The following is a 72,089-nucleotide window of genomic DNA, read 5'->3' on the forward strand; positions in this document are numbered from 1 at the left end:
ATGTTTTTGGGAGGTGGTAGGAGCCCCATATGCAAACTCCTCCCAGGCATTGGCCAGAAGTCAGGACTGAACCTTGTACCTTGTGCATGAGAGGCAAAAACCTTAAATATGCCACTGTTGAAATGCTTTAAATGTTTTACTAGCGATGGCAGGAAATTGTTTTTAATCATAAGATGATCTTCTATGCATGACTAATGCAACATACTCTGAGGTTAGTATTATATTAAAATCTGTTCACCCCCATAATAGTAAAGTGTGGTAGCCAGATTAACATTATTTTAATTTTCAAACAGGCTTCTTCTTCCAACAAGCATCTCTAATTTGATACACTTTTCCTTTTCCTTTTCCATGAGGAATATTGCATTTTTCAAGTTGGCATTATGGTTAAAGTGATTACCTCATGGACACAATGTACGAGATTTGATTCTCACCTTTGAAAGGGGAAATTAGCTAGGTTTAAAATGCCCCACATGGGCAGCTAGCCTAGTATTTCCTTTGAATCTTTGAATAAACAGTTGCAAACCTTAACTCTCTATTCTTCCTCATGCTGAGCATATTCATGGACTGTAATAAGAACTGAAAAAATGAGAAAGGGTGATGGAATGAAAGAAAGGTCTAAACTCTAGAAGAATGGTAGAGAGACTGGAAATATGACAAATAAAGATGAATGAAAGCTTGACTGAAACAAGATACACAGGGAAAGTATTTTTAAATGTAAAGCGATGGACAGGAAAAAATAAGACTGTATGGAAATCCATGGGAGATATTATGTGAGGAAGTTAGGGAAGAGCATAATTTGGGAAGATAAAACAGGGAAAAAGAGAAATATTACAGGGGAGAAAACCTGTAAACAGGTCACTCGTGTAATGTAAACAATTTAGTTAATATGTGTTAGCAATGGAAAGAAAGTAACTATGAATACGTAAGGGAGAAGGAACATTCATTAAAGAACAGTATGAAAAAAGGAAGAAGCAACTGGAATTTTAATGGGCTTACACAGGCTTTTTGGGTATAAGAGTAGCAAACAGATACAATTAATTAAGGGAAAACAGACAAAGGTTTAATATTTAGAGAATGGTCTTGAAATAGATGAAAAATGTACAATACTATTTTTTTGATTTTGGACTGTTTTTAGATTCGTAGGAAAAGTGCTAGGCTAGCTGGACATGTGGGCCATTTTAAGTTATTTTAATTTCCCTTTTGGTGCTAAAATTAAGCTATCCCATTTTGTGTTAGATTGATTGGCTTTACCCATCCAGTAGCCAATAACTAATTATATATTATCCCTAATGAGAATAACTGGGATCATACCATATATAATTTGAGGGGACCCATGCACGGGATAAAGTATTTTGGAGTTGCCTTTGTCCGGTAGTAGTACAGGGATGTATTTAAAGATACGTAAATGATGTGAAATAAAATCTAATAAAGATTTTGAAATACATGAAGGTAAAGTACCCGAAATCTACCAAATTAAATTTTGTAGAAAAACTGTAACACGGACTCAAATGGATAAATAACCAGATGCTTCTTATAAATTGACAGAAATTGTATAATTTTCCATGAGAAAGATAACAGGTTATTGATTTTTAGACCTCCTTTCCCCCACACACAAATATTAATTTAGGCAAAACTGTTGTAAAACAAGAAAAACATTTTCTTTAAATGCCATGGTTTGGATAATTTTTTCCCCAGACATATGCCAGATAATGGCAACCTGAGGATGGGTAGAAAAGATATTGGTTTAATGCCTCATCAGAGGATGTAATTACCCATCAGCACAGTGCCATTGTTATGCTGTCATATACTGCTACTGTTTTTGGCATTAATTCAGTTCCATCTGGGGATTAAACCCCCTGATCTTCTGGTCCAGAAGTGGCTACTCAACCACTTGCATTCGACTGATGCCTCCCAGTTCTCACAGAACCAGCGGTTTTACACCTTGTCTATTTCTAATGGCTTCTCATGATCAGGTTTAACCTCTAACAGCTAATGCAGCTTTATATTTATATTCAAATAAAAGTCATTGTATGTGGACGTTTTTTGCTTGCCATATTGTACGTGTCTTTAAACTAGATTGTGCATATGATTTCAGTATAAAAAATACTTCTGTGCTATATAACTGACATGCCAACAGTGCTTGGCATGTATGCTTACTACAGATGTGCATTTCAGTTGCTATGCACAATATAAAGGACATATAAAGCCATCATACTAATTTTCTGTCTTGACTTGTGCTCTGCTCTATAAAGGACTATCCAGGATTGTGTCCTGCAAAGCTGTGCCCTCCCACAACTGCTCCTCTTGTCATTCATGGAGATAACTGGCTTATTCAACTGGCTTCATGTAACCTTCTCATGGACCATGTATTCATTCATGCAGATAACTGGCTTATTCAACTGGCTTCATGTAACCTTTTCATGGACCATGTATTCATTCATGGAGATAACTGGCCTATTCAACTGGCTTCATGTAACCTTCTCATGGACCATGTATTCATTCATGCAGATAACTGGCTTATTCAACTGGCTTCATGTAACCATCTCATGGACCATGTATTCATTCATGCAGATAACTGGCTTATTCAATCGGCTTCATGTAACCTTCTCATGGACCATGTATTCATTCATGCAGATAACTGGCTTATTCAACCGGCTTCATGTAACCTTCTCATGGACCATGTATTCATTCATGGAGATAACTGGCTTATTCAACTGGCTTCATGTACCCTTTTCATGGACCATGTAGTCATTCATGGAGATAACTGGCTTATTCAACCGGCTTCATGTAACCTTTTCATGGACCATGTATTGATTTTGGTACTCTAGATGTGAACCCCAGGGATCATTGATTTGAATGTCTCATTCCAGAAACAGCAACTGCTGCTTTTACCCTGAAAGTCATTCAACCCCATAATATTATAATGAATGTCCATCTGCTCAACTCACAGGACTCACTGGCATCTTGCACGGCCTATGACTACAAAGACATTTAATAATAGTCTGTCAAATATATTTTCTTACTTGATTGGCTACACCGGTGCATAGGCCATTCAATTATCTGGATATTTGTTTTCAATTGTTGTTTGAATTCTTTATGTTTTGAACATTAAAAAGTTGAAGAAAGTTGAAGAATAAAAAAATAAAACTGTAATGGACATTATTGACTTGATGTCCATGAAAAATGGCCACACATGGGTATTACATCCAAAAAGAAGGTTGCTGCCCCCCTGCACCCCTTGCTTTACACAGTTTTAAGTACTTTTGGGGGTACGGGGGCATAAGATCTCACCAATGGACGTTATACTTTTTTGTTAATTTCATCTTCTTATGAACAACTTCATTTACATGATCATTTATTTCTTGAAAAACAGAAGTCCGACATTATAAGGTCATCCCACATCACACCAGGGGTGGTTCTTGCCACTGCACATCCTGGTATGTCTTAATATAAACAATCGCCAATAGTAGAAGGCAGATGATATCAAACATATCTCTTTGCTACAGAAAGTAATCAATATACTATAACTCAGTGAAATCACATACAAGACACATTCTTTAAAATGGTACAAAAGTCTGGTTAGACTGGCAATACATATGCTTTGTGAAGTCCTAGAATCTCCATTGAGGCAGAGGGTTAATATTCAAGCACTCCTATCAGTTTACTACTCAGGATATTCTTATTGGCTTTCTTTTGAAAAAGAAATGAGAGCAACAGATGCACAATTACTTGGCTCCCACTTAGCACCACCCTTATGCAAGGAAACCACCATCAGCAGCCTCCAGCCTTTCCACACCACAATAGTTATTAAGGAGAGATGATATAATTGTGACATTGGTTCAATAATTTATGTGCAGTGGATCCTGTAGGATCAGTGTTTCATGATGTTACGACAACAGTTTTCAGCTCCATGAAAAATGTCAGGGGGGCATCCTTGTCAGTAAAATAGATTACAACATTAACACACTTTTGCATAGAAACCTGTATAGTTTGGTAATGGTAAGAAGGTTATATTCACTGTTAGATAAATTGTTAAATCAGACTGTAAAAATCATTAGGCAAAACAACAGTCAGTAAGACAGTAGGCTCAAGTTCTATTAACGTTATTACTAACGTTATCAGTAACGTTATCTACTTATGTACATAAGGAGGCAAAAAACCATACACAAACTTGTACAGAATTTTGTCTGATTTTATTAGAGAATTACCCTTCATTTTATAATGCTTACAATCAGCTCTTTGCCCACCTCACTGACGTGGTCAATGACAAGCCCTTTACATTATGTCCATTCAGAAAAAATGCTGATATTACAATTTTTAAAAGTTTCTTTCCCATGAGAATATTGCAACCTTGCAAAGCACCTGGTCAGTCACAATGTCTTTTAATGTCTTTATGAGGATGGAACTAATCTAAGGCCCTTAGATTAGTTCGAATACAATGGATGAATGTCTTTTTTAATATAGCTCTTTGTCTCTCCACTCTCCAGCTGCGGTCTTATCTCCGGTAGTGTTCACAAGGCTATCCTCCTTGGTGCAAGCAGGAAAAAGATACACATGCAGACAGATTTATTATTTTCTAACTTTGCAAATAATTATTCACTGAAAGACATGTTCCAGCCGGTGCTGGAAACTTTCAGGGTCAAGCCTTATTCACACTGCAGCTACATTTCAAGCAAGAATATGCGAGTTCATTTCTACTATTATTCTAGCAAAACAGAATTAAATGCATTACATATTCTACTATTTTCCAACCTTTGCTCTTCATATAGATTTGAGCACATTTATTCATGTCTAAGGCACACATTTCCCTAACAGTTTATAAATGTTTGAATACATACTTTTCTAATAATATATATATATTCGAATACATATTCTTTTAACAGTTTGTATGTCCAGCTGCATATTTTCCTGACATTCTCCCTCCTGTTAATGCATTTCATTCTATCAGAAACATAAACATCATCATTTCATTTCTTAGCTTTTTCCCTTGAGGACTTTCAGCTAAGTAAGTCATTTGTTTTATATTTCGGATAGGCTTTCACTTGGTATCAACAGATTCAGTTCCAAGTCCTGATACATTGTCTCAGTTACCGATATATCAACAAAATCCCTAACTAACCTTTTCATACAGGGTATCCCGCAGCAGACACATGCTCCAATTATGAGCAGTACCACACAGATAGCAATTAAAATATTCATTAGGATTGACCCCCACCCCCCGAACAAATTCTGGAAAAAGTTCGTCAGTGGGTTTGGGCCTGGTTCCGCCATTGCTGATACCTGCTGTATTACCTCCAGGTGGTCGTTGATTTCATGTCTGTTGTCTGGAATGTACGCACAGCATTCTTCTTTGATAAGCACGTACCACCTCTCGCCGCTAGGGTGAAGTCAAGAGCCATCCGGTTTTGCAGTACAACAGTTCTCATTGCATTCAGTTCATCGGTCACAAGTTCGAGGGCGGAAAAAGTTGCATTGCTCATCACTTCGAGGAGTTTTGACAATTTCCTCAGTTCCCAAATCGATTTGACTGCTCCATAGGCTGGAATTATTCCAGCCCAAGATATGACACTGTCACTCAAGTCCATATGGGTCAATTTTTCTTTATCCTTCACATCCGACTGGTCTCTCCAGCTTGCTTCAATCTTACCCACTGGATTAGCAGGTTTCTTGACCGTGTTCCCAGTTTGTTGGATTACATCTCTTACATTGCGTATCTTACCCAGAGGTAATTCTGCAGTATGTCTTATGGCTGGAACCAGATAACCCAAAAAACAACTGCCGGACCAATTCTCAGGTAACCATTTATAGGCTTTTTTCCCACAAACAAAATAACAATTTTCAACTTTAGTACTGATGCGGGTTAACTCTGGATGAAACATTTTCCTGTTTATAGCAGATAACTGTTTATACATTTCAGGATTTCTCTGCACATCTCTCACTGTTGTTTTCATTAAGCTTAAATAGGAATCATAATTGTATACAACTAGTACTCTGGTCTTTAGCTTTTATATAACATTTATAAGATACAGTTATGTTACAATTACTCCAACCAACTTGGAGTGTGTCATTTTTAATAAAGCAAACAATTCCTTTTTGAGTAACAGGCAAGTACAATGCCACTTTGTCCTGTGATCTCACAGTACCTGTGTCAAACAACAGGTTCTCCCAAGTTTCATTTATCCCCAGAGGGACAGCAGACATCAAAAGTCCTCCATATGCTGTGGGTATTGCAGTACAAACCCAGCAGTTTGAAACGTTCATTGTCTCTACGTACACTCGTTTCATGGCTAGGTATGTGTTAAAGTTCGGATGCCAATCTATAGCAAGTTCATTACGTTTCATCAGTTTCACTTCTGTAGTTATATGCAAGAAAAACCATAACAACAAAAAGGTTACCACAAACATGGTTAGCAGGTGTATGATCAGTAGGCCAGTGAACCAATGTTTTTGGGGTTGTTTTGCATTTCTATACACTCTGCCCCTGGCCATCCTGCTTCTGTGGTATATCAGTTACAAAATGTTTATCTAAATTAAACTCCTTGAGTGGTTTGCAGTGTGTCAAATGAACCCAAGATGATCTCTCAGCAATTTTCACTGCAGTAGGCGTTGCCAACAGTACCTGGTACGGACCTTCCCACTTTGGACTCGCCCAATTCTTTTTTTTGATGACCTTCAGCCAGATCCAGGACCCCGGGGTCAGCACGGCTTCCGGTTTTGCTTCTTCTCTGTCTGAAAAAGAGTTCAACTGCAAAACAGTCTTATTTGTTAACAATTTCTTCATATAACTAGCTAATGAGCTATCAGCCTCCAGCTCTGCAGGCATGAGGGCTTTCCATTGTGGTACATAGTATGCTCTTCCAAATACTACCTCAAAGGGAGTCAATCCTTTTACATTTGGAACAGTCCTCATGCTCAGCAGTGCTAAAGGTAGACAGCAAATCCAAGTCTTCTGAGTCTCATACATTAGTTTTCTCAGTTTGTTTTTCAAAATCCCATTGTACCTCTCCACCAGTCCTGCTGACTGGGGGTGGTAAGCACAATGATTCTTCAAAGAAATCCCAAAAAATCTCCCAAGCTGCTGTATTGTCTGATTGACAAAATGTGTTCCATTATCACTATAAATTCTCTCCGGTATGCCAAATCTAGGAATGATTTCTTTTACTAAGGCTTTTGCCACTGTTGCTGCATCCGGATTCCTAGTTGGGAAAGCTTCTACCCATTTTGAAAACATATCTATAATCACTAAACAGTATTTTTTCCCTTCACATTTATTCAATTCTATGAAATCCATGCAAATAGTATGGAACGGATATGGTGGTGTAGGGAAACTTCCTTGCTTCGGTTTAAATGCTCCCTGTGCATGATGTTGATTACAAATATGACATGCTACACAAAATTTTTGTGTATAATTCGTAAATCCGTATGTTTGGAATGTTCTGTTAACTAACTGTACCATCCCCCCTGTTGAGACATGGCTGTGCCCATGGCTCAACAAAGCCGCATATCTAAATAAATTAGATGGTAATATTGGCTTTCCCTCCTTGGAGATGTACAGTCCTTCTTTGAGAACTGCTCCTCGTTTAATCCACTTCTGCTTTTCTGTTTTTGTAGTTAATGTCTGCATTGTTTTCAGCATTTCTAAATCTAAAGTCTCAGTAGGTTGTAGTTCTTTATTTAAAAACAAGGTCTCTGAGTCTGAGGCAGCTTGCTTTGCAGCTGCATCAGCCCGAGCATTTTCTCTCGAAATTTTATCCTGTTGTTTAGTATGGGCTGCACATTTACAAATAGCTAGTTTGGTAGGTAACTGAATAGAATCTAACAGGTTCAAAATCAATTGTGCATGGTTAATCGATTTGCCAGTAGATGTTATCATTCCCCTGTTCTTCCACTGTTGTGCAAAAACATGCACCGTAGAGAAAGCATACTGACTATCAGTATATATGTTTACACATCTATCTTTCGCTAAAGTGCAGGCACGTGTCAAAGCTATCAATTCTGCTGCTTGAGCAGATAGGTTATGCTGCAGGGGCTGTGCTTCTACAATTTCAACATTTGTTACTACTGCATAACCCACTAGGTTCTTTCCTGTAGGACCCTTCCTACATGATCCGTCTACATAGAATGTCACCTCTGCGTCAGCTAAGGGCACATCGGTGAGATCCTGTCTGGGTAGGGTTATCTGTTCCATTTCCTGTAGGCAACTGTGTGGTGTGCCATCCACAGGAATCGGAAGCAATGTTGATGGATTTAATGTTGTGCATCGTTCAATTATCATGTGAGGTTGACTCAATAGTATGGTCATACAGGAAAGATGTCTAGCCGGAGATAAAAATGCTATTTTTTCTTGCAGTAAGATTATCGCAACTGCATGGGGCACCCTCAAGGTAAGAGGGTGAAACAACACCACTGAGGCCGAAGCCTGCACTGCCATAGCTGCTGCAACAACTGCTTGTACACAATGTGGCAATGATCGCGCCACCGGATCTAACTGTGATGAATAGTAAGCTATGGGGCGTTGCTTGCTGCCATGTTGTTGCGTCAGTACTGACGTCATATATCCCTGCCTACAATCTACGGTCTGAAAAAATCTCTTATGATAATTCGGAAGTCCTAAAACAAATGAGGAAACCACCAATTGTTTTAGTCTGCAAAAAGCTGCCTCTGCTTCCGATGTTCAATGTAGTTTTTCCTGCGCTGCCATTGGTGTCTTAAAAATTAAATCAGCCAATGGAGCTGTTTCCAAGGCATAATGTCGCATCCAACTTCGACAAAATTAGTCGCTCCCAAGAAGGACATCATTTCCTTTTGGTAGTTGGTTTAGGTGCTTGTAAGATCGCTGTTTTCCTATCCTCGTCTAATGTTCTACCTTCCTTGGATATTACATATCCCAGGTACTTGACCTGCTTTTTCCAAAGTTGTAGTTTGTGTTTGTTTACTTTATGCCCTTGTTCTGCCAAAAATTTTAACAATGCCATTGTGTCTTCCCTACACTGCTGCTCGGTAGGGGCTGCAAGCAAGATGTCATCTACATAAAGTAATACTTGACTGCCCCCTGGTGGAGTAAATCCCGCCAGGTTGCTAGCCATCTCTTGTGCGAATATTGTTGGACTTTCACTATATTCCTGTGGTAGTCGAGTATACGTATACCTTTTGCCCTGAAATGTAAATGCAAACCAATGTTGGCTATCAGGGTGTATAGGTATTGAAAAGAAAGCATTACTGATATCTATCACGGAAAAATATTTCTGTTGTGGCTTCAAGTCATTTAACAAAGTATGTGGGTCTGGCACCGTAGGTGCCCTTGGTATTACCGCATCATTTACGGCCTGTAAATCTTGTACCATTCGCCATTCCCCGTTTGCTTTTCTAACAGGAAACAGAGGTGTATTACAAGGTGAATCCAGGGATTCCACCAGTATCCCTTCCTTGAGTAATGCCATTATAATAGGTTTGATTCCCTGCTCCGCATCCTTCCTCAAAGGATATTGTTGTTTGTGTGGTCTAAAAGCCGATTTTGGTGTAATAGTTACTGGGCCTGCTGTTCGAATAAGCCCTACATCTGATCTCCCTGTTGACCAAAGAATGTTTGGTACGTCACTCAGGGCTTTCTCCTCTTCTTCTATCAAGAACGCCAATCAGCTGTCTTCACTTTGATGTAAGTGTACAGCTGGGGCTTATGCTAACCAATTTAGTTTCTGTTTCTGCACTCCTTGTTCTGACAATTCTAAATCGGTTTGCTTCTCCCACTTAGTCACTTTGTCACCCAGATCTACCCATCTAACATCCCTGCTTTTGGTTAGGCTGACATGTGGTAGTTTGTTAGATTTGTATAATTCGCCGAATTCCTGGGGTAATGAACAACTTACCACACTATTACCCTCAGTGTCCCAATACAAAGTTCGTAATATCAATCTGTTTGCAGGATTTCTGAACAACTTTTGTTCATATTCCTTATCAGGTCCTGGTGTGCTACAATAGTATAGAGTACAGTGTAACAAATGTTGCTGATCGAAGTCGAGGGAGGGCACCTTACTGGTGGCTATGTTCATTAGTTCCTTGGTCACTGCCCCTGGACCGGTTGCAACCAGATCCTGGCTGTACCAATAATAAACTTCATCCTCCGATCGTACTACAAAAGCATCCATTTGTCTCCGTGCCTCCATACCTTTCATGGTGGGAATTACTGCTATACCAAAAAGCTGCATAAGATCTCTTCCCAATAAATTTATTGGGCATTTTGCAGAAAGTACTATTTTACTTCTCTGGGTTATACCCGAGACAGGGTCAGTTATTGCTATATCATGGGAGAGTGGCTCCCTGTACAGCTGTCCGTTTGCTGCTTTCACCAAGATGTAATCAGGTGATTCAGAGTGCTCCGGTAATTTTGAAGGATGAATCAAAGTCCGTGATGCCCCTGAATCACACAAAAATTTAATTTCCCTCCCCTCCACCAGAAGTGTAACTTCCGGTTTCGTGTCTGCTAAATAGAGCTCTAGGCTCAATAAGGCCAAATCCAAAACTTCACTTTCCCCAATTTCTGCATCCACTTGTATGTCATCCGTCTCTTCTATTATGTTTACATTATCTCCCTGCTCATTAGTCAGCTCTAACGACTGCTGAGCGGTATGACTATCATCTAGTCAATCTTCATCACTTTTATCCTTTTTTTCTGCAGGTGCTTTACTCCTGCAATCCCTTGCCAAATGTCCTTTCCTTCCGCAGTTAAAACACTCACCCCTTTTCTTCCTTTCCTCATAAAACTCTGGGTCCCTGTCAGAACGTTTATTGCCCTGAGTATTGCGTTTACCCTTTTTGCCCGATTGAACTACAAAGACTTCTGCTCCGTCTTCAGCTGTGAAGACCTGCGTTTTCTTTTTACTGTTAAAGTGTCTTTCAGCATGCCTAGCATACTCTAGTAAGGCTTGAAGCCTACTTGTTCGATGATCTATCATATGCTTCGTGATGAAGCTACTGATGGGGGCACTGCAACCTTTTTGAAATGCATTTTTCAATTGTTGCTCATATGAGCTATCATTTTTCTGGTTTTCAGGAATAGTCATACCACTATGGTTATTGAAACATTCTAATAATCTACCATAGTATGCGTCCACTGTTTCATTATTTTGTTGTATGCATTGGTTAATACAAGTCCAATCTGCTCTAGGTTTCCATTTTTCAGTAATGCGGTCTGTAAGACCCCTCAACCTAGTATCTAGCTCTGCGTCACTATGTAGGAGTGGCCTGAGTTGCGTCACGGATTCCAGGCGCTGCAAACCATGTGCCAGTCCGGACCTATAATTTGTCTAACTACTTTTTCTACCTCTTCCCCATTCAAGTGGTAACTTAATCTCATTCCCTGTAAATCTTGTACAAACTTTTCAAAATTAATTTTTGGATGGGGAATTCCCTCCGTAGCTTTCCGGATGTCCTCCGGTGTCCATGGTCTATATACTAAGAGAGTTGAGGCTTGGCCCTCCTGTCCTGCCTGTGGGTTAGGTACTTCAATTAATGGACAGATTTCCTCACTCTCATCTAATGAACTACTGCTTAGTTGAACATTTCTAAGTGTTTCACGTGTTCGGGATCTAGTTTCAACAGGTTCTCTTACAAATGGTCGTTTTAATACCCCTGTTGTCTCAGGATAGCGTGGGGGGGGTCCAGCCCGCCCTCCCGCTTCATATTCTGAATAAGGTATTGGAGGTGGTGGTGGGGGTGGGGCCGTTGCTATTACCGTATTATTATCTTCTTTGTCTAAAAATAATGCTTTTGCATTCTTAATTTTCTGCTCCCTCCGGTTTGCTTCCTCAATCCACCTATGTGCTTGAGGAACACCCAACTGTCGTTGTTTTTTTGCCTGACCTGCCGCGTCAGATTTTAATTGTTTCAAAAGTTTCACTAGTGACATTTTATCTAATTTACCGTCAAATCCATACTTGTTGACCCATTTTGCAAAATACCTCACATTGTCTACTCTTTGCAATTGCATATATTTTGCGTCATCTGTTAGGGGCGGATCTCGTGTCCCCTTAGTGCACTCATTACCCATGTCTTGAAAAGACTGTTACGTAACCCTTCTTCTGTACCACGTGGTATCTTATTTCCCCATATCCACAGTAGTGTCTAGAATGACTGTTTACTTTGCTCTGTTATACTCTGATCTATGACTCAAGATACAATACTTCGACTATCTCTCTCCCTGCTATCACAAACCTTAGCAATAGCACAGTGTAACCTGGTCCCTGATCCAAAACAAAGACAAAGAGGGAAATTGTTCTTACCTGAGCCTCCCGCTTACCACTGCACTTCTTAGGATCCAGTTTTCGGCCACAGATCAGAGAGTGGACAGCCTCTTCGCACAACAATTCAGTCGGAGGTCTTTCCTTCTTCTGCGCAGTTTTCAGTACCACCTATGACCTGCAGCTTACCAAGGGAATTCCGGTCCGAAGGACCAAAATGTTAGATAAATTGTTAAATCAGACTGTAAAAATCATTAGGCAAAACAACAGTCAGTAAGACAGTAGGCTCAAGTTCTATTAACGTTATTACTAACGTTATCAGTAACGTTATCTACTTATGTACATAAGGAGGCAAAAAACCATACACAAACTTGTACAGAATTTTGTCTGATTTTATTAGAGAATTACCCTTCATTTTATAATGCTTACAATCAGCTCTTTGCCCACCTCACTGACGTGGTCAGTGACAGGCCCTTTACATTATGTCCATTCAGAAAAAATGCTGATATTACAATTTTTAAAAGTTTCTTTCCCATGAGAATATTGCAACCTTGCAAAGCACCTGGTCAGTCACAATGTCTTTTAATGTCTTTATGAGGATGGAACTAATCTAAGGCCCTTAGATTAGTTCGAATACAATGGATGAATGTCTTTTTAATATAGCTCTTTGTCTCTCCACTCTCCAGCTGCGGTCTTATCTCCGGTAGTGTTCACAAGGCTATCCTCCTTGGTGCAAGCAGGAAAAAGATACACATGCAGACAGATTTATTATTTTCTAACTTTGCAAATAATTATTCACTGAAAGACATGTTCCAGCCGGTGCTGGAAACTTTCAGGGTCAAGCCTTATTCACACTGCAGCTACATTTCAAGCAAGAATATGCGAGTTCATTTCTACTATTATTCTAGCAAAACAGAATTAAATGCATTACATATTCTACTATTTTCCAACCTTTGCTCTTCATATAGATTTGAGCACATTTATTCATGTCTAAGGCACACATTTCCCTAACAGTTTATAAATGTTTGAATACATACTTTTCTAATAATATATATATATTCGAATACATATTCTTTTAACAGTTTGTATGTCCAGCTGCATATTTTCCTGACATTCACCTTCAAAAATTGTAACTTACACTTGGTTCAGAAAGTGTGCATACTCTAATAGAAATTAGGTCCCAAAACATTGCATTCTCAGGTTGGCAAATCCCTAATGCCTCATGTCTCCCATATATATATATATATATATATATATATATATATATATATATATATATATACACCCACACACACACACACATCTATATAGACAGATATACAGTAGATATAGTAGATTTTATATATATATATATATATATATATATATATATATATATATATATATATATGGGTCCACTGCTTTTCATCGAATACCACATATTCGAAAAAGAGCAGTAGACCGCTCAGTTATGTGAAAGTGCACTTTTGCAAACTCAGCTTCTACAAATGGATCGCACCACAGTAGAGGACAGCAGGAAAACATGATATGTCCTCCACTGTGGTGCGGTAGTTACGGACCTTAGGGTTAAGGCGCGAGTCATGGGAAGAGGATAGCTAGTAGGGCTATCCCCTTACCATGACCCGTGCCCTAACCCTAAGATCTGTAACTACTGCACTAAAGTCAGTAGTAGCCCGTTCGCTGAAGCGCGTTTCGCGAAAGTGCACTTTCTATTAAGTGCACTTTCGCGTAACCCAGGGTCTACTGTGTGAGTTCAAAGAAGTGTATTTTCTAGCTTCTACAGTACACCCATATATATATATATATATATATATATATATATATATACACACACACACACACACACACACACACACACATATATATATATATATGTGTGTGTGTGTGTGTGTGTGTGTGTGTGTGTATATATATATATATATATATATATATATATATATGTATGTATGTGTATATATATATATATATATATATATGTGTATGTGTGTGTGTATATATATATATATATATATATATATATATATATATATATATATATATATATAAATGTGTGTGTGTGTGTGTGTGTGTGTATATATATATATATATATATATATATATATATATATATATAAATGTGTGTGTGTGTGTGTGTGTGTATATATATATATATATATATATATATATATATGTGTGTGTGTGTGTGTGTGTGTGTGTGTGTGTGTGTGTGTGTGTGTGTGTGTGTGTGTGTGTGTGTGTGTGTGTGTGTGTGTGTGTGCAGTCTGAGACTTACTCATGTAGTAAGTGACAAGGAATAAGCATCCTTGTAAAAAGGTACAGCTTAGCTTTCAAAAATGACTTAGTGAGAAAAAACAAGTCTAGCTTAAATAAGGTTAACTATAAACATAGCTTAGTCTCAAAGGTTGAAAGAAATAAGGCCTTCTTTTTTTTCTGTATTTGTATACATGACCATCAAGCCTTCCTCTAGTTTACTCCATTCTTACTCCCCTCAAAGAAGATCTTTGTAGTTCATGAATCTTCCCTTGGGTGAAGGTCAAGCACTGGGAATGGTCTCATTTTCTGTAAGGTCTTAGTCTTCTTTTTAGCACGACTGCCTCTCTGTGCATATCTAGTGATGATGCTGGAGTTAGACATGTAGTAGACATTATTACTTGCTTCTCCTACCCCTCACATTCCACCTTACATAAGTGAGCAGGATCTTCCCCTTCTTTCCCCTCCCACCTCAAGTCCACTTCTTCAATACTGGGACCTCTAATCTATCTTGGATCATTTGTGTCACAGTCAAGGCATTCTCTGCATCTGAGTCACAAAGCCAACAATAATAAGACCACCTTTAATTATTTCAGAAAAAATATCTACCTGTGCCAGAAAGCCAACAACAATAAGGCTACCTTTAATTATTTCAGAAAAAATCTATACCTCTGCCACAAAGCCAGCAGCAATAAGGCTACCTTTAATTATTTCAGAAAAAATCTCTACCTGTGCCACAAAGCCAGCAACAATAAGGCTACCTTTAATTATTTCAGAAAAAATCTATACCTCTGCCACAACGCCAACAGCAATAAGGCTACCTTTAATTATTTCAGAAAAAATCTCTACCTGTGCCACAAAGCCAGCAACAATAAGGCTACCTTTAATTATTTCAGAAAAAATCTATACCTCTGCCACAAAGCCAACAGCAATAAGGCTACCTTTAATTATTTCAGAAAAAATCTCTACCTGTGGCACAAAGCCAGCAACAATAAGGCTACCTTTAATTATCTAAAAAATCTCTACCTGTGCCACAAAGCCAACAGCAATAATGCTACCTTTAATTATTTCAGAAAAAATCTCTACCTGTGCCACAAAGCCAACAACAATAAGACTACCTTTAATTATTTCAGAAACAATCTCTACCTGTGCCACAAAGCCAGCAACAATAATGCTACCTTTAATTATTTCAGAACAATGAAAGGTTAAACTGTAAATGTAGCATGTTATCATAACACAAAGCAGCTCAGCACATAAAATGCAAATACATAAAAAAAATCAAGGTTTAATATGATTGTCCTTTGAAAACCATTACTACTATCTAGCTACTCTTTGGAAGTCAGCTTATGTATTCCTTTTACTGAACAATTATAAACACAGTTTATATTCTTTCATAATCACTGTGTAACTACATTAAAGTTGCTACTACATACTTATCAGCTTATGGTGGTAAATGCAATGCAAGTAAACATCAAACTGTTGATATTCTTATTTGTTTTGAATTGGAAATATGTTGCTGTTTTGCAAGATGTCTTGTCAATCTGTTAAAGAAAATTTTATCAAACACACACACACACACACACACACACACACACACACACACACACACACACACACACACACACACACACACACACACACACACACACTAAGGTTGCACAGTTTAACAGTGGCAGCTCTTAAACGGAATCAAATTCCATTATGTGATGGAAAGCTATAACTTTTGAATGCACTGGCATTAATTTGAATTTTATCTACATTAATAAAGTTATCTGCCATAACTTGTCAGTTAAACTTACATGAAATCTCATATAAGAATTATATTAACTCTCTAAGTAAACTTAATGATGTTTTGGAACTAAATTCAAAGTATAAACCAATAATTGTTGAAGGAAAATCAATACAACTAAAAACAATACTTCACTTTTTTCTTACAAGGCACATTTTATAACATAGTTTTTGTATCACATATAAACTTTTTGAATTTTATTTTACTCTTAGACATTTGCTAAAAAAATTCCCTTCTTATTGAAACTGTATTACTGCATTGATTTTGATAGTTGATTATGAAATATGATGAGAGTACAAGTTATTACTTTTTGGAAAACAAAAATAAAATAAGTTTTGTGCAAATTTTGCAATAAGAAAAGATGTCAGTGCTAGAGATGAAAAGGGAATTACCTCTTATATAACTACAGATTTGATGATTGGTGCCACAAACAAGATTAAAAGCTCACATTTTATAGGATCAGAAAGCATACCTGGTGGTTTCCCATACGGAATCAAGGAAAGACTAACTACACCTGTATCAGTCATACTAAATATAATATTAGTATATGACATATCCTTCATCCATTGCAATGAACTGTAGTGGTACCATTTCACAATGGGGAGGGGTACATCAGACTCAGACATGTTTAGACACACAAGTCTGACTAGTATTTTGTGCAAAATCATTGAGGCAGTCAGAATGAAATGTATCCAAAATCACTCAGAAGTCCTTTTTTTCATTTAGATATGGATTATTTGAAAGGGTAACAACAGCATTTGTTGAAGGACTGAAAGTGCATATTGCTTATCTTGACCTTTCTATGACATTACTGTTCCAAATAAAGGAATTAATTACAGATTGCATACTTTAAATGCCTGTCCATATGTGGTTCAGTGGGTAAAACAATGGTTAAGCAATGGCATAGAAAATATTAGGGTGTGTGTTTCTCTGTCCGTCCTGATATGGGCTACCAAAGCTCTCGAAGAAGGTTCACAAAAATACTTAGTGCAGAAGTAACAACATTATTTTTATTTTCAGTAAACACAACATAAGATTTGGCAAAAAGGGTATAAATTGCAATTATAAAATAAGTGGTAAAATCAGGAAAAATGGCACTCTTGTTAAAAATTTGTGGACAGTGGCAAGCATTTTAAAGCTTTTAACCAATGTGTATCTACCAAAGTCTGATCCAAAAGGCATTTCTGGTCATTCCAGTGAAATCATTGTATTATTTATACACCACTGATCTGTTCAATTACTGCGTATAATATTATACCCCATAGCTCTCAATCAAGGCACCTGAAACAACTTGAAAAGATGTATTTCTTTAGTACAAAAATCAGATGGTTAGTTGCACCAGTAGTGCAGAGTGATAAAGCCCTGAGTATGGCGTAGGTGACCCGAGTTTGATTCTAGGCTCAGTCATTTGAAAGCAGAGGATGGGAGGATGTGGGTTCCCATCCTGGGGGGAAGGGGTGGGTTCAATCTGGCTCTGGCTACTGTTTCTGCCAAAGGTTGCAGATTTCATCATAAGGTTAGGGCCACTGCAGGAATGATGTAGACATAACCACCCTAGCCAGTGGCAGTAGCCCCTGCCGGCCATTTGGAGGTGCACAAGCAAACTGACTGAGGAGTCTAGGTCGTTCATAGGTGTATACTAGGCTAATGACCACTAGGGCCTTTAAAAGACGAGCCATGCAAACCAAATGTAACACACAAATTTGACTATGTTTGATTTATATGGGGTGATTTACTGACTGCCTCTCTCCATCAGTGACATAGGAGGCAGACCAGTGTGAATTTCCAATTAACCATACATTGGACAATGTTGCACTTACAAAGGTATAGGGAGAAACTCTGCTTCACATGGATGGGGAGCCTGTTCTAAAGAATGAGAAATCTCCGAGAAACATCTCTGTCTTTCAAACATGTCTTATTTATGTTGCAAGCAAAATTTAAGTCTTTTAATCATGTGGTTCTGATAATATTTGTTTTGCGGATGTGGTAAAGATACATCAAAACAGCATCCAGGAATGCCTTGTATACCAAGCAAAGATAACCTCTCAGAAGTCTCTATATACTAAGTAAAGAGACAGGGATTTGAGGTGATCAGCATAGAACACTGTGTTTATTTCCTTTATTGTTTTTGTTGGGAATCTTTGTGGATGCGCCAGTTGCTGCATGTGTCTGGTCAAGTACACACAGAAGGGGTCATTATACACCATGATGGGCCTTATGAAGGCTGACAACAGTGGTATAATGACCTCTCTGGACCTAGATGCCATGCCTTTACTTATAAGTTGAGCAACATAGAAGGATTTTCTTACTACCATGGACACATGTTGGTCAAAGGGTAGGTTGCCCTCTACATGAGTTCCCAGATGCCTGACCAGTGAATCAACTTTCAAAGGTGTTTTATTGATGATATAGTTACCTGGGGTGGCAGACTTCCCTAAAGGTACTATAATGCATTTTTTGGTATTGGGTTTTAAACCATGGCTTGGGCGCCAAGCATTTGTCTATATTAAACCTTAATGAAGGGTGCTCTCATTTTGGGGGATTCAATTACTGCTTCCAGTTTGCAATCATCTGTGAACTTGGTTAGCCAGAGACCTTTGACTTTGACATCGAAGAAGTAGTTGCCAAAGAGGAGTGGGCCTAGCACAGAGCCCTGGGGGACTCCACTGGTGACCAGCCTCTTTGTGAAGGTGGCCTCACCAGTTCTAACCTCCTGGGTCCTATCAGTGAGCCAGCTAGCTATCCAGCATGTTATAAAGGAGTTTATAGCTAGTTCTGTAAGTTTGTTGACAATGCCTGAGTTGGGTATTATATCAAATGCCTTAGCCAGTTCTAGGTAGGCAGTATGCACCATTTTCCTGTCAGCCATTTCCTTAGGGATCTTCTCAAGGATGTTCACCAGATTCAATAAGCAAACTTCCTTTGACAAAGACAAACTGTGGTGGATAGTGTTTGGAGGTCTCTTATGTCCTTGTCGATAATATCCATGATAATTCTTTCCATGGCTTTGCAAATACGACTAGTCAGACTAATGGGTCTGTAGTTTCCAGGATCTGTTGACAGTCCTGCCTTGTAAAGGGAGATGACTGTTGCAGTCCTCCATTTACATAGTACATAGCCTGTTTTAAGACTACAATTAAATAATGACTTCAGGAGTCCTAAGAAGCCATATTTTAGACTATTCAAGAGGCATCCTGGGTTATTATTGGGGCCCACTGAGGCCATGTTATTAGCTTTAGTGACTGCAGTCAGGACATGCTCTCTAGTTATAGTTGGAGGGGTTATGTTTGATGGGCATTATTAGGGTGATTTTGGGGGTGAGAAGGCAGTAAAGTTGGAACTAAGTTTGTCCACTAACAGGTTCTCTAGATCACCAGGCTCAGTGAATATGGCACCATTAACCATCAAGTCAACACATTGCTGTGAGCTGTCCTTAAGGATTCTGACAAGGTCTTATGGTTATATTTCACCTGGGAAGCTGTCTTAACCTCAAAGCTGGCTTTACTTGACCTATTTAGCCATCTTTATTACCCATTTAATTTGATGACAGAGTTTTTATCTTCATGGGAATTGACCTTTCTGATTTTTGCCATAATTTTTTTTCATTTTGTTGTGTATCCTGTTTAATTTGGGATGCCACCAGGGCAGTTTGTTTCTAGCAAACTGACTAATGACAGGTACAACAGCCTCTATGCAGCCATTGACATGGTTGTGCAGAGTTTCTGAGAGCAATTCAGCAAAGGCTGGTGTGTTCTCAGGGTTTAGAGGGGCACTGAATTTTGACAAACCATCACTTAATAGCAGGTAATTTGCCTTGGAATAGTTATTATTTTTATTGGGATTACAGAGTTGATTTTGATTTTGAAGGAGACAGCTTTATGGTGGGTGGGATCTTACCGATTGAATGAGACATTGGGAGGGGGTGCAACATTCTCCCATATTTGTGAGCATGAGGTCCAGTATGTTGGAGCTTCTAGTGGAAGTATTCACTATTTGGTCAAGGGTGCTTGTATTTATGAAGTCCAGGAATCTCTGTGACTGTAGATTTGAGGCAGTGTATGATTCCCAATTTATAGAAAGATTATTAAAGTCTCCCATGAGTAGGGTGTTAGGTTGGATGATAAATATCTCCAGTAGGTCTAAGTATGAATTGTGAGCTTTTTGGGGTATGGAGGGTGACCTATAGCTGGCTAGGATATGACACGGGATTTTGTCTTTGGTGCTGTGCACATGGAGGAATTCCAGCACATCATCTTGTTTGACAACCCTAGAGGTATGGTTGTTACTGATGTACTCCACCTTTAGCCCGTGTCTATATAGTTACTGGTTTAAAATTGTGGAAGGCACTAAAACCTTGCACTGGCAGGGCACTTTCTGCCACTTTAAACAATGTCTTGGTAACTGCACAGATATCCATATTCTTGAGTGTGAGGAGGGCTTGGATGAAGTGTATTCTTTTTTATTTAGGTTCCTGGCATTGAGCACTAACACCTTGAGGTTCTGTTAAGTTGATTTTGCTATGTCAGTAGGTTTGTTAATTTAGCATTGCCTAAAAAAGGCACTATAGGGGTGGACAAAGCCTTAGCCAGTTTTTAAAAGCCTAGAGGGGAAAGGTGCAGGCCATCCTTTGCAAAGCAACATTGCATGTTGTCCATGACCTCCCAAGCTGACAAATATTGGATCCCCTTAGAATGGCACCAGAAAGACAGACAGTTGTTGAAATCAATCATTTTTTGCTCATATTGTGGCATTTTCCTCAGTGATGGTAATATGCTACTCAGTGCTAGGCTCATACCAGCCTTAGACACGTATTCTGAAAGCTCCATAATGTCTCTCTTCATATAGTCCAGGATGGTACACCTCAGGTCATTTACACCTACAAGGACTATGATGGAATCATACAGGCACCTGTAGCGTAATGACTTGAGCGCATGACTTGTCAGATCCTAGCTCCAGATAAGCAACTAACACTTATCTTCTTCTTGGTCAGCCTGGTTAGAGGCGCATCATTATATCTTACAATCTTACGCTATGATGAGATTCCTGGGAAGTGTGTTTGCTTGCCTTAGGGGCTTAGGGTTTGGGGCTCTCCTGACAGTGACAGTATGTGTGGTGTTAGGTGTTTTGGGGCTTTTACAATGAGTGGTCTAGGTGATCTTTGTTGTTTATGAAGATTGATTTTAAGTGCCTCAGCATATGTTAGTCTTTGTGTGTGTGTTGTGTGTTATGTGAGGTGGGTATTGTGTGTGCGGTTTCGACAACCTGATGTGGACTTTTATCAAGAGTTAAGCCTCCAGTGTCTTTGCGTAAGTACACTTCTCGCATACTGTGTCTGCTTCTTTAAGGATTAAATGGTTGTCAGTAAACATGAGGCAATTGCTACATTGTCTCAAGATGCCTATATCTGCCAAGCTGGGCACAGAGACATTAAGAAATTGCATATCCATAATTTCAAGTCCTTTGTCTGATGAGCTACAAGGAGGTGGTGTACTGGGGTTAGAAGACTATTAAGGGTACTTTCTGCAGACCAATAAGGGTGCTTTATTGGGGAAGATTAAGCTAAACAGTACTAAATTCTACTAACTTTAATGTTTACACGATACTGAATTCTACTAAATCTGTGGGTATTACCACCTGATGCCCAATTAGCTGCTGTAAGCTTGTTGGTGCACAAAGTATTTTGTGCTATGTTTCTGCTTTACAGGTTACAGTTTTTTGGATTATTCTACAGAAAAAAATTGCTTTCTGGGTGCTTGCTACTGTACAGGGCATTATTAATCCATGCAAACATGCAAAATTTATAGCAGCACAGAAAAAATAGAAAACTAAATAATGAGCCATCTGGCCAATAAAATGACTACATTTTGAGTCCTTTTGTGTATTTCCCAACTCAGACAGACCAGAAAACACCTCCTGCCACAAGATAAATAAACCCAGTCCTCCTGATGTAAAAAAAACACAGTAGGGAGACCCTCATGTGCAAAGTTAACACAAACTACTTAAACAACTAGCTGGAAATCTCTTGCTGAAGGTAATTTCAAGACAGTAACAGTGAGAGGAAGAACAATTGTTTTACAAAATCCTGCAGTGACAATACGTGCAAAGTCCCTATGCAAGGGGAAGAGTTAGACATGTAATGTCCCTATGCAAGGGGAAGAGTTAGACATGTAACATCACTATGCAAGGGGAAGAGTTATACAGGCGACGTCCCTATGCAAGGGGAAGAGTTAGACATGTAACGTCCCTATGCAAGGGGAAGAGTTAGACATGTAACGTCCCTATGCAAGGGGAAGAGTTAGACATGTAACGTCCCTATGCAAGGGGAAGAGTTAGACATGTAACGTCCCTATGCAAGGGGAAGAGTTAGACATGTAACGTCCCTATGCAAGGGGAAGAGTTAGACATGTAACATCCCTATGCAAGGGGAAGAGTTAGACATGTGATGTCCCTCTGCAAGGGGAAGAGTTAGACATGTAACGTCCCTATGCAAGGGGAAGAGTTAGACATGTAACATCCCTATGCAAGGGGAAGAGTTATACAGGCGACGTCCCTATGCAAGGGGAAGAGTTATACAGGCGACACCCCTATGCAAGGGGAAGAGTTAGACATGTGATGTCCCTATGCAAGGGGAAGAGTTAGACATGTAACATCCCTATGCAAGGGGAAGAGTTAGACATGTAATGTCCCTATGCAAGGGGAAGAGTTAGACATGTAATGTCCCTATGCAAGGGGAAGAGTTAGACATGTAACGTCCCTATGCAAGGGGAAGAGTTAGACATGTAACGTCCCTATGCAAGGGGAAGAGTTAGACATGTAACGTCCCTATGCAAGGGGAAGAGTTAGACATGTAACGTCCCTATGCAAGGGGAAGAGTTAGACATGTAATGTCCCTATGCAAGGGGAAGAGTTAGACATGTAACGTCTCTATGCAAGGGAAAGAGTTAGACATGTGACGTCCCTATGCAAAGGGAAGAGTTAGACATGTAACGTCCCTATGCAAGGGGAAGAATTAGACATGTGACGTCCCTATGCAAGGGGAAGAGTTAGACATGTAACGTCCCTATGCAAGGGGAAGAGTTAGACATGTAACGTCCCTATGCAAGGGGAAGAGTTAGACATGTAACGTCCCTATGCAAGGGGAAGAGTTAGACATGTAACGTCCCTATGCAAGGGGAAGAGTTAGACATGTAACATCCCTATGCAAGGGGAAGAGTTAGACATGTAACGTCCCTATGCAAGGGGAAGTGTTAGACATGTAACGTCCCTATGCAAGGGGAAGAGTTAGACATGTAACGTCCCTATGCAAGGGGAAGAGTTAGACATGTAATGTCCCTATGCAAAGGGAAGAGTTAGACATGTAACGTCCCTATGCAAGGGGAAGAGTTAGACATGTATACGCCCCTATGCAAGGGGAAGAGTTAGACATGTAACGTCCCTATGCAAGGGGAAGAGTTAGACATGTAACGTCCCTATGCAAGGGGAAGAGTTAGACATGTAACGTCCCTATGCAAGGGGAAGAGTTAGACATGTGATGTCCCTCTGCAAGGGGAAGAGTTAGACATGTGATGTCCCTCTGCAAGGGGAAAAGTTAGACATGCGACGTCCCTATGCAAGGCTAAGAGTTAGAACATTCATAAGAAAATAAAATATGTTTACATATCTGGGATGCTGGCAGGGACAACAAACACTACAACAATGGCCTGGAGGAAGGCCCCTCTATATGCTTGACGTCCTTGGAGATCTGAGGGGAATTTCTCAGTTCTGGTGAACAAATGGGTTTGAATTGATAGGGTGTGACTTGATTGCTGTCAAAGGATAGAAGGGAAAAAGCACATAGAAATAAAAAAAAATCATATGGTTGGAAAAATTAAACTATTCAGAAAGGCTTCAGAAATTATCACCATACTTTTGCACTGTCCAGATTTTTGCAGAATGTCCACATTTTCACTCATATTTTGTTCTGTCCCTAATAAAATTTGTTTTCTGTCAAATCATTGAAGATTGAAGTCACCGACCATTTGAGTTTCAGACTTTATATCCTTCAGGAAAAGCGTACTAACAATATGTGTTATGCTAGCAATGTTTTAAGTTTATAAAACCAATATTTAACATCTGTCCTTTTTTTTGCCTCGCCCAATAAATTTAGGCTTTGTCCAGATTTCTTTCACTAAGATGTTAAGAGGTATGGTTATCACAATCTGTACCATATAGGTTATTAAGGAATGATTTTTGCCTGATCTACATTGCTGTCTCTGATCCTGATATAGAACACATTGCTGGTGGAGTTAACACCAGACTGGGAACTTGATATTAAAAAATTAAATATTGATAGTAGCACACGTATGACATACACATTATGTAAATCTGTCTAAAATCATAGAATATACCTGAGTTCAATTTCAAGTCTATTCAAGTGCTTAATCAACTAACCCCTAAACAATGAAGAAAAATGAAAAAAAAAATAGAAGATAAAGATATAGAATTCAATAGATGTAGAGGTATAACAAAATAATATTACAAGGGAGCAGTAAGCAAACAATATTATAACAAGGGAGCAGTAAGCAAAAATTGGAGCTGCACATTTGTAGAAATGACTGAGATCAAGTCACATCCATCATGGGTGTTTTGTTTTTCCCAAATGGGATGACTATGCATTTTTTGGCATTTAGCTTGAGACCATGACTTTGACACCAGGTGTCTGTCTCAGTAAGGCCCTTTTGGAGAATGTCCGTGTCAGCCGGAGAGTCAATTATGGCTCCCAGTTTGCAGTCATTGGCGAACTTGGTTAGCCATAGTCCTCCTGTGTTTGCCTGTACTTCTGAGAAGTATATGCCAAACAGTAGGTGTCCCAGGACTGAGCCTTGTGTGACATCACTTGTGACTGGTTTAAAGTCTGACCTGGAGCCCACTATTCTTACCGTGTGAGTTCTGTCTGTAAGCCAGTTGGCAAACCATCTCGTGACGTAGGGATTTATGCTCAGGCTGGTGAGTTTTTCTATAATTCCCGATTGGAGAATGGTGTCAAAAGCCTTGGTGAGGTCAAGGTAGGCTGTGTGAACTACCTTCCCCTCATCTATGGCCTTGGTGACTGTCTCGAAGAAGCCAACCAGGTTTAGTAGGCATGATTTGCCCTTAACAAAGCCGAACTGGGTCGAGTCAAGTCTTTGGAGGTTCCCAATGTCTTTGTTAATGAGTTCCATGATGATGCGCTCCATAGCCTTGCAGACCAGGCTAGTCAGGCTTATGGGGCGATAGTTACCAGGGTCAGTTGTGGCCCCTCCTTTGTGGAGCGGAATAACCGTTGCTGTGCGCCATTCTATGGGCACATATCCTGTGGAAAGGCTGAGATTGAACAGTGTGTTTAGGTGGGGGTTAGTTCGTTCTGTAGTTCGTGCAAGACGCAGAGTGGGACACCATCTGGCCCCATTGACGCTGTGCTTTTGGCTTTTGAAAGGTCTGTTTTCACCTGCGCATCTGTGATTTCCGGGATACTACACTTTTCCAGTATTGTTGTGGGCCCTTTTGGGGGTGAGAGGGGGGTGAAGTTTGCACTGAATCTATCTGCCAGGATGTTGGCAATATCAGTGGGTTCAGTATATTTTGTGCTATTTTGCACTAACTCAGAGCATATCTGCGAGTTGCCACTTAGATTCTTGACATAGCTAAAGAAGGCTTTGTGGTTATCTTTCAAATCCTTGGCTATTTCTCTTTCCAAGTTAGCCTTGGAGGATTTTATGAGGGACCTTAGTTTTTTACTGATACTGATCAGGGATGTCTTTCCTTCTTGGGATTTGCTTTTTTTCTGAACTAGTTTCCTCCTTCTATTGTATAGCCTGTTGTGCCACCTATCAATTCATATGGCAAGCTATAAAAATAAATGGCTCAAAATGAGAATATAACTGCCAGATATTCAGTAGTAGATAACAAATATTAAAAAAGAAAATACATAGATGGTTCTCTTGGGGTCAGATCTAAAAAAGAAACAGATGTAGAAGCTGTCATTTGATTGATGAATAGTCAGCCATGTTGTAAAATTTCAATGAACATTATAACAGCCCAACATACAGTTACATGATTATAACTCAGGCAACCTGGGTTTGAACAGTGACTTGAAAACCTGATAGTTCAGGAAGGGAGGTTAGGTATATCCATCATGGGGATGGGGTGGGTCATGCTGTTGAATACACCATCAGTCTTGATTATGGGTGGTGGCCAGGTAGTTATAAGAAGTGTTGTCCATATGTGGGCAGGGCTCAGGCTGAGATGTATGTGGAGGCATGCTAAAATGCCATAGAGCTCCATTGAATGCCAATCCCTGAGGACAGGACAAGAGCACACAGGACATTTAGGAAAAACACTCTCTCATGGCAATACAATGTTGCCTCAGTTTCCATGATATCCTCACTGGTCTTGAACATGGATTGGGATTAGCCCAGAGGATGCGAAAGTGGGTCCAGTAGACATGGTGGATGAGGAAAGAACCTGGAAGCAGCTGATTCTCAGCTATGGGGAAAGATTAAGAAAAACAATAAAATAAAATGATGACAGTCCAGTAAAACAGATTACAAAACAAGTTAGCACAACAAACAACATTCTCATCATTCTCCTCAATCTTCCTTTTAGTGAATCGTAGTGCAGCCAGCCAAGCCAGGCACTCTGCTTCCCATGAAATGTATTAATCTATACAAAATCAATGTGTCTATAGGCACTGACATCTGCAAAACAGAACGTTCAGCCCGCATCTATGCATTAACAATGCCTCCATTAAAATTTAAATGATCGAAGTTTCGTTAAAGTGAGTTTTTGGCAGATTCTTCTCAATCATTTAAATTTCGACAACGTGTAATTACCGTCTACAGTAGTAGATATTTTAGATGCAGGCATTACTTGGTGATAGTGAATCAGAAGAATTGCACTAGGGGCTGTGCTCCTGAAGAAAGGATTATTATTATATTTTTTTATATAATAAACATCTATTTTGAATTATTTCTTATTGCATAGGTAATCATACATTTATATAAATTAAAACAAACCATACTGACATATTTTCAATTGCAAACATTATACACCACATATAATCTTCTATACAGTCATAGTCAGTCAAACATTACATATCTCTTTCAGTTCCTGCCTTCCCTTAAACATCATTACTTCTTTAAAACATTATGCTGCATATTGTTTCCACAATTCCCGTGCTTTTCTATGTAATTTGCTCCTTCCTTTTTCTAAGGATCCCACTTCCAGTTTTTTTATCTGTGCTGCTATATATTACTACTTCTACTATGGTTGCTTTAGACTTTGATTTCCATTTTCTCGAAATTACAGTTTTGGTAGCCACCAGAATTAGACTCAGCAAAACTTTACTATGTCTAAGCAATTTTGATTCTGTATCAAAGCTCAAAAAATAATTTTCTTACTTTTGACAAAGTAGTCTGACAACTCATTACACTCCCAAAAATATGTTCCCTATTACCTCTTTCTTCCCCATCACATCTCCAGCCTTTACAATCTACCTGTTGAAAATTTCTTTGGAGTATGCTTGGGGTATAACAATACCTATACAAACACTTCCAAGCAAAGATCCTAAATCTTCTAGACTATGTTGCATATTTGGGAGCCATACAGATATCCTCCAATTGTTTCTATGTGAATTGCTTATCCAATCTCTCTTCCCATTCCTTTCTAACCTCTTGTGATTGATTCCTATAGCTATCATGTAATGTTTTATATGCCCTACTAATAATCTCTTTTTAGCAGCAGCTTATGTTCTATATTCTACTAAAAACTCTACCAGTGCTGGTCTTTCATTTAGGATCCCCCTATTCCTTTCTCTTTGCTTATACTCTATCAATCCTTGAAAGGGAAGGCAATTTCCAGCCTGCAGTTCAAATAATTATTGTCCTCTTCCCATTCTATTACCTTTCCTTCTCTAATTATTTTCTCCCAATACCTTGGTTCCTTTGCAAGTTTTCTCCAGTAAATTCCATCGCCCTTTTGCCTATTCTCTGTACCCCTAATTGCAATCATCCATATTGGCAGAATCTCCTTTCTCCAGTCCCATGTTGGCTTAATTATCAGAATACTTTCTGCTAATTTATGAATATAATATTTGGTATGGTTATTGTTATTCTCCTTAAGGATCTGCATCCAAAAATCCCAGTCCTTTTTATTTTTGACCTATCAAGATGGCAGACACTGTCAGCCAATAACAAGCTCACATTTTCTACTCTGTCATATGTAAATTTACAACATTAAATTATAATGTTTAAAACTCATAGTTGCCTCTGTTGTACTGAAACATTCTCATTAACTTACAAAGCATATCTGTCTTCCATTTATCTGACTGGCTACCATATCTTTCATAAATGAGTTCTGAATGGTGAACAGACTTTGGCTTTTCTATAATACTTTCTGCTGTGGTAGAGTTGATTTCTTGACTTCAAGCTTAGTTCACAGCTCCCCAGTTCTTATCTGCTATCCTGTCTGTTCTAGTTGTGGCTGTATTTGGTATGGCCTTGAGGTCCTTGCTTGCTTCAAAATTTTTCTTGTCTGGATTTGTACTTGGAAAATCACTAACTAGAAACTTATATCACTTTTGTTTGTTACAGTATTCTTTATACGTCTCTTTATAGGTTATTACTAGATTGTTGATCAGATAGATCATTTGTAGTTTAGCCACTACAAGTTTCTTTCCATAAAAGATAGAGGTGCCAGTCCTGAGGTGAATTTATGGATACCCATCTACATATCTAGGCTGCATTTGAAAAGGGCAGGAAGATAATTTGTAAAATAAAAAGGGGAAGTATGCTCTAGAGGACAGGAATTATTTAAGACAGGTATCTATTTTACCAGCAGGTTCTCTTTATGTTATAGTGGAGGTTTAGAACTAGTGAGTAGGTCCTAGTAGTGTGCTTTGGTGCAGAAGGCTATGAGTTCTATTCACACATGAGGTAGATTGATTGCTGACACTGTAGTGCAGCACAAGGGGCGTACTGAACTCCAGAGTGTGTATTCCTTCAGATGAGATAGTAAACTGAGGCCCCGGCTTGAGTTGTTAGTTTAAGAGAATGTAAAGGATCCCACAGCACCTATTAAAAAGAGTAGGGGTCCTTTATGCAAAAAAAGATTATTTAGAGAATATTTAGATATTTACATCTTTACATATATACAAACTTCAGTGGATACTTTATTATGTTAAGTTTTTATCCTTAAGCCCCACTCCTTTTGCCAAAGCCACCATCTGATTTTACTTAATATCACTGCCAAAATCTGTTTTTCATTAAAAATAATTTAATTTATCCTTTCATTCCATATACCCCATATAACATAAAACATTTTTATCTACTCTTTTAACATATTCTTTACTTCTCTTCTTATAATACTCATATTTATTCATATCCATTATTTATCTTACCACTTATTTTATATCTTCAAAGAAGTTTTCTTTTCATAAATTTTTACAATAATGTCACTACTCTTTTACATTTCAAAAACACATGTTCAGTAGTTCCCTCTTTTCCACAATGTAAATATATTCTTTCACTTTTCTTTTTATATGGCATGTTCTCTTTCACTGGTAATTTATCTATTGCCAGTCTCCAGAAAAAAATCTTGACAGTCTACTTTCTTATTACATCAATTATTTCTTATTTTTTATAGCTTAAATTTTTCTTTCCGCTACATTTTCCCATGGTTTAACATAATAATATTGTATCATATTGTTATACCACACTGTTCTCTCCTTTCCAATTTCATCAGTGCTTTTATTTTCTAAATTAATACTTTTATTGATCACATTTCATTTCTTCATTAATATATTTTTTCTTTTGCTTTTTTTTACTATATCCCAAATTTATCATACTTACATTTAAACATTTTACAACTAATCTTTAATATTTTACATGTATCCACTTTAACACTTTATATACATTTAGTGAGGCTGCATATACCACTGGATTAATTAATCTTAAACCTCATTCCTCTTTATTTACACACAAAACTTGTCTTTTTACTGGATTCAATCCAGAACCTCATATGATTGAAAAAAAATAACTGCAATAATTATTTTTCAAAAATTGTTGTCAACATAAATGCACATGCTAAAATGCCATTTTCCCCATTAATACTGAATTTATCAAATAAACTCTTTTCCTAATGGATGATCTATATGTTTTCTAGAAAAAAATACTTTTAACTCTTCTATTATTTTTTCACATTGATTTCTACTTACATTCTTTTCCCCAAATTTTATACCTAACACAGAGATTTAATTCATTGTAAAATGTATTCCCCCAGTCTTAACTACATCACATAATCCTTTACTTTTCACTTTGTTTAAACTCATCCTCATTGCTTCCAGACACTCATTTAGACATAACATTACTTCTTTTGTACAAGTCTTGTTTTTTTGCAGTTTCTATAATATCATCTGCCCAGGTTAACAAAATTGTTATTCTTAACCTTTCAGGCATTATGTACTCAGCCTCCTTCATTTTATAATTTATTTCACATACAATCACATTTATAACTAAAGCAGAAAGTATACAACCTTTTGGATATTCCTGTCTTAAACCCTTACTCATCTGCACCTCTTTACTTAACGAACCACTTAATAGAATTTTTACTTTATTATTGATAAAGGTGGACATACATAATTTCCTAATTACTTCACTTATATTGTATTCTTTAATTATTGCCCATAACATGTCATGTCTTATTGTATCAGATGCATTATTAAGATCCCCTAGCATAGGTTTAGCTTTTTCTCTTTTGTCTGTTTATAATATCATCCACATCTTTCTCACTATCATTAATAATTCTTGACATCTTTTTCCCTTTATGCTGTACATACTATCCTCCATAACGCTTTCCATCTAAGTTTCAAATCTCTTTTGTAATATTTTCATAAAGATCTTATAGTCATTTTTCAGTACTATCTCCAGTTTATTTTAATTGACTTTTGTCTTCTTTCTTCCAAATAAATTTGTGTTCCACTACATAATTATTTATGCATGAAATCCTCATTTAACAGTTCATTCAAAATCTTTAAAAAATATTAATTTTGCAATTTCATTCATTTTTTACACATTTCATATCCTATTCCATCCAGTCCTGCAGACAAATCTATATTCACTTGTCCTAATACTTTATTTAACTCATATGAAGAAATCTGCTTTTCAAATTCTTTATTTTCTTGCTGTAAAGACTTTTTACTTCCCATATTATTTTCAGTTTCTTCTTTCTTTCTTTAAAAATTTCTTGTACATGCTCTACTACAATATTTGTAATTCATTCCTGGGTTCTTTCTATTTATCCTTTTACAGTTTTCATTTCTCTGATTCCATTATTATTTTCCTTTACTAATCTAATTAAATATGTTCATACTTCTCTTTTTCCTTGAGGGAACATATTTGCTCAAATAATAACACCTTCATTTTCTGTTGATTTCTTCTATAAAAATATATTTTTGTCAAAATACCCCCATCTTAATTTTCTAAATATTACAATGCATCTTTATATACTCTCCTATACTTTTCTATGTCTACTTTTCTCACATCATACTGTCACTGTAAGAATTTTTTTATATTTTATCATAAAAGTGATCCACCATTCAGACCAGTGCTGTCATAGTAATATCATCTTTCCATAAATGTATTATAATCTCTTTCCTTCATCATTCCATATTTTTTCAAACAACCATGTTATTCCTTGCCTATTTGTATATATTCCTTGTTTTCCTTTGTCTCTCCATATTGCTAAATGATACAAAAAAATCTGTTTCAATTTTCTCTCCTTCTCCTATAGTTAGTCCTTCTGATACTATGAAGTAATGTTTTTCAGATTTGTAAATACCACTTCCGCAAGCCAATGGATTTTTATCCCAAAGTATTAATTTACTACATCCCATAACTTTTAACATTTTTTTTACATTATTTCCTTTCTTTTTATGTGTGTCTCTTAAATCACAATTAAAATCTCCTGTCACTATAATATTTGCATTTGACACTACATAATCTAGAATCTATAAACTTTCTCTTACTTTACAGGTAAGATAAGCATATAATACTATAATTTTATATACTTGTCCTTTACATTTTAAATCCACACTAGTTAATCTTCCCATTCTTACTAAAGATATAGCTAATATTGTCACTATATTTCTGCAAAATACACCCTATTCCAGAGTACAGATCATTTCCCAAATGCCAAATTCTCTCTCCCCCAATATTTTTTCTGTATGTAATCTTTCTTCACTTAAGAATCTTGTATCTTCTAGTATAGTTACATCTCTATCACATTTATTTCACCTTTCCAAAAACCCTATCCTTCTCACTATGTTCTTAATGTTGTTGTTTGTCTTTCAGCTTTTCCCAGTTAGGGGTCGCCACAGCGGAACTCCGGTCCACTAATGATTGACAGTAGATTTTTACGAAAGCCGAGGTGCCAGCTCGATGTCCAACCTTCAACCAAGTCATGCCCATTTATGCATGTCTTTCGAATGCCACCCAACCACGGGGAGGACATGCAGACTCCACACAGAAGGCACTCCCTGCATGCCAGCCGAGAATCAAACGGGAGAACCTCTTGCTGTGAGGCAACAATGCTACCACTGCAATACTACTTAGATTTGCAGAAACAACTGTAAAAATATTACTTCCCTTTTTCTTAACCTTCTAGAAATTATAATTTTATTTCTCATCCATTTCCTTTTTTTCTTTTATACTTATCCCTTTAAAATTTCTTTTCCTATCTTTTACTCTTTTACCAATATATTTCTTTTTCCCTTTTACTACTTTCCAATTTATATCTTCCTCATCACTTATTTCTGAACCTTCCTCTATTTCCTCCTTTTTCTTTTTCTTCTTTATCTAATTTGCCTTCTACTTCCACCACTTCTAATGTTTCCTCTGTCTGTTCACTTCTTCTCTTTTTTCTTTACTGTCTATATTATTAGTTTCAGTTTCACAATCCATACATAAATGCAAAATGTTCTTATATTTCCAGCATTTCAGTTCACATTTCTTGTATCATGACAAAGTTGCCACAAATATAACATTTCTTTTTACCCCAGTTATTTATGAAATCTCATTCTCTCTCTTCTTAAAAAATCAAAAAACAAACAAACAAACACTCACACACAAAACAAAAACAAAACATGTTTTGGGTTGCCCACTGTATTTTACCACACCCTTATTTCTTTCAACATTTATCATACTTGGGATATGTTTAATTTTGTGCTTTTCCATCTTTAACACAATATTACAATCTCATTCACCAGTCTGTAAACCCCTTTTATCATAAACCTTTGGAAGGTCCACCACTTCTTTACATAAGCATTTCAAATGTCTTTTCAAAGTTTCTCTTTCTATTTCTGTTCAAAATTGTACATATCTTTTGTTTCTCTGTTAAATGCTTTTATTATATATAAATTCCAAGGATTACAGTTCTTCTTTACATATTCCCCAAGAAAATTTTTCACTGCATAAACCATCTCAAATATAATGTTATAAAATATCTCTTTATAAGAATAAATGCTTTTACCTCTTGGAATTTTACACACAGAAGAACCATTATGTTGTCCCAAACTTCATATATATCTAGTTCTTTTACTTCTTTAGTTTGAATCCTCTCTACAAACATCCACTTTGCATTGTCTTCTGCTTTTTCTTTTCTGTTACTCACCTTGTACCTTCTTTCACTTTTTTTTTTTTGCATAGGTTTTCCTTTCCATCTCACCATTGTCCTTCAGGACAGACTCTGCCTCTTCTTTCTGTATTGTATCCGTAATATCTCACCAGGAAATATCTTCTTCATTTTCTGGCTTGCTCTGCCTCACCATCTCCTTCAATAAATCATTCCACAACCCTCCTGACTGGGGGGTTGTAATAGCACAAATCTCACTTATCGATTCTACTTTTTCAGCTTCAGCAAATACATTTTTTTTTTTGAAAAATTACTTCAGATTCATACACAGTCTCATTAATACTCTCATCAATGGCATTCACCTTGGTGCCTTCCACCAACTTTCCCTTATCACAAATTATCCTCCTAGCCACCACTGCACTAGGAACAGGATGTGCACACTCACATGCTGGCTCCATAGCCATGAGTAAGTTTTTTTATTGATATATGCATTACATATTATTTACATATTTACACACACACACACACACACACACACACACACACACAAACATAGATATATATATATATATATATATATATATATATATATATATACTCACACAGAGGCAAGTATTGTGTTGGTATATTGATCTTCTGAAGTGAATCCATATATATATATATATATATATATATATATATATATATATATATATATATATACATATATATATTATTTACATCTGTTTACAAATCTCCATACATTATAAACTTCAATTTAAGCATTTCTCCCCCCACTATTTTATCCACAACCAAAATGTTATTTTTTTCCAAAATCTTTGTCAAAGTCCATTTTCCATTGTATTTATTCATTTAGTCTCTTGTTCCATATAGTCCATGAAGCATAAAACATTACTCTGTACATTTTCTTCACTTCTTCATGTTTACGTGCACATAATAATCAAATTCTTCTATGTTCATATTTATTTGTTCAAATTTTAACAAACTTTTCACCCTATTATCTTTACATATTTCTTTCCACAAATTATTAACTCTTTCACATTTCAAAAACACATGCTCAGTAGTCTCAAACTCTCCACATTTATTACATATTCTATTTTGCTTTTTTGTATGGCATATTTACCTTATCTGGCAATTTTCTAATAGACGATCTCCATAAAAATCATTACTTTCTTTAATATTTTTATAGTTATTATATCTCATTATGGCTTTTTTATCTATTTCTAAATCTTTCCATGGATAAATACAATAAAATGCTTTCATAATACTTAAGTACCATTCCTTTCTATTTTTCTCATATTCTTTTTTTATTTCCCATAACAAAATTTTGTTGTGGTACTCTTTCATTTCTTCATTCACAATGATTTTACTTAATTTTTTAACTTCAATTTCTTCCCACAATTCTTTGTATTTATAATATAGTATAATTTGTATCAAGTTTTTATTTTCCTTCATAATTCCTTTTAATACCTTATATAAAATTAAAGATACTGCATGAAGTATTGGGCTTATTAAACCCAAACCTCCTTGCTCTTCTTTCATATACAGAATCCCTCTTTTGTCTGGATTCAGTCTAGAGCCCCATATAAAAGAAAATATAATCATCATTAATTCCTTTTCATACTTAATAGGAATTATGTAGACATTAGCAACATAAGCAATTTTTCCTATTACCATGGTGTTCAACAAGTGTGCTTTTTCCTATATGAAAAGTTATATGATTTCCAAAAATTAGTCATATCCTTTACTTGGGCGGTCACAGTGGTGCAGTGGTTAGCATTGCCACCTCACAGCAAGAGGTTCTCCGGTTCGATTCTCGGCTGAGGTACCTTCTGTGTGGAGTCTGCATGTCCTCCCTGTGGTCACGTGGGTTTCCTCTGGGTGCTCTGGTTTCCTCCCACATCACAAAGACATGCAGTAGGTGGATTGGACATTCTAAATTAGCCCTAGGTGTAAGTGTGTGCGTGTATGTGCCTTCTGTGGAAGGTTGGGTGCCGGGCTGGCAACTCGACACCATAAAACTTCACTGCCAATCATGAGCAGACAGATGATCCACTGTGGCAACCCCTAACTGGGAAAAGCCGAAAGAAGAAGTCATATCCTTTACTTCTTTGATTACATTATCCCATTGTTGTTGTCTGTATTCATTCCTTCCAAATGTTATTCCTAAAATATCTATATATTTTTCATTGAACTCAACACCTCCTATCATAACTTCAAAACAAAATTCTTTACTTTTCTCCTTATTTATACTTAAACCAGTTTTTAATTTATACTTACATTTTAATTTACTTTTTTATCCATACTTTATTTTTAACAATTAATACAATACCATCTGCATAATTATACATTATTGGCAATTGTACTTCCTTCATCATTTTGTATCCACCACTACTTTGACAATGTATTAATTTCCTTCACTATTACATTCATAACTAATGAGAAACTTACACTACTAGCTGGGCAGCCCTGCTGTATTCCACATTCTAATTTTATTTCGTCCCCAATCCAGCCATTTACATTTAGTTTCACATAGTTACTTTCATACACAGATTTTATTACTTGTGATATTTTTGCTTGCATTATATGCCTGCAAAATTCCCCATAATGATTTCTATTGAATATTATCATAACCTTTACTTATATCTCATATCATAACCTTTGCTTCTACATTTTTATTTATGATATCATCAATTATTCTCTTGTTATCTATATAACTCTTGGCTTCCTTTTCTTTTTCTTACAAATACATTTTGGTCATATATTCGATTCATTTTTTTCTGTAACCTTTTTGTTATTATTCTCATAAAAATTATAATCTGTATTATTCAATGTTTAGGTTCCACATTTTTATCTCCTTTTTATTTCCTTTTTTAAATATAAATGTTATAACTCCTGTACATATCTCTTTCTCTTTAATTCCAATTTCTAACCATTCATTCAATAATTTTTATAAAATTATTATAAAAATTATTTTTTGCCACTATTTCATTTCTTTATACATACCATATTCAATTCTCTCCAATCCTGTTGCAGAATTCATGTTAATATCTTTTAGAATTTCATTCAGTTCTTTCATGGTTATTTTTGTTTTAAATACTCATTATCTTCTTTATTTAATTTTTCACCTTTATAAATTTGTTCTATGTTTTTTTCTCTCTTAACAAAATATTCCTTCTCTTATTTGCTTACTTTATTATTTTCCTTCTTTTATTATTTTACTCAAATATAGTGCTACCTCTTCTTTCTTTCCTTGTAAACAATATTTTTGCTTTATAACAAGTTGTTAATTTTAATTTGATTCATTTTATATATTTCTCTTTCTTTTTCATAAAAGGAATTTTTCTTCTTTAATAAGTCTCTAAATATTTCTTGACTTAATATCTTACAGTGGATATAAAAAGTTTATACACCCCTGTTAAAATGTCAGGTTTTTGTGATATATATAAAAAATGAGACCACAATAAATCATTTCAAAACTTTTCCCACCTTTAATGTGACCTATAACCTGTACAATTCAATTGAAAAACAAACAGATCTGTTAGGGGTAAAATATAAAAAATAAAAAATGTACAATAAGCTGGTTGTATAAGCGTGAACACCCTTAAACTAATACTTTTTTGAAGTACCTTTTGATTTAATTACAGCATCCAGTCTTCTTGGATACACACCTGCCATCAATTAAAGAGACTCTGATTAACCCCAAATAAAGTTATGCTGTCCTAGTAGGATTTTCCTGACATTTACTCAGTTGCTTGCTACAGCAAAAGCCATGGTTCACAGAGAGCTTACAAAGCATCAAAGGGATCTGATTGTTGAAAGGTATCAGTCAGGAGAAGGGTGCAAATAAATTTCCACAGCATTGGACATACCATGGAACACAGTGAAATCAGTCATCAAAAAGTGAAGAAAATATTGGACAACAATGACATTGCAAAGAACTGGACATCCCTCCAAAACTGATAAGAAGACAAGACAAAAACTGGTCAGGAAGGCTGCCAAGAGACCTACAGCAACACTGAAGGAGCTGCAGGAATTTCTGGCAAGTACTGGTTGTGTACTACATGTAACAACAGTCTCCTATATTCTCCAAATGTCTGGGCTATTGGGTAGGTTTGCAAGATGGAAGTCTTTTCTTACACAGAAAAACATCCCGCCCCAGCTAAATTTGCAAAACAATACATCAAGTCTCCCAAAAGTATGTGAGAAAATGTGTTATGGTCTGATGAGACCAAGGTTGAACTTTTTGGCCACAATTCCAAAAGGTACGTTAGGCACAAAAACAACTTTTTACATCACCAAAAGAACACCATCCCCACGGTGAAGCATGGTGGTGGCAGTATCATGCTTTGGAGTTACTTTTCTTCAGCTGGGACTGGGGCTTTAGTCAAGGTGGAGGAAATTATGAACAGTTCCAAATACCAGTCACTTTTTCCCTAAAACCTTCAGGCGTCTGCTAGAAAGATGAAGAGGAAGAGGAATTTCACCTTTCAACATGACAATGACCCCAAGCATACATCCAAATCAACAAAAGAATGGCTTCACCAGAGGAAAATTAAAGTTTTGGAATGGCCCAACTAGAGCCCAGATCTAAAACCAATAGAAAATATGTGGGGTGACCTAAGGAGGGCTGTGCACAAGAGATGCCCTTGCAATCTAACAGATTTGAAGTGCTTTTGCAAGGAAGAGTGGGCAAATATTGCCAAGTCAAGATGTGCCATGCTGATAGACTCCTACCCAAGAAGACTGAATGCTGTAATTAAATCAAAAGGTGCTTCAACAAAGTATTAGTTTAAGGGTGTGCACAGTTATGCAACCAGCTTATTGTACATTTTTTTTATATATTTCCCCTAACAGATTTGTTTGTTTTTCAATTGAATTGTACAAGCTATAGGTCACATTAAAGGTGGGGAAAGTTTTGAAATGATTGGATTATTAAAAAATAATCAGTTTTTGTCCTAATTTTATTCCTTTTATAGGTCCAGCGGTTATTCTCCCATACACTTAACTTTCCACTTCTCATAATTTATTTAGCCATTTTAACTTCATAATTGCTCTTGTTTTTCCTTAAATTACAATTAGAATCACTCACCACTATAATGTCCATATTTACACAAACATATTCAAGAATATTTTTAAACATTTCTCTCTCTATTTTTTTTGTTACATATGCATATAAAGCTATAATTCTATACATATATGTTTTCCATCTGACCTCTATTACTGTAGTTCGTCCTAGTTCCACTATGGTTACATATACTATTTTACTGCTTTCTTGACATAATATACATATGCCGGAGCACGTTTCTTTCCCCATGTTCCAAACTACCACACAATTCCAAAGTTTTTCAGTTTGTGTTCTTTCCTCCTCTGTTAATAATCTGACATTTTCTAAAACAATAATGTGTGCATCTACTGCAGCACACCATTGTAATATGCCTATTCTCCTTTTAAGAATTTTCATACTGTTTACATTTAAAGCTAATATCTTCAGCTTTTAAGAACAATTTGTATAATAAAATGTTTATCCCTTTCATTTCTTATTTTCTGTAAGCCTTATGTTTTTGAATTTTCTTAGGTTCATAGGTTCATAGGTTGGTACTAGGCTATCGGCCCTAGGGCCTATGCAAGCCTAACCATAACAATTCCCTGGATATTTCTTCCTACAATATTTACTTCTCCAGGCCCCTGTCTAGCAGGCCGACTGACATGATCCCCGGGGTGAATTTCCTATCTCCCATCCAATCATCAAGGTTCCTTTTGAAGAGGGCCAATGAGGCGCTCTGCTTGATATGTATGGGCAGTCTATTCCAGAGTATGGGGAGCCTCTGGGTCAGGAACCTATCCCTCCAGCATGTTTTGTTCATTGTGATGACAAGGTTTAGATCCCTGGAGCATGTGGCTCTGAGGGATTGGGATTTATTTAAGTGTAGCATGTCCAACAGCTCTGGGTTTGACATGGCCTTGTATGTTAAGCAGAGATCGCCTCTGAGTAGATGATATGCCACAGAGTATAGCTGGAGTTTTTTTAGACAGTCAGTATATGGCATCTGCTTTAGACCTGTGATTCTTTTAGTGAGGTATTTCTGTGGCCTTTCCAGCTGTTGCAGATGTCTTGTGAGGTACATACCAAATGGGGCATTATACTCTATAATGGGTCTAGTAAGGGATGAGTACAGTGGGAAAATGACCTCCTTTTTTATGGATGAAAAGCCCTTAGTGATGAGGTGTGCCACATAGAAGGATTTCCTGACTGTTGTGGCAATGTGGTTATCGAAAGTGAGACCACTGTCCACTTGTGTCCCTAAGTCTCTCATCACACTTTCGATGTTTAGTGTCCTGCCACCTATGTGGTAATTCACGGGTACATGTTTTTTTCCAAAAGGGATAACTATACATTTCTTGGCATTAAGCTGGAGCCCATGGCTCTGGCATCAGGCATCTGTTTCTGTAAGGCCCTTTTGTAGAATATCCACATCATTTGGGGATTCAATAATGGCTGCCAGTTTGCAGTCATCTGCAAACTTTGTTAGCCAGAGTCCCTTAGTATTGGCCTGTACTTCAGAGAAGTAGATGCCAAGCAAGAGTGGTCCCAGGACTGAACCCTGAGGTACTCCACTTGTCACTTGTCTGGAGCTGGATTTGGAGTCTGCTACTTTTACTGTCTGGGTTCTGTCAGTAAGCCAGTTAGCAACCCATCGAGTGATGTAGGGATTTATGCCCAGCTTAGTAAGTTTATCTATGATTCCAGAGTGGGGGATGGTGTCAAAGGCCTTGGCGAGGTCCAGATAGGCTGTGTGGACTGCCTTAACCTCGTCCACAGCTCTGGAGACTGATTCAAAGAAGTCAATCAGATTCAGGAGAGAAGATCGGCCCTTCACAAACCCAAACTGGGTGGGGTCCAGTGTTTGAAGGTTGCCAATGTCTTTGTTTATAAGTTCCATGATAATGCTTTCCATGCCCTTGCAAATCAGGCTTGTCAGACTGATGGAATGGTAGTTCCTGGGATCCAAGGTGGATCCTCCCTTGTGGAGCGGGATAACTGTAGCTGTGCACCACTCAGTGGGCACAAAGCCTGAGTTGAGGCTATGATTAAACATGACACTTAGGTGAGGTGCCAGTTCATTTTGTAGTTCATGTAGTACACAGCCTGGGATGTTATCTGGTCGCATGGATGCTGTATTCTTAGCTTTGGAGAGTGCGGCTTCTACCTGTGTGGCTGTGATTATCGGAATTTGGCAATCTTTTGGTATTGCGATGGGCCCTTTAGGTGGTGAGAGTGGGGTGAAGTTGCCACTAAATTGATCTGCCAGGATATTGGCAATATCCTTGGGATCAGTATATTTAATGCCATTCTGTTGTAACTCAGAGCAGATCTGAGCATTGCCATTTAGATTCTTGACATAACTATAGAATGCCTTGTGGTTGTCTTTGGAATCTTTGGCAATTTTATTTTCATAACTAGCTTTTGAGGATTTTATGAGGGATCTCAGCTTCTTACTGAGGCTGGTGAGGGAGTTTTTTGCATCCTGGGATTTTCCTCTTTTTTGCAACAGTTTCTTCCTTCTGTTGTATAGTTTGTTTATAGCAGGGGACCACCAGACTGGCTTCCTTTTTTTGGAGAAGAGCATCTTGGTTCTATTTGGGATGGCATGATTCATGCACGAGTGGATGTGCTCGTACAGTGCCTTAGTGTAGGATTCTGCAGTCAAACTTCCAGATCCTGTCTGCATGGGTGTTGTGAAGTTTGTCACTTCTGACTTCAGTAGCTTGAAGATGGCTTTGGAGACGTTTTTTTAAGGAGGTTTCCTTACTGGGAGGGGGTGGGGGTGGGGGTGGGATGTGGATGTCAAGGGTGATTTGCTTATGGTCAGACCTGACCAATGAGGGGGTGACCACTGGTGTGGAGTATCTATCTCCCATGTTGGTAATGACCAGGTCTAGCATATTGGAGCCCCTGGTGGGACAATGGATTAGTTGATCCAGGGCATTGGAATTTATGAATTCCAAGAACCGTTGGGAAAAAGAGTTGGTACCTGAGTAGTTTTCACAATTAATGGCAGGGTAGTTGAAATCACCCAGTATTAGGGTGTTTGGTTATATCTTAATATTTTCCAGTATGTTTAGAAAGGTGTAGTGAGAATCTTGGGGCATGGTTGGGGATCTGTATCAAGCTACAATTTGGATTGCAGTCTTACCTAGTGTTAGTTGTACCTGGAGAATTTCAGGTGCATTGTGTTGGGCAACTAGCCTGGAGGTGTGAATATCCTTGGTGAATATGGACACTCTTCTTCCACCTTTAGTGTTTCGGTCCTGGTTTTGTGGCCGAAAAGTGTGGTAAGAATTGTAGCCTGGTATTGCAGGGGTGCTCTCTGGAGCCTTGAACCAGGTCTCAGTTACTGCACAGATATCGATATTCTCCATTTTTAGGAGTGCCTCGAGAGAGTGCATTTTGAGGTTTAGCCTTCTAGCATTGAGTAGCATTACCTTCAGATTTTGCCTGCTTCTATCTGTTACGGTGGTGGTTTTATCCTTTGAACCTTGCCTAAAAAAGGCACTATAGGGGTGGCAAGAGCTTTAGCCAGTAACCTGAATCCCAGGGGTGACAGGTGCAGACCATCTCTGGCAAAGCATTGTGGTTTGTTGATCATGTCTTCCCAGGCAGACAAATACTGGATCCCCTTTGAATGACACCAGAAGCTTAGCCAATTGTTGAAGTCAATCATTTTGTCCTTATACTGTGGTATCATTCTGGGCGAAGGCAGGATGCTACTCAGGGCTAGGGTCATACCTGCCTGGGTCACATGATCCAAGAGCGCTTCCATATCTCTTTTCATGTTGTCCATGGAGGTATGTCTCAAGTCATTCACTCCAGCATCTTTTCCTTTCTTTAACTCTTTTCCCTATTGAATTATTTTTATTTCCTACTGTGTGCCAATCAGCTTCTTCCTCACTTGTCTCCTCTGTTTCTTTTTCCTTGTTACTTTCCTTAACTTCATGTACAACCTCTTTATCAGTTAAATCTTTTTGTACATTTTCTTGTATAACACATTCTACTATCTCTTTATCCTGTATAACTTCATTTTCATTTTCTTGTACATTCACATTCTAGACATGAATGACCAGTATTGCCACATCTTTTGCACTTTAAATCACATTTTTTGCATTATGCCCTGTTTTACCACATAACATCTTATTTATCACATTCATTGATTAAATGATCATTTATTTCCACAAAAATAACAAGTCTTTTGTTGACCCCTGTATTTCACAAAACCCCTATTACCATGAACATTAATAATACTAGATACATGCATAACATTATCATTTTCCATTTTCAGTATTTCTCCACTTTTCCATCCCCCAGTCCATAGTCCTCTTTCATCATATATTTTTGTAGTGTCCATTACTTCTTTATTTATAGTAACAAATCTTCTTTCAGTTCTTTTGCTTCAACTTTAGTAATAAACTGGATCATTATTCTTTTTTTGTTTGTCTGTAAAATGCTTGAATGACATATTTTGACCATGGATAAATATTTTTCTTTTGTTCATATGCACCTAAGACTTTTTCCATGGCCTGCCTAGTCTCAAATATCAAGTCAGAAAAAGTCTATTAATTAAAATGAATGCTCTTACCTATTTTGCTTTGACACCCAGAGGTGCTATGACAGAGTCCCAAACCATATACCTGTCCAAACTTTCTACTTTTTTACAGTTCACATGTACTGTATACTTCTTTTTTGTTTCTTTTATTTCTTTTTTTTTTCTTTGCGCCTTCTCCCACAGTTTGTGCCTAAGTTTTTGTCTCTTGAACTTTTTCTGGCACAGTCTTTTCTTCTCCTTTTTCTTCTTCTATTTTCTCCATGATGTTACTCCATGAAATTGCTGCTCCACTTTCTGGTTCACTTTGTTTTACCAATTCTTATAAATAATCATCCTGCAACACTCCTGATTGGAGGGTTGTAATTATGCATTTCTCAGAGGTAACTGTCTCTCCTTCATACAATGTCCTCTGAAAGTTATCTTCTGAATCCATCTCTGTTGCAGCTATAATCTCCTTTTCTTCCAATATCACTGTTTTTTCTGCACCCACAGCATCAGGAAAAACTTCTAGTAGAAATTCTATCATTTCAGTTACATTTTCATCAACCTTCACTTCATTTTCAGCCAAAGCTGAATCAGCCATATTTTCTCCCTGTTCCTCCTGACTGCCTCCGTGCCTGGATAGGAAACAGGAAGTCAGGATGTGTAACACACAAATCCTTCCCCCGACTACCAAGAGTAGGGGAAGTTCCCTGATGCCAAATTTCCCCCAGTAATATAAATACCACCTCAGTTCTTCCCTAAAAAGTATCTACTAGCCTACTGGGACTAACCCAGTCAGCAAAGAATAAATAAATTAAAAACATGTATACACATTTTATACACATATATATATATATATATATATATATATATATATATATATATATATATATATAAAAGCACTTTAGTATCTCAAAATACTGAAATCTCAATTTTTTTTATCTCGAGGCAAAAGTGCAGTTGAGAGAAACTGCACTTGATCAAATTTAAAATGTTGAATTTGTAGTTGTGGCGGCGTCGTACATGGGATTTGCTTTGTTTGTTAGCTGTGGTGTACTGTGGGATATGGTTTACCTGCCATTGTGTGGATATATGTGGAGATTCAGGTAAGTGCTTTTTTTTAAGGGTTTTGGGTAGGGATTTGAGTGTATGTGAGTGTGTTGGGAAGTTTTAGGTGTAGGTTAGGGTAGGTAGGTAAGAGTGTGAGTGTGTAAGTGTTGAGAGTGGTGGTGTTTGTACTTATGTGGTGTGTGTTTGTGCAAGGGGGAATATAGAGTATGTAGTGGTGGATTTAGTGTCTTTGTCTTTTTAGTGCGACCTCGGAGTTACCCCCCCACACATGGGAGGTGCATGGGGGCTTGCCCCCTGCTTTATATAGGGTAGGTGTGTATTTGTGTTGTTGTGTTTGTGTGTGTTTTGTTGGTTTGTTGTAGTGTGGGGAGGAAGGTGTATGCATGTTTGTGTGGTGGAGGGTGTATTTAAAAGTTGTGATTTTGAATTTTACACTTTTTGGGTTTCGATATTGTGGTTGTTCGGCTTTATAGTCTCAAGATACTGAAATTTCAGATTTCAGTATTTTGAGATTATAAAGGGAATCCATATATATGTGTATATATATATATATATATATATATATATATGTGTATATATATATATATATATATATATATATATATATATATATATATATATATATATATATATATATTTCATAATTATCAAATATTGACAATAGATCTGCTGAAAGGTGGGAATGATGTTCCGATTGATAATAATGTACACACTATTAAAGCATCTGTATCAGTAAGAAATGCATTACTCTGTGATCTGAACCAAACTAAAGAGTGGAACAATTAACAGTTGGTAGCCATCCAAAGTTATTTACTTGTGTTGCCTATGTCCCTCCCTTCAATAAAGATATTGGAGTAAGTTCTATAGAAAATATATAAGAAATCCTAGTCAAATAACTATGTCTTATTTGGTGATTTTAATTTAAACTTGCTCAAAACAAACAAAGGGTTACAAGCAAGAACTCTTTTTATACAAAACCTTTCCCAGATAGTAAGGAGGCCAGAAGGACAACCACAAATACTGAAAATATCACCTTAACTGATGTTATTTCTGGAATTAAGCTTTGTATCTGTAGCAAATCTTATGCATGTCCAAAATGAGCTAATTGACCATTGTCCTATTTCCTCAAATTGGAGCTAGCATCCCTACTAAGGGAACTACATTCATTGTAGAACTGGAAATTATAAACTGGCAACTTATTTCCAAAGACAATGATGTTGAAAGTGATCTGAAATTACAAGACACAAGAACATTATAATGAATTCCAAACCCTAAGAAGGAACTGTAGGACAGCTATGAAGGCTGTCAAAACAGGCTGCATGGGGGTGGGGTAGTGGGGGTCAGGAACTTTGTGATGGGCCTCACAAATTGTCCAGAAGGGTATTTGGATAGCCTATAGGTGAGACCTAGATAAAATGTTTTATTTTTCACAAACAATAATGATTCTGCATCTATTAGAACCCCATCCAATTTTTCTGAAACTGGAAGTCCTGGCTACATCAGAAACTGTTTTGCATGTGCCATGGCTCTATCGCTTGCATTTGGAGTGGCACCGCCAGCATTAGTTAGCACAGTGATAAGATAACCAAATCCTTGATCCTGCAAAGCCACTGGCTTATCTTCAAATTCCCACCTTTCACTAGTGATAGCAAAAATTATGGCAGGCATAGTTTATACTGAGCATTTGCAGTGTAAATATAGCCTTCATATTTAATCTCATCATAGTTTGAGAAAGAGGTACAGTACCCTTGCAGTCATCTTTGAAATGGCTACTTTGAGCTGTGAAAATGTGGAAAGGGACTTGCTTACTGGGGCAGTAGTTTTTTATTTTGTTATTTATTTATTTTAGTCTAATAACTGTGTAAGTAGACTGATCAACGACCCTTTTCAGGAATGACCTGGGCACAATGGTGCAAAATACAACCATAAACTTATACACAGACTAATGAATACACAGAGTTGTACATAGTATAGTAACAAAGTAGAGAAATGCATGTATGATATGCTATTTACAGTTATAAATGCAACTAATATTATTGTACTTTACATTATGCATGATTAAGGGAGGCATTTCAGAAGTGGTCATTTCTTTAAGTGTATCTTTCCAAGAAAGGTATGACTACAGTGTGAGCTGCAAGGGATAGCTATTGTCATCGAAGCAACAGCATTTGGTGTCCTTAAACAAGTAGGTTTTTAGGTTGTTTCTAAATAACTCAAGTCTCTTGCTGCCTCACTTTGCAGGTAACTGATTCCAAACTGCTAGACCTAACCTAGAGAAAGCTTTTTGCCCCGTGGAGGTTTTAAAATGAGGTCTAATGACAACAATTTTATCTTCTGAGCTGTCTCTAAGTGTGTAGTTAAGCCATTTGATTTGTAATTTTGTAATTCTTAATTTTGTTTCTGTTTAGACACCTAAAGAGGGCATTTGAATCAGCAGAACACTCCGTATTTATATCCAGACATAAGAGAACAGGATTTGGAGAAGGCTATTTTTGGTGGTTCAGCAGTATCCTGCTGGGCAGAATCTGTCAAACAGAATATGACAATATAATCTCAGCAAAGGGCTTGGTGTGGTCAGGGGACCGTAATGATTCTCTGCTTAGACCTATACTATTATACTATTCACACTTTTTATTAATAATCTGTTGCATGCTGTATTTCTTCTTAAACTTGTTAAAACACTTAATTTTGTTCTGAATTAAATTCAGACATATTTTATTAGGTTGTAGCACTGACTGATAATTAATAAACTAGCAGTCAATATTGCTAAAATCTCCTCACCGAACTGCCAAAAGGCTGTAAGAATTTACTAAATCACAGTTATTCATCTATCTGGATAAAGTGATTGTGTAAGTACAAAACCTTAAGTATTTGGTTCTTGTTGTGAGAGACCATAATTGTGACCTTCACACTAATAAGACTATATTAGTGAATGTGGGAGGATATATGCTAAGTTTGAGGTTGTGATAACTCAGAGTATTCCCTACAGTATGAGGTGCGAAGATTTCAGAGTTAGTATACATAGTTAGCAGGAATATGGGGTCATAGAGCCCCTTGTTAGGGATGCAGTGGGAGAAGCTCTTGCAAAAATGCATTAATAATGCCGCAAGAAATTTCAGAATCATTGTACTGTTGCTTAAATTATATTTAATTTATTACTTTTATATGGATTTCAGCTGTGGCCCTTGCAGTGAAATTGAGTCTAAATATTCGGATGCCTGGTTCTGATACACTTTAGCTATCCAAGTACCACACTGAAAAGATGGAAGATAGAACAGAGTGTATGTATCTTGTATAAAAACCTCTATCATTTTCTAATCCCTGACCCTAGGAAGTAGAAGAGGAACTGGAATCAATGTACTGATACTAAAACTGGATTATGCCCTGCCAGTGGTGGTCTTAATGACACTTTATTTATAATACAAAATTGGAACTTGTCCAAGTATCAAACAATGTTTTCAATGAAAGATTTTTCTAAGTGTTAATTAAACTGACATTTTCAACAAAATTTGTATTTTTAGTGGTTTATGTGTGAAAGTGTCAGTCAATTTTAACTGACAGATAAAATGTAGTGTTACTTGCTATTTTTGTCATATTGCAAAACTGCTTCTGCAGTACTTTCTAACTTCTATTGCTATCATGCAGTCTATACCACGAAAAAGCAAAAAAAAAAAAAAGACACTTTCAATACAGGCACATTACTAAATTAGATTTAGAAATCAGGATTAGGACCCAAATTAAACACACTTTATAGAAATAGAAGCACTTGAGCCATCATTTAATTATATTACCTGATCAAGGATAGTAAAAGGCATGCAGAAAGTTAAAAAGTAACCTCCCGATGAAAGTAGAAACATAAACCCTACAAATGTAAATGATGCAGTACAGGAAGGGACATGCAGTGAAAAATGTATACATGAAGAGGAAATCAGCAGTCCTCACAACAACATAAAACTGAAAGCAAAGCACTCTAATGCAAAACTTGCATTTAAATGTACAGTACACAGAGAAAACACTGCAAACAAAGAAATGTGTGTTCAAGTGATAATAAAACACACATAACAATAGCCATATAAACCGAATCAAATAAAGTCAACAAACATATGATCTGCCAACCTAACCTAAGAAAAAATCATGTTAGGGAGTGTTATCACTTACATATATGATGTTTTTCAGTTCCTGGAGCTGCAACCAAATTGATTCTACCTGTAAACATTTTTAAGGCTGTGCTGCTTCAAAAGCTGTATGCATTTTTGTAAAGCACCGATCTTCAAAGCTACCTCACAAAACGCCAGATTCTTCTTTGCTCCCAGGCTCGACCACAAGTGTTGTTGCTCTGAGATGTACTAAATTTACATGTGGGAAGAAGAACATTTTATGTTGGTAGTATAAATCTTTTTGTCGCATTAAAACAAGAAGCAAAACAACTCATTACAAATGGTATGCAAAATACAAATAAAACTATATCAAAAATACTTGAAAAGTCCTTCTCTTTTTCCAAATATAATCAGAAAGAGGAGAAATAAACATCAAGTTTTGCAGTTTAGCACAGAGGATGCCCTATAGTCTAGTTTGTGATCCCCTTAGCCTACATTTGTCTATCGTGCGACTCTAATGAAGTCACTAACTGGACAGTGCTTTCAAGGTATCCTCAGAAAAAAACGATTGTGCCAAGTTGGTTTACCTGGTTAACAAATTAATTTAAAAATAGCAAATCAATAACTACATGTTATAAAGTTCTATCAATACAGTAGCTAGTATTCAACAACTATTATTTTTGTTTGTTATAAAGACTTATCTTCCAGTATTCTAGTATCTTGCTGTCCAATCAATTGTTACTTACTTTATAGTTAGACTTAAAAGAAATGGTGTAATCACTGACATAACAAAACATGATTAGAATACAAAATGGACTATTTTGATCAAACAAGCAACAATATACAAAACACATACTTAAGAATACAGTATACAACAGCACATTATCAATAAACACAAACAGAGGCCATTTTCCAAGTGCAATAATGCCCACCAACATGGGGCATTATAGGGAAATAACAGACCCTCTAGGGTAGAGAGGCTCTCTACCTATAATACTGAGCCTCGCATAACCTCTGCTCAGTCTTATTCCCTGTAATGCCTATCTTGTTGGGCATTATTGCTGCCATACTGGCATGAATTTTACCAAAATTATGTCAGACCATCCTTAGTAAAATTTGTACATTTGTTTGATTTTCACAAATTTCAGATACTTAGTAGTTCTTCCTTTAGAGGGCAGGTTGGCTCCCAGTTACAGCAAGGGCCATGTTAAGCTTATAAACATCATATTCAGACATCTTCACATGGACTACCACTCATAGTCACAAGTTAAAAATTGCATCCTGTGATTAACCTCTGTCAGCACACTACCAAGGAGCATGATTTCTAACTAAACTTGCCCTCAGGCTGTCATTTGGTAAGAGAGCCATCCAAAAATTATTCCTGCCACCTGGAACCTCATAAGGAGTTGGTGGTTGGCATAATGGTTAAGGTACATTGTTTGATTCACACCTTGGGATGCTTGGCTAGGTTCAAAAAATAATCTTGAGGTCATTAATCTAGTAATCACCTATGAATCAAGAATTAAAAAGGTTAGGAGAATTTAGGACTAAACTTTCAAAATGTATGACTGTCACCAAAACAACGGACAGCAGAGACTTATGCACTGTATGCATTTCATGGAATTACATATATTATCGTTACCAGGTTTTTGAACTACATTGCATTTTACCATTTAGTTCTTGAAAAATCGTTACTGTTATTGTGCTATATTTCTTATTACACACATGAAAAAATATTACTGTTATTGTACTATACTTCTTATTACACACACATACCTAGGCACAGACTTGTGGGGTTGCATTTAGATTGCATATATTTATATGTTTATTTATTTTTATTTTACATTTGTTGACCGGGAGAGTCCAACTGGATTACAAGTCCATTTTCAGTGGAGGCCCGGGGAGAAAAGCTCCAAGAGAACAATTTTTTATAAAACATAGTTTTAAGGACAGACTTTTGACATACAATTTCCATAGAAGAGACTTTGACATACATATTAACTAACAGATAGGATACATTTGTTCTCTACTATATAATATTAAATTATAGAACATATTCCTAAGTTTAGGATTCCTGTGATAGATTTACTATCAGAATAAAAGCAGAGAGATGTAGAATAAGGCCCAGAGAGAGCAGATGATGTTCACTACAGTTGAGAAGGATAACAAATTGATTCACTATATGTCTTCACCTGGTTTTAGTTGAGAAGGCTAACAAACTGATTTACAATATTTCTTCACCTGGTTTTAGTTGAGAAGGATAACAAATTGATTTACAATATGTCTTCTCCTGGTTTTAGTTGCTTATGGAGAGCTGAACATTGCTGGGATAGTTTTCCCTAACTCCTGGAGAGATGGGATGAGCAGTAGATTAACAGTCCTAAGTGGGTACAGTACTATGATTGGTTGGCTTAGCAGAGTTACTTAAGTTAGGTGAAGTGTTCTAACGTTGCTGGGGAGGAGAGTACAAAACAAGTTAAAAATGTATGGGACACATGAAAACATTACATTAATGATTGTTTACACCGTAAGCAGATTCCTCCCGACTAATACCTCAAATACTCTAATAAAAAAGGAGATGCTACACAAAGCTGAACACCAGGTCAAAGAAAGCTCAGCCACTGAGATACGACCTAATATAGTGGACACAGAAGGAGTAAGGGAAGATATTAATGCGGTATGCAGAGATTTAGATACAATCACTTAACTTATGCACACTACCACCTCCAATATACAGCAAATAAAAGCTATAACAGCTAATCATGAACAGCAGTTAGAAAACATACAGCTTACAACTGGTACTTATCCATCATCAAGAAGAACGGAAAGGGTGAAGAGTTTTATTCACTATAAACCCTAAAATATTCGAGATCTACAAATCAATACTCTACAAATGGACTCTAAACTGGATGAAATGGAGGGTAGGATATGAAGCAAGAACCTAAAATTATTAGGATTACCTGTGAAGTTAGAAGGCATTAATGCACCAAAGTTCATAATGAGGCAGCTAAAAACTCCTCTGGAAGTGGATCAACTGTAAATTATTGAATGGGTATATAGATTCAGGAAAGGCAAAGTAACAATCTTTAATCATAACATTTTATTTTTAAATGCTTATATAACAATGGTCCAGAGTACATATCGTAAGAAGGAAAAAAGAAAAAATGGATCTTTAACACTAATTTAAAAATTGCAGGCTGCCTGATATTCATTGTACCAACTTTGGTGCAGAATTATTTGCCAAGAGAAAGGCCCTAGTCCTTTACCTTCATTGCGTACATGCACTAGGTTTTGGGATGAGTTTAAGATACCCAGCCACAATACAAATCATAAAGTGCAATCAGACTTTCCAGTTCCCAATGTCAGCAGATGCAGAAGGCTTCCTTAGAGACTGGGTGCCATTGCAGAGGCACAGAATTTCAATGGGTAGGCTAAAAGGAGAGAATGACCCGACAATGATGCTTTAAATCATCAGCTCACCAAATAGAGAAAGGCACTTACAGGTTGATAGGTTACAGGTTATAGGTTCATAGTACTAGGCTAGCTTCCCTTGCTGCCATTTTAAGCTTAGCCAATTTCCCTTTTTATGCTTGAAATAATCTATCCCATTTGTTTATAGATTGGCTTTACCCATCACATGGTCAATAGTTATATATTACTCCTACTGAGAATAACTGGGATCATACCATAGAAAATCTGAGGAGACTTATGCTTGGGATAAAGCATTTAGGAGTTGTCTCTGTCCATTAATAGTACAGGGGGCAGTCCTGAGTAAAGTTTTCTATTCCCCAACCATAGATCTATGTTGCAGTTAAAAATGGACAGGGATGAACTTTGTTTTTTTGTGGATAGGAAGCCTGTTCCACAACAGCAATATCCTCTGCAATATATAGCTTTTCCTTCAAACTGTTCTGTTGATGTGGCAGAAGAGGTTCAGATCCCTAGACGGAGTATTTCTGATGCCATTTGACTTGCTGATGTGTAGTAAATCCATCAGTAATCATTCAGAGGATGCTTTTTATACCAAACACTCTTCACCTCTTAACAGTCTGTAGGGTACTGAGTATTATGACAGATCTTTAGTTGTTTATGCCCTGTATCCTTTCATTAAGGTATCTCTGAGGATGTTCTAGTTGTTGCATATATAGGTATGTATCTGTATGACAGGTATATGCCAAAGGGGGCATTATGTTCAATGACTGGCCTAATGAGGGCTCTGAAAAGGTGGACAGTGACATACCTAGATCTAGACACAATCCCTTTTAATTTAAGCTGTGCAATGTAGAAGGACTTTCTTACAACAATAGACACATGTTGGTCAAAGGGTAGGTTACTGTCCACATAAGTTCCCAAATCCCAAACAACTTGAGAAACCCATCACTAAACCAGCAAACCATAGCAGCAAAACAGAAAAAGATTTTTCATGTGCAGACCCCTAATGCTCTTAGTTTCATATTTTCATAGTATAGTACTAGGCTATCTGCCCTGGGGCATTTGTAAGCCTAGCCATAGTGATGTGGCTTTTGCCACCCCATGAAATGGTACAAAAATGTACAGAATAAATCTAGAATACTGTGCCTCTGTCTAGTAGTGACACAATGAAGGTCCCCTTATATAATAGAATTAGTTTACTGTGCCCCTGTCTAGCAGTGACACAGATGTGACCCCTGGGGTAAACTTATGATTTCCCATCCACTCATCAAGATTTCTCTTGAAGAGAGTCAGTGAGGGGCTCTGCCTAATACGAACTGGGATCCTGTTCCAAAGCATGGGAAGCCTCTGGGTTATGAATCTATCCCTCCAGCATGTTCTACTCATACTTGTGCTGAGGTTTAAGTCTTTAGCTCTCGTGGTCCTGATGGATTTGGATTTTTTGAGGTGGAGCATGTCCATCAGATCCTGATTGGACATGGCCTTGTATGTCAGGCAGAGATCACCTCTGAGCAGGCGGTATGTTACTGAATAGAGCTGAAGTTTCTTTAGTCTGGCAGAATAAGACATATGTTGGAGACCCTTGATCCTTTTGGTGAGGTACTTTTGTGGTCTCTCCAGCTGTTGCAAATGCCAGGTGAGGTACATATCAAATGGGGCATTGTACTCAATCATGGGTCTGATGAGGGAGGAATATAGGGGTACAATGACATCCTTGGATCTGGATGTGAATCCCTTCATGATGAGGTGTGCAAGGTAGAATGTTTTTCTAACCACTTTGGCAACGTGGGTGTCAAATGAGAGGTCGCTGTCTACTTGGGTCCCTAGGTCTCTGATTACTTTTTCCGTACTCAGTGGGTTGCTGTCTATGTGATAATTTGTGGGTACTTTGTTTTTGCCAAAAGGGATGACTATACATTTTTTGGCATTTAGTTTAAGGCCGTGACTACGGCACCAGTTGTCCGTTTCAGTGAGGCCTTTTTGTAGGATGTGTGTGTCTGCTGGTGTATCAACTGTGGCGCCTAGTTTGCAGTCATCTGTGAACTTTGTCAGCCACAGCCCTCCCATGTTTGCTTTAACATCTGAGAAGTAAATGCCGAACAAGAGGGGTCCCAGGACAGATCCCCGTGGGACACCACTTGTGACTGGCTTTGAGTCTGACATTGCTCCAGCGATTTTAACTTTATGGGTTCTGTCCTTTAGCCAGTTTGCAACCCATCTAGTGACATAAGGGTTTACTTTTAAGCTGTTTAGCTTATCTATGATGCCTGAGTGGGGTATTGTGTTGAAGGCCTTAGCCAAGTCCAGATATGCTGTATGGACTGCTTTGCCCTCATCAATGGCTCTAGTGACTGTTTCGAAAAAGTCAACCAGGTTTAAAAGGCAGGATCTGCCCTTTACAAAGCCGAACTGGGTGGGGTCAAGTGTCTGTAGGTCCCCTATGTCTCTGTTTATTTGTTCCATAATGATTCTTTCCATAGCTTTGCAGACCAGGCTAGTTAAGCTTATGGGGCGGTAGTTTCCAGGGTCTGTAGAAGCAACCCCGTTGTGGAGTGGGACCACTGTTGCTGTACGCCAGTGTTCAGGTACATATCCCGAAGTAAGGCTAAGGTTAAATAGCATTTTTATGTGTGGGTTTAGCTCCTCTTGGAGTTCACGTAACACGCACCCCATGATACCGTCAGGTCCCATTGATGCTGTGTTTTTTGCTTTGTTTAGGGCGGTTCTCACTTGGACATCTGAGATGACAGGGAGATTACATTCAGCTGGGATAAGTATTTCTTCTTTTGGGGGTGAAGGAGGGGAGAAATTTGCACTGAACCTGTCAGCCAGAATGTTAGCAGTATCTGTGGGTTCAGTGTATTTTTTGTTGTTGTGAACCAACTCTGAGCATATCGGAGGGTTTCCTCCCAGGTTTCTAAAATAGCTGAAGAAGGCTTTGTGGTTATCTTTAGTGTCCTTAGCGATTTTTCTCTCAAAGTTTGCCTTGGATGTTTTTATGAGAGAACATAGTTTTCTGCTAATGGTGATCAGAGATGTCTTCCCTTCATGGGATTTCACTCTGACGTGCAGTAGCTTCCTTCTTTTGTTATACAATTTGTTTATGGCTGAGGTCCACCAGACAGGAAGTTTACATTTGGTGGAGAGGGACTTGGATTTGTTTGGGATTGCATGATCCATGCATTCTTGTAGATGTCCATAGAAAGCATTTGTGAAGGATTCGGCATTGTGGGATGTGGTATCCACTGGCACAGTGGGCTTAAAGGATACCATCTCAGTCTTAAGAAGAGTGAAGTATGCTTTTGAGAAGTTTTTCACTGTGGTCTTTTGTGCTGGGGGTGGAGGTGGGATATGTATATCCAGGGTGATTAGTTTGTGGTCAGATCTCACTAGTGAGGGGTATACTTCCGGTGTGGAGCATTTTGTCCCCATGTTTGTGATGATCAGGTCTAGTATATTATCTCCCCTAGTGGGAGAGGTGACTAGTTGTTCCAGTGCAGTTGAATTTATGAATTCCAGGAACCTTTGGGCTAGGGTATTAGGGCTAGAATAATGTACCCAATCTATGTTTGGGTAGTTGAAGTCTCCCAGTATGATGGTATTTTGTGATACATTCATATCCTCCAATGTCTTCAGGAAGGCTGAGTGGGGTTCTTGAGATTGGGAGGGTGGTCTGTAACATGATACCAGTTGTATAGCAGTTTTGCCTATGGTTAGTTGCACCTTTATAGTCTCTGATGCTTCATGTGTTGCTACTAACCTGGAGGTGTGAGTGTCCTTTATGAATATGGACACTCCCCCTCCCTTTGTGGTTCGGCCTGGGTTTTGGGGCCGAAACGCATGATACGAGGTATAGCCTGGTAGTGCTGGGGTGCTCTCAGGAGCCTTGAACCAGGTTTCAGTTACTGCACAGACGTCGATGTTCTCCATGCTGAGGAGTGCATCAAGTGCCTGCATCTTGAGATTTAGACTTCTGGCATTGAGCAGCATTACCCTTAGTTTTTTTCCATTTTTGTTTTCTAAGGAGGTGGGTTTGTCTTTGAGCCTTGCCTAAAAAGGCACTATGGGGTGGCAAGAGCCTTAGCAAATATCCGGAAGCCCAGTGGTGACAGGTGTAAGCCATCCCTTAAGCAGCGTGGCTTGTCCAACATATCATCCCAGGCAGACAGACATTGGATCCCCTTAGAATGACACCAGTACTTGAGCCAATTGTTAAAGCTGATCATCTTGTCTTTGTATTGTGGTATCATTCTTGGTGAGGGCAAGATACTGCTCAGGGTCAGGGTCATACCAGCCTGGGCTACATAATCGGAGAGCTCCTCTATGTCTCTTTTCATGTAGTCCAGGGAGGTACATCTCAGGTCATTCACACCAGCATGGACAATGACGGAGTCATATTTGTACTTGCTTTGGAGTGACCTGAGTGCGTGTGTTATGTGGCGGATCCTACCTTCCGATAGACAGCTCACAGTCACCTTCTCCTTGCTCAGCCTGGTCAGTGGGACATCAGTGTGTCTGACTATGGAGTCACCTATTACTAGTGTATCAGGCAAGGTGTTTGGCCTTAAGGGCTGCGATTGGTCGACACACTGATTTATTGAAGTATGTGTTGCATGTGTTTTGTTTTGAGGTGGTGGATTTTTGGATGTCTGCTTTGGGAGCCTCTGTTGTTTTGGTAAGTTTTTTATTAGAGCCTCGAGTATGTCTTTGTGTTTTTATGTGTTTGGTTTGCAGTTGTGGTAGGTCTATGTGGGACTGGGATTGTTGTGTGTGTGGTTGCCATCTCCTCCTGTCTGGTCATGCTAGCCCTGAGTTGAGAGAGTTCAGCCTCCAGTTTGGCTATATAGTTGCATCTCTCACATGTATTTGTGTTTGTTGGGAGGAGGAGAGGGTTGTCTGTGTACATGAGACAATTGTAGCATTGTCTCAAGATACCCAGATTGACCAGCTGAACTGGAGATGACACCAGTGATCTACCACTCGACATGCTAGAACAGTATAAGGGAGTGGTATACCTTTAAGGGAAGTGGATATTCAAAGGGGTGGTAAGTAGATGTAGTGTTTTACTTAGTACGAGAGTGCTTACTTAGTAGAGAATAATTGAGAACAAGTGCTAGGCTTATAATACAGTGAGTAGTCTGGTTATACTAAGAGTAGAGCTTCCTTAAGGGAAAATTTGAAGAGCAGACTTGGCGGAGCCAGAAAGAGTTTAACCTTGTTTAACCGGCGCTGCGCTATGCACACGACCACGCAAAGCCGTGCAAACACGGATTTTAAACAGTGAACTACAAAAGAGCTAGAAATGGTCCAAAACAACCAATTACTACAGCTTCTTGTGCTGAGGTCACTTCCCCCAAGGACAGGTAGGCTGCTCAAGGCTCCCCACTCCCACTGGTGAGCAAAGAAACTTCCTTCTATCCAAGTAAGGTAATGGACAACACAGGAACTACACCACAGCCCAGAATACAGCAATGCCTGTAAACTGGTCTAAACTAGTCGAAGAAGGCGGGAAAACAAGGATTATTTTTTTTTTTTTTTGGTAGAAACACACAGAAAATGCAGAAACAGTGATAAATTAGTTACACAGGCTAGCACACTTTAGTGGGCAGCCTCCACAGTTAAATTGAACAAACAAACAAGCAAACTTTCGATCAAATTCGACTAAAATGTAACTTTAAGTGCAGATTTTAAAATAATGCAGCAATCAGTTAAAAAGCAGTTCAGGCTAGTTCAAGGTAAGCTACAGAAGCTATTCCAAGTGAAAAAAAAAGTAAAGATATTTAAATCCAGAAGGTAGTCGCTTTTCTGAGTTCCCTGCTGCTAGGACCACTCTGTAAACCCACGTGGAGCTTGTCTGAGCAGTATAGCCAGAAAAAAACGCCCAAAGGCGGATTTTAAACAGTGAACTACAAAAGAGCTAGAAATGATCCAAAACAACCAATTACTACAGCTTCTTGTGCTGAGGTCACTTCCCCCAAGGATAGGTAGGCTGCTCAAGGCTCCCCACTCCCACTGGTGAGCAAAGAAACTTCCTTCTATCCAAGTAAGGTAATGGACAACACAGGAACTACACCACAGCCCAGAATACAGCAATGCCTGTATACTGGTCTAAACTAGTCGAGAAAGGTGGGAAAACAAGGATTATTTTTTTGTTTTTTTGGTAGAAACACACAGAAAATGCAGAAACAGTGATAAATTAGTTACACAGGCTAGCACATTTTAGTGGGCAGCCTCCACAGTTAAATTAAACAAACAAACAAGCAAACTTTCGATCAAATTCGACTAAAATGTAACTTTAAGTGCAGATTTTAAAATAATGCAGCAATCAGTTAAAAAACAGTTCAGGCTAGTTCAAGGTAAGCTACAGAAGCTATTCCAAGTGAAAAAAAAGCAGATACTTAAATCCAGAAGGTAGTCACTTTTCTGAGTTTCCTGCTGCTAGGACCACTCTGTAAACAAACGTGGAGCTTCTTCAGGACATAACAGTAATACAAATTCCTTGGAAGATGCTGTTGTGGACTTTGGGGACCCTGAGATTAGAACTGAGGAAATCCAAGAATTAGAGATGAGCAGGATATGACTGACTCCTACCTCTCAAGGAGTAGAAGCAGGGTCACATATATCTACACCTTCAACATAAATAACTCATACCATGGCTCTAGCCACTGCTGAATACTATGCTTGGTCATATGAGGACTATGATTTCTGGATAACAACTTTGGAAGACACCAGTAAGCAATGTATACAATCTTCTGTTTTAATCTTGTTTCCTCAGCAGTCTGTCTTTAAATCCTATAGATATACATGGAATATATTATAGGAATTGTAAGGAGCAAAAGATTTATGTGGATAATAGAGCCAAATCTAACATGCCAAAACTGTATAAGGTGATAGCTGTGGTGATTTCTGCAAAGAAAATGTAAGAGTTACTTTTAAATGGAATATGGGGTCATATTACTATGCTCTGGTCATCTACATGTAGTACATTAGAGAAGATAGCTAGGAGAAGGTATACAACTTATGGTTCCTCTGTTGTCCTCATTTAATTTTGGTTAAACTAATCTAGAAGGTGTATCATAGCTGCTGGCTGGCTCAAACTATGACTTGTGAACACTACATAATATGTTGCACTAAGCATAACCAATGGTTTACCCAAGATTAACGTTTGACTAATGAGACGCACCAATAGCGCTTATAGAATGGAAATGAACAAATAACACGAGCAACAGCCACACACACCTATAAATACAACTTCATGGAATGTTTAAAGGATTTCTACCTATTATAAGGCAAAAGTAGCCATATAATGGTTGCCTAACAGAAAATCACATATATCATATTTTTGCAAGAGTCCGAATTAATGACGGAAAATGAAAATGCATTATCAAAGCTATAGACTGAGATAGTATAGTACACCTGTGTGGCATTTACCTACAATGAGGTAGCAGTACTTATACAACACCAACTGAGAAGAGTAATGGAGGATGCGAATAAGGACAGGAGGTTGGATGGATTATGTTGAAACTTAAAAGCTGAACCAAAATAATTTGTATTCTAAACTATTATACCCTAATAATGATGATACTAATACATGAAAGGATCTCGTACAGAAGATACAGCAATATATTCCCTATAGACGTACTATAATACTACGGGAGACTTCAGTACAGGTTTGAAGCCAAGGCTTGATAGGTTTCCAGAAGGGATAAATAGGACACTCAGTTCTACCTACTTGTTAGAACAGATATGTGGTGAGTGGGATTTGATTGACAGCCAGATAGTGTTGAATCTGGACAGCAAAAATGTTAAAAGTTTTGGATATCAAGAAGGCACAGGTAGTAGAATGGATATGACTCTGATTATATGTCATCTATGCACAAATATTATACAGGCCCAGATAATACCAGCACTGCCTTTAGATCATAAGATAATTACGGATAACCGTAGAAATAAATTCATACCATAAACTAACCACTCAATGGAGGATGGATCCTCTCTCATTACAGAATAAAAAGTGCAAAGAAAGCATTATAACATGGATTAGCATGTACTGGAAACCCATAATAATAAGATAAGTAGTTAGGATAGGGATTGATGCTACTTTTCCATTAAAGCCCTACCACTTTCCGCTGCTGTGTTTTGCCGGTGTCTCCTCGTGCTTGAATTTACTTATTAGGGCAGACTTCCTTGTCCAAATCTGAAACTGGTGCTTAATTTAACAAGCGACTTTAACATGTGGTGCTTTGCCACATTATGGCATGTATTGCAACAATCAAAGCAATACTCAATGTATAAACTGTAAGCACTTCACACGGTTTCTGTTTTGCCATATTTTAACCTAGCTCCTCTCAAAAGGGTTATTTCACCGCAGTTAAACTTACATCACATTACTATATACTGCACATCTGACATGTTTAACCTATTTCTAAGCACAATTATGAACAGGAAAAAAAAAACGGCAACTGCTACCAGCTACTTTAACAAAACATTGGAATGTACTTATTACGGCAGAATTCCTTGTCCAAATCTCAGACTGGTACTTCATTTAACAAGTGAGTTTAACATGTGCTAGTTTTCCACATCACAGCATGTGGGAGGGAGGGTGGCTCAATGGCTAAGGTGTTTGCCTTACAAACAGAAGGTGCAGGGTTTGAGTCTCACAAGGGTTAATTGGCTAGGCTTAAAATGGCTCACAGGGGCAGCTAGCTTAGCTTAGTACTAAACTATGAACTATTACAACAGAATCAAAACAATAGTAAAAATAAAACAATTTCTCTAAAGTGTAAGCTTCTGTGGCTGTACTAGTTTGGCGTAGGTCATAGCCAAAACTGTACTCCACCCACCCGATAAAGCTGAAAATGCAAGGAAAGCTCCTGTCAAGAACAACACGTGTAAAAACAGACTGGCTTTCTAGAAACGGAACATGCTCCAAACATAGCAGCATGGAGTGGTACGGGTTTAATGGAAAAGTACCAGATTGACAACTATTTTAAGAGAACATGGTATAAGCAAATAAATAAAGCAGATATAAAGAAAGAAGAACAAGAATACGAACAAAGTAATTTTAAGGAGGTTGTCATCCACAGGAAATCAATTACAATGAAAGAGTGGGAGGATGGCAGAATGGTTAAGGTGTTTACCTTACAGATACAAGGTGCAGGGTTTGATTCTGACAAGGGCTAATTGGCTAGTCTTAAAAAAATGTCCCACCAGGGCAATTAGCCTAGTACTAACCTATGAATAGAGATTCCAAGACATTGCAGCTAAATCATATACATAGGAAATGTGAAAAATACAAATGGTTTCTGGGACAAAAGAATTAAATATTAAAAACAAATGTTAACAAAATAATAGCAAATAGTCCAATTAACACCTTTAGCTCCTTCTGGTGTCCAGACATTTTTAGGTTCTGACTTCTATAACTACATGACTCATCAGTTAATAATAGTCAGAGTTAGAAAGGGCAAAAAGTACTTAAAGGTTCATAGGTATTACTAGGGTAATGACCCTGGAAGGGGTGCTTCTTAAGCCTAACCATGCTTTCCAAATATAGCAGACAGATTTTGATACCCTAGGGTTATTTTAAAGGGTATGTGTAGGCTTGGGCATGTGTGATCAAGCATTTACAGGCTGCCTTTGTCTGTTGGATACATAGGTGCCAGACCTGGGTAAATTTACAATTACCCACCCAGTGCCCCAAGTTATGCTTGAATTGGGTTATGGAAGATATCTGAGTCATATGAATAGGAAGATTTTTCCAGAGAAGGGGTAGTCTCTGAAACAAATACTTGCCCCTCTAGTGTGTCCTGTTTATGCTGCAGATGAGGTTTAAGTTGCTAGATTGAATAATCCTCAGGTTAGTTGTTTTGTGGCTGTGCACCAGGTCCATCCAAGCAGGATCAGAGGATGCTTTGTAGGCCAGGCATAGAATATCTCTCAGCATTCTGCAGGAGACCGATTACATGGATAGGGCTTTGAGGTGATCCACATAGCACATGTTGTTTCTGCTCTGTATTCTTCTTGTGAGGAACGTCTGTGGATGCTCCAGTTGTTGTTAAAAGAATGACACTAAGACTGTTACTCTAGGGTGTTCTGCAGTTGAGAAATTAATCATTACTTGTCACTCATTATTCATATTTATGTTCATATTCTCATAACTGAGAGACCTAGTTTTTATTGAGGGTTTGGTGTGAAGTACTTTGGTGGGAGACATGAAAGCTCATTGTCAAGATTCATTTAAATCACACTATACCTGAGATATTGCTAGTTGTTTGATAGTATTTATGAAAATAAGTAATATTCCATATTCTTTTTTCTAAAACAAGTTTATTGTTTTTAACATACAAAATAAATATCATAACAATTTTATACAAGTAATTAAAATAGAAATGGTTATAACATTCTATAAAATAACTAAAGTATTTACAAAGACATCCACTACAAATCAAATCAATTAATTAAATTAAAATACCATGCTATTGAAGCTAAGATTTTTTTAACAGATTTTGTAAAGTATCCCATATAACATAGTAAGATGTTTTTCTAGTAGTTCTTGATTTTATTGTCATCAATTCCATATGACACACTTCAGTCATAACATTTTTAAATTCATTAAACGAAGGAGGAGTATCTGAAATCCAATTTCTGGTTATTATTTTTCTAGCCACTGCTAGAATAGACCATAACAAGGGAAGCTTAACTTTTTTAACACTATTAGGAACAGGAGTGTTGAATAATATAAGTGATTTAGAAATAATGAAATTATCTGTAAAAAGAGCCTGCAAAAAATCTTTGATTAACTTCCAATATTCTTTCAATTTTATACAGTCATAAAACATATGTGCCCAATCAACATTAATTTCTACATTACATCTTTTACATAGATTGTCTTTATTATTTATTTTATTCATCATCAAAGGTGTATAGAAAGATCTATGTAAAAATTTCCAAGTAAAAAGTCTCCAAATAATTGAAGAAGTAGTTTTATAAGCAGATTCCAATATATATTGTTTATCTTGTTGATTTGGTGATTCACCATTAATGGAAGTGAAATAATTCCAATAGGTATCTACACTGTAATAAGTTTCTTCTCTGATAATTTTATGTATGTATAAAAGCTTACCTTTATCAGAAACTTTATGTTGTAAATTTAATATCAAATAATCAATCAGTATTGGAATAGACTCTTTAACTGTTATAGACATTAAATCAATTTTATTAATAAGATGTTGCCTAAAGGTCTGAACTTCTAACCAACAAGTTTCTCTCAGATCAAATTCTTGTTTTAAGAAGTCTAAGTTTTTAACTTTATTATCAGATAGCAACTGATACCAGTACTTTAGATAATTTTCTGTGACTAAAAGAGTTCTTTCAGAAGTGGTTGACAAAAGCATACCTTGTGTATACATTATAGGGAATAGAATAAAATTCCATTCCTTATACTTAGGATGCATGAATATAAAATTACGATAACTAATAATAATGTTTAATGGATAACTAACTATATATTTTGGTGTAATAGGTGAAGTACAAAATTCTTTTAGTAACCATAACATGGAGTTATTTACAATAATATTTTTATGTGTTAAAGAGATTTTCATGAAGTGAATGCTAATTAGTTCCCAGTAATCTTTCCATTTTGCAACATATGACTGATCTATTAACAAAGTAATAACTTTTATAATAGAATAGATAGTATATAAATTAAAGTCTGGAAAAGAAATGCCCCCTTGAGACCAGCTATTAGTATGTTTCTTTAATGCAATCCTAGGTCTATTAGGTGCCCATAAGAAATTTAACATTAGTGAATTCAATTTCTTGATAATTATTTTTGTAGGTGGGAGTATTATTGATTGTATTAAGTATAATATCTTAGGGAATATTATCATTTTAATAATTGTAAGTCTCTCTTCCATAGTAAAAAAACATATTATTCCAACTATTGAAAAGTTTTTGTATATTAAGAAGACTGGTACTATAATTATTATGTATAATAGATTTGATATCTTTAGTTAATATTATACCTAAGTATGTTACCTGACCTGAGTTGGGTATATATTTACTAAAATCACTAATGAGAACATTTTTTCATGTATATATAGGTAATATTTTAGTTTTTTCTTCATTGAATATTAAACCAGAAATATTTTTAAAATTCATCATTTTATCAAATAGGGACTGCATAGAAGAATTAGATCCTGCTGATGTAACTAGAACATCATCTGCAAAAAGTTGAATTTTAGATGTTGTATTTTCATCTATATCAAATCCTTCTATATCAGTACTGTTTCTGATCAGATTAGCCCAAGGCTCCATTATTAAAGTAAATAATAATGGAGAGAGTGGACACCCTTGTTTTGTACCTTTTAAAATGGGTATTTTTTGTGAGACATATGTTCCTATCTTAATGTAAGCCAGTGCTCATTTATATAAATGTTCAATTAGATTTACAAATGCATCTGAAAAGTATGTGCACTTCAGTAAGATAAACAAGTAGTCCCAACTTACTGAATCAAATGCTGAACTTATGTCGAGACTAATAAGTGTTAAATCTTTCTTTCTCCTATTTGCAAAATCAATTAACGTTAGAGTTCTCCTTATATTATTAAAAGTATTTCTATTTACAATGAAGCCTGTCTGGTCTATATCTATAATGCCTGGGATGATTGTCTTTAATCTATCAGCAAAAATACTCATAAACATTTTATAATCAACATTAAGTAATGAAATAGGTCTATATCTAGTTGGATCTTTATTGGGTTTTAAAATTGGCGAAATAAATGTGTATTGCCAAGATGGGGGAGTTATTAACTCATTTTGAGCCAAAATAAAAACCTTATGTATTAATGAGTATGTACTTTTAGAAAGAATTTTATAGATCTCTGGTATAATACCATCATTACCTGGTGCTTTGTTTGATTTAAGCTTGTTTATTTGTGTAACTACCTCTGTATATGAAATATTTTTATCCAATAGTTTAGTCTGTTGTTTATTAAGTTTTTTGTTCATGTTTGTAGTTATAAATTTCTTTATTTTATCTTTAGGCTCCATGTTAATGTTATTATGATTAATTTTGTGAAAGTGATTTCTAAATTCATCTAATATTTCTGGTAGACTAGAAACATTCTTCTTTTTCCTTGGAGAGAAAATTTCTTTGATATGATTTTGCTTATTCAACCTTTTTGTTTTATTTTTAAGTCTATGTAAGTATTTGGGACTTATTGAGTAAGACAGAAACTTGTATTTCTCTAATGTTATTTTAACTTTATGAGTTAAAATTTCTTTGTATTTTTCATTTAGTTTGTTTATTTCTTCAATGACTTTTTTGTCCATAATATTTTCTTTATTATTATGCTTATAAGAGTCTAATTTACTTTGAATATCTAATAATTCCTTATCCCAAGATTTCCTTTTATTATTATACCATCTGATACTTTGTCCATATAGATATGATTTTAAAGCATCTCAAACATAAACAATGGAGACTTCAGGAGTATTATTTATGTCTAAAAAATGTTGCACTTCTGAAAGTATATAATCTTTATAGTCTTTTAGTTGAGTTAGGTATGCTGGTATCCTTTTGATCTGAACATTGTAAGTACTTTTTATCATGAACTCAAAGACAATTGAATTATGATCTGATATAGGACACGAAATGATTTTAGAATTAATTAATTCTGTTACCATCTGGTTAGAAATAAAGACTCTATCTATTTTTGAATAAGTTTTATATCTGTTAGAAAAAAAGGTGTATGGTAATGATTTTGAGTCTATCTGATTATTAATATCATTCAAATTATATGAATTAACAAAATCCTTTAAATGTTTTGCATTAGATGTAATTTTCCTTTTTCCTGTAGTAGTAGTATCTTTTTCATGTAGGATACAATTAAAGTCACCTGCTAAAATAATATCTCCTATAGAGAATGATATGATCTTATTAAGATGGTATTTCACTGTATTAATACCAATTCCTGGTATCCAATATATATTGATTAGTGTATATGTCTTTCCATTAATTTGTATTGTAACCATACAAAACATTCCTTTATCATCTTCATAAGACTTAATAGTTTTAGGTATGGGCATACTTTTATTCCATAAAATAGCCACTCCTCTTTTTTTCTGAGTGTGTTCTGAACTAAGACTGTATATTTATTAGTGGCTAATTTATCAATATCCTTTTTCAGGAGATGTGTTTCTTGAAGGAATACTAAGTTAGCCTTATGTAAATTAATGTATCTCATTAAGCTTGCCCTTTTACATGGATTATTCAGTCCATTAATGTTTAAAGAAATTCCTTTTAGAGAAGTCATTTGGCATTTTTTAAACATATAAAACTTATAATCAGAATAACAATTAACAAAATAAGTGATGTTATACCTCCTCCTTTAGGTATACCTTTAAATACAACTATATTTATTGAAACTTTTATGGGATTTTGTATAAGCTTCATTTTTGCTTGTAGTGACAATGAGTTTATAAAAAGTATTGTGGATGTCAGAACTATATACAAATAACAATAAACAGAAGAAAATAATATAAGGATTAAACCTTGCACCCAGCCTGGAGTTAAAAACTCCAACTTTGAGTAGCACATACCACTCAAGTTATCCCCCTACCCTAAGCAGCAGTACCTCAGCTGCCACCTTATCAATTTAATACTGGTTATTATTAACTAAAGTTAACCTCTTTCAATTAGATTATCTAGTAAGACAAAGCTAAATATTTGATAAATCAGCATCATATAAACAAATAAGAACTTTTAGAAACAATTCATACTGCTATGTACATCTATTTAGTATAATACATTTATAATCAAAATAGCATTCAAATAAACTTGATATTGGGAACTGAGAAGAGAGAGGGAAAGAAAAGAAGAGAGAGAAAGATAAAGAAGAAGAAAAAAAAAAAGGGGGCATATCTACATATTAATTTATTCAAAGTTTGTAAAAATAAGTTCTTATGTTCATTTAGAGTCAATAACTTAGGCTATTATGGTTCAGACATTACATATATTAGGATATTCCTATATTCTGTCATAGAAATGCAGTTAACAGCTTTTAAAAAATGTTAAATTACTTGCATCAAAGCTTTCTTCTCATACTTATTATTGCCAGTTAAATAAAATATTTATGTTCATAAATATGGTAACAAATCATACTGCATAGCTATGTAAATTCTCAGATATACTTAAATCATTTGTGAAGAAAGCCATCTGAATTTTATATATCTGAACTGCTGCTTTAAAATATGTCACATGATAATTTCTTCTAAGATAAAATCATACTGATGTTTATGCTTGTCAGATAAGTCAAATGAATTGTAGTATTATATATTTTTAAATCATAAGTATTTACATACATTAATATGTTGCAGTCATGTAAGCTTTCAAAAACATATGTATATATGTTTTACTTTCTATGCCTTCTAAAATATCTCACTTACTTACTATGGCATACTGAATAATTTAAAATCATTATAACTTTCATATTTTATAAATTATATCATAAATAAGTAAGTAGTTATAAAAAATAACTCACATTTAAATGTTATAGAGTTCGTTTTTCATGGTAAAGTCGCATTTGCAGCAGTTCTACTTCCTGGAAGAGTGTTCTTCTTGAATCTGCGATGTGTCAGTGTGAATTCAGAGGTCAAAGTTCAAAATGACTGCATTCAGCTTCTCTGTGTGTATTCTGAGTGTTGAAGCTTTTAAAACAACTCGAGGACACTATTCACGAGGTAACCCACATCCCAAATTGTCTCCCTTAACATTCTGGTGGGAATTTTAATAAATGCAAGTGACTGACATTCATTTAACAATACAAATGAAACTAAACAGAGTAAAACCTTCGCGAAGTATTTTACAAGTTATAACAGTCTCTATGACAGTGAAACTAAGCCTACAGTTATTAACATATAATACAACTAATTTTTTATGCCCCAGTTCATTTTCTTATACAAATCTTATTATATACATGTATCAGTATTATCAGAAGCATGTAAATGTACTTATATGAAAGAAAAAGAGAGAGAGAGAAAAGAAAGAGAGTAGAAAATAAAAAGAGAGTGAGAGAGAAAAGAGAAAAGAAAAAAAAGGGAAGCTATAAAGAGTATCTACTGTGAAATATTACTTGCTGTTTATATTAATAAAGATAGATATGAAACATATTATTTACCACAATTATAGTTCTAATTATTTTAAATCATGACAAATTATTTGTAAACGTGTATAAGCAATAGAATCATGGTAAAATAATTAGCAACAGTATTTAAACAGCATATATATTTTTTTTTAAAAAAATAATATGTTATTCCACTTTTCATATTTTCATCATACTTCTCTCCCTGCCCTCCCCCACCCCTCACTGAATGCATAGTTTAAAAAGAATGCCATTATTTAAAACAAGAAGAAAAAAAATGTATCAAATTACTAACCTTGGGTCTCTTTATCATAAAGAGAAACAAGTTGATTGATAGCTTGTTATTTGTTCCTCAGAAATTTTGACTATTTATGAAACAAAAACAGTTCTTTGCACACAGAAAATAACTTTGGTTAAATCTTTTAGAATATTTGTGGCTTTCTGGAGATGCAGTAACTGTATTTGAAAAGATTAAAAGTGAAGGAAAAAAAGAGAGAAAAAAAAGAAAAAACATAGAACATGTAATTTGTTTTTTAGTCTTTTTTGCTTCTCTGAAGTCTTCCAAGAAGTTTCTGTTGCCATCCTCTTTAACGAAGGACTATCCCATTCCATTTCTTCTATTTTATCCAAAATCTTATTTTTTTTAATATACAGCAAAGCAGAGTCTAAGTCTTCAAAAATTCTAGGGCCATCAGGTAGAAAGATTTTTAGTTTGGCAGGAAACAGAAGGTAGGTTTTGAACTGTGCTTTCTTAAGCTCTCTTATTAATGGCAGAAAAACTTTTCTTTTAGTTATTACCAAGGAAGAATAGTCATTGTCAAAACCACAGTTGCCTCATTAATTTTAACAGGTGCTTTAGCCCATGCAGATTTAAGTACCATCTCCTTGTCATAAGATGATAGAAATCTCACTATAACTGATCTAGGAAACTTTTTGTTAGAGTTAAAATTAGAAATGGATCTATGGGCTCTTTCAATACCAAAAGAGAATGCTTGTGACAAGTCTAAAGCTTTGGGAAGCCAAGTATTTAAAAAAGAAGTAATATTGTTACCTTCTATATTTTCAGGCAGTCCAAAAATCCTAATATTATTGCAACTAGATCTATTTTCCAGGTCATCAAGTTTGGTTTGTAGATGTGTGTTCTGCTTCAGCAAAAGCTCAATGTTAATTTCTTCTTCCTGGATTATATTCTCCATGTCATTAACAGTCTCTTCTATGCCTGTAATCTGAGTCTTCTGTTGTTGCAAGTCTAGATGTAACAAATCTATTTGTTTTGTAGTTTTTTCTATGAAGTTATCAATTTTAGTATCCAGTTTGTCCATTTTGGTAGTAAGTTGCTGAATTGTAGATATCAGAGACTGAAGCTCTTTCTTGATGCTGGAATCCTGAGAATTTGTCTTACTGGAACTCATTTCAAACAGAGGTGCTGACAGAGAAATTTCCAAGGCGTTTTCTGACAGGAAAATTATTGAAATTTTCTTTCTTTTTTAGATATTATTCAAGAAACTGATATTCCAAACGTATTTAGAAAGAAAATTATTTCATAAATTAATTTTTAAAGTAATTATTTCCTGTCAGTGCAGTTAAGTTGGTGGAGCTGAAGAAATCTGCTGCTATCCTGTGTTCATCCTTGGCCACGCCCCCAATATTCCATATTCTTAATAGTTCAAAATCATGTAATTTACAAACTACTGCATGACATCAGTTGAAACCTTAGATGCTGTTGAAGAAACTGGCATTGATATTTACAGTGTAACCTGCACACATTCAGATAATCACTGTTATTTATATGAGCAAATACCAATAAAGTGGTGCAGGCAAACTGTTCCTCCAAAAGTAGAAATACAATGTAGAAGCAACAAAGGAGGCTCCAGACCATGGCTACTAAAAACATATAAAAGCTTTAATCCAAAGTGAGTGCTTTCGTAGCATTAAACCAGTACTAATGGATAGAGGCCTTAGATAACAGTGGCTAGATAATTATGTACTTTATCATGTATCTTATGTATTCTGAATGATTTTTTTTTATAATATATTTTTTTATAACATGTGCATGCATCTTTAGATAGGCCCAGGTACTAGGTAAATGTTTTGATATCTCCTTTGATATATATTCATTAGTTTTGTAGCCTATATGTATTACTAGTTGAATGTATTAGCTGTAAGATGCTTTCCATGCAGTTCTACATTTTGGGTTCACTTAGTGTCAATGAATTTGGCTATGTGTCTTTAAGCTAATTAGTTTGTTAATTGATTGATTACCCAGCTTGAAGGTATATAAACTGCACATTTTGATGTAAGTTCTGTCTGATGAAGTAGCCTTGAGCTATGAAAGTGCTCACTTTGGATTAAAACTTTTATATGTTTTTAGTAGCCGTGGTCTGGAGCTTCCTTTATTGCTTCTACACTGTTATTTATATCACTGATCATACAATTAAACATATGGTTTCATATTTCTGTAAATGTCTCAATAAACATGCACTCAGAGGAAGTTCTTGCTGCCATTTGAAAGTTTATATCTGGTCAACAATAGTGTTCTAACAATGTTTGTCTAGGTTGTACAGTTTCTAACATGACAATTTGTTTGTGAAAGTGTATCAAAAAATATAATTCTAGGTTTGAGTGCATTATAACATATAATAGTATTTATGGAAAAACTATGACTACACTGACTGTTATTACTATAAACAATACTTATTACTGACAAAATTATTTGCACAATTTTCATAGGTGTTATTGTTCACAAAATATTTACATTTGTTTATCTTATGCTGTTTCAAGCTGGTTATTATTTTTGGAAAGCAAGGATATGCATATGCTGTTCGAGGTGAGACTCTCCACTAGGTATTAATGGGATAATGGGATAGAGTGAGAGAGTTCAATATATATATATATATATATATATATATATATATATATATATATATATATATATATATATATTCTCTATAAGCTTAATAATAATATGAATTAATTATGATCATATTTATGCATCATATTTATTTTTTATATATTTCTTTATATATATAGGCGTATATATATATTTTTTATATTTTTTGTATTTTTTGCACTTTGGTTATTTATTTTCATATTTTATTATATTATTTCTTATAATATTGAGAATTGTAAGGCATTGTTTCGCTTTCAAACATGACAGTTATCTTTATGCTGCTTAGCGTAACATAGTCTAGTTGTTATTTAGCAATCATGTAGCCTTACACTTATTGTGTATATATTAACGTCCTTTAGTGATACTCATCTAAATAACTTTTGATTATTTAGGTAGATTTAAATTAATGCTATTATATTTAGTTTGGAGTGGCATTCATTGTATATATGCCACTATGCATGAAATGTTTAGTACTTAATAGCAACTTTTTACTTTGTAGTTGTCTTCTCATTAACATCATTGTATAAGTTATGTGTTTCTAGCATTTTTAAATATATTTTGTTATTATTTTATGTGTATTTATAGTTAGCTTTCAGCTTCAGATAGCAACTACATAGTGCTGATATGTGTAGGTTTCTATTGGTGTTGTTAGACTGCATCTCTTTAAAATTAGATAGGAATGGTTAATTAATTTATATACATCACTAATTAAGATTTATAAAGATTATTGACTGAATATTTGAATTTTAACAGTTCGAAGAAGCTACGGCGAAAGCGCTTACTGTTTGTTTTGTTCCTCATTAAACGCTTATTTTATATATTTCCTTGCATCATGCGAATATTTTTTGGACAGTAATAAGAGTTGATAACAGCTTTGTTTGCCTCCCAGCCTATTTACTTGGATTATTTGTAGAAAATAATAAGCATTTTGTTCTAGAAATAATGTCATTTA

This window comes from Protopterus annectens, chromosome 4.part0 (genome assembly GCF_019279795.1).
Source record: "Protopterus annectens isolate FY-2018-M chromosome 4.part0, PAN1.0, whole genome shotgun sequence".
Lineage (NCBI taxonomy): Eukaryota > Metazoa > Chordata > Ceratodontiformes > Protopteridae > Protopterus > Protopterus annectens.